The sequence below is a fragment of the Anopheles arabiensis genome, chromosome 3 (assembly GCF_016920715.1).
Source record: "Anopheles arabiensis isolate DONGOLA chromosome 3, AaraD3, whole genome shotgun sequence".
NCBI classification, from domain to species: Eukaryota; Metazoa; Arthropoda; class Insecta; order Diptera; family Culicidae; genus Anopheles; species Anopheles arabiensis.
The window spans coordinates 18,793,999-18,856,405 of record NC_053518.1 but is presented as its reverse complement, the minus strand read 5'-3'; the positions used below and the strand labels follow the sequence as shown (position 1 = coordinate 18,856,405).

At 45.5% G+C, this 62,407-nt stretch overlaps 1 protein-coding gene across 5 annotated transcripts; it reads right to left on the bottom strand.

The window, feature by feature from the left end:
• Nucleotides 1-3,234: 3,234 nt before the first annotated feature.
• LOC120901536 (rho GTPase-activating protein conundrum) lies at nt 3,235-60,789 on the bottom strand. Of its 5 annotated transcripts, XM_040309559.1 has the most exons (12): nt 58,628-58,881; nt 40,632-40,671; nt 24,808-25,055; nt 23,718-24,287; nt 9,981-10,048; nt 7,637-8,084; nt 7,476-7,563; nt 6,823-7,411; nt 6,564-6,741; nt 6,313-6,496; nt 4,966-5,125; nt 3,235-4,890 (listed from the first exon to the last, which is right to left on the bottom strand). In XM_040309559.1, the coding sequence occupies exons 4-12, from the start codon at nt 23,902-23,904 to the stop codon at nt 4,765-4,767; spliced, it is 2,028 nt and encodes a 675-aa protein (XP_040165493.1). In that variant the 5' UTR covers nt 23,905-24,287; nt 24,808-25,055; nt 40,632-40,671; nt 58,628-58,881; the 3' UTR covers nt 3,235-4,764. The 5 variants fall into 5 exon arrangements, with proteins under 5 accessions (XP_040165493.1, XP_040165492.1, XP_040165494.1 ...); XM_040309558.1 differs by lacking the exons at nt 24,808-25,055; nt 40,632-40,671; nt 58,628-58,881 and adding an exon at nt 60,577-60,789; XM_040309560.1 differs by lacking the exons at nt 24,808-25,055; nt 40,632-40,671; nt 58,628-58,881 and adding an exon at nt 60,637-60,789.
• Nucleotides 60,790-62,407: the final 1,618 nt, after the last annotated feature.

Genomic DNA, 62,407 nt, shown 5'->3' with positions numbered 1-62,407 from the left:
GACCTTTGATAAGAGAGAGCGGAAGAAATAATAACAGCAAGAGCCGGTGCGGATTTGCTCGAGTGCATGGGAATATTCCTCGCACAAGAAACACGCCACCGTGGCGATGGGACAGGTATTTATAAAAAGATACGGGAGAGAACAAGGTTATATTTCGCTGCACTCGAGAGGGCCAGTCTCATTTTTTGGCACGACGCTAATTTGTGTCCGATGTTTCGTTTTCGATTTCAACCCTTCTTCAGTACACCAACACTTTGATTTTAGGTTTTTTTTTTTTTAGTTTAGTGTATTAATCGATGGACTATGAAGCCCTCTCGAGTCAAAATTTGTTTACAATACACATTCGATAACGAACAGAAAATTTATATATTGTTGTTGTTGAACGCATTCCGAACACTTAAAAGCGAAGTCAGTTCCGTTATCGTCATTCCAGGCTCGTAAATATCGTCAGCTGAATTTAAAAGACGGCACATACAAAGAAGGGGGTTGCGAGAGCCAAATGTTGTTCGGGTTTCAGCGACTGCCAGGATTGGCCTAAAATTTACGTGAGACGCTTCAACTCAAATGCTTCTGTTTGTTTGCTGCCGGCAATTTAGCAATAAGCGAATAGGACAATTGCTTACATTTCAAATAGACTTTCGCTGCAATCTTTCCACATGCAAGAAAAACCACGCTTGTCGGAGATGTTGGTTATGAGGAAAGTCTTACCGCAGTATCGTAGACTGTGTCAAGCGAGTGTGGCTCTATTAGCGTCATGCGTGGATGATGACACAATTCTGTATGCTGCACAATGAAAAAAACAAAAAATAAAAACTAGGCAAAATGCACATAAGCTTCATTGAACACAGGACTGGATTGAACACAGAATCGCACCACAATCGTACGATGTTACTTTGTATCGTCACACCACGCCACCCAGAGTCACCGCACCACCACTTCATGTGCTAGCGCGATGATGCTGCCAAAGTTCTATTCCCTCCAAATGGAATGCACTTCTTTTCCGTTTTCCGTTTTGTTTGTTTTGCTCTTCTGCTAGCGTTTCAACGCCAGTGTCGACGGTTTGGAGCGCGGGCGGTCCGGTGCTGGCACATCGTACGATTGCTATATTTGATCGAAATGCGCGCGTTTGTGCGCTATTTCCTACGAACAAACACGCAAATATTTTTATAACAATTTCATATCTAAAACTTGGCCGTTTTATCCTTAAATATAAACGAAATCATATGAGTTCGTAATATAATTGTCTCTTTCTCTTTCATAAACGTTCATTAAGAAGTTATGTGCATCAAGTCTAAGAAGTTATTTTCCTTTTTTCCTTTAAAGTTGGTCATTTGACATGTTCATCGACCATTCTTGACTTGCTTTGCGTTTTTCTTTGCACCCCTTTCCACTATTTTATTTTTGAGCACTTTTAGGAGCTTTTAAGTGTGCAACAATTGGGTTTATGAATAGGTTAAAAAATCTGTATTTTTTACATTAATCGTAATTGGTCTGCAGATAACAAAATACAAATACTTTTTAAAAAATAATAATGATGTTTACTAGGCACGGTTAACATGCATATTGTGATTTTATCTATCTCAAACATATGAAATACGTTGTATGTTCATTATGAAATGGACCTGTTACTTCACTGTTAAGTGTACCACAATTGGCAAATTACCCTTATTGTTTAAAAAAAAACAATAAAAAAGGATGTTTGATATACATAATCATTTTTTTTAATGAGTAAAAGTAATGTGAGTGTTGAAGAACATCGAACATCATAAAACAAGAAAATACAAGCAATAGTTGCATTTGTGAGAAACATATCCTTTTCGCAACGCTTGTGCAAGATCAGAATTTTTTTAGAAAACTTACAAACCAAAGGTAAACCCCAGTACTCTGATGCTACGGTATATTATAAATATTAAGAAAAATATTTGCTCGACTGTCGCCAATTGTGCAACCTTTGCCGGACCAGTTTCCCATATTTCCTCGATATGATACAGTGGGTGCCAAAACTTATTGCAACTCAAAAAAAAATTACACCCCCGCCTGTTTACCACGTTTAATCCTCTCACGCTGCTACGTTTGAGAACCATTCCATTATTTTTGCGTGTGTGTGTTTTGTTTTGTGCTTTCTTTTTATCATATCCGCTTCAGAATCGTTTTCAGATTCACAGTTTCAAAAACGCATCAACAATGCCGTTTCCATCCGCTGCCAAACAGTGTCGTTTCAATTAAAGATAATTATATTTTTGCCTGCTACTAGTACATATAATTTAATTTCTATTTCTGCATCTTTCTTAATTTCCATTTCGTTCTGTGCTTAGGACCTGGAGGGATAACATGAAATGCCGGGATTGAGCTTTGTCGCAAGTGCACTGAATGTTGTGGTGAAATACCATATGGGACGATTTAAATTGGTGTCATACGGGGTTGTGACTGGAAAACGTGCTAATAACAGACCTACTAAACTAAACCAACACACCATGACTGAGGACATATCTTTGGTCCCTAAATTAAAAATGAAGATGAATTAAGTTTTGGTGGGGTTTTTACAATGTGGAATAATTATTTTTTTAACAAGATAAAAAAAAAATACTAAATTTATTTTTTCCGCTAGAGTAAAATTCAGTCAAACAACAATCGAGCAATTTTAGCCAGACTTTATTCGAAATTCTTCCTCGAGTTAACAAGTACATTGTTTGCGTATAGTAAAACCAATGCTGTAACGCGTATGCCATGCATAACATTGATAGATTTTCGCGCCAAATTTTCAAATCCCGCTCGAAAGCTTTGCCAAGAAGCTTTCATAGCTCCCATGAGCTTTTAGAGCTTTTAAGCGTTTCAAGTGGCATGTAAGCTCTGCGTGAAGCGTTTTCTATGCAGAAGAAATATTTTATTTGGAAATAGTAATCAACTCCAATTTTTGTTTCTTTATTTGGATTTTACCTATATTATGTCATATATTAAAATTCTTTTAAATATGAAGAGCAACTCAATAACTATGCCAAGATAAGTATCACGATTTAAGAATAAAAAGCTACTAAGTGTGAATATAATAGGATTTCGGTTTTTGTGCATTCAAAATATTGATAATCGTTAACAAATATTCGTTGTATAACAATTATACTTATCATTATTTTTCATACTTCAATCATTATTAAAAATTAAAAAGCTTCGTGAAATACAATAGAATCGTGCTAAATCAATCTAAAATGCTTCCGAATGTGAAATGAAAAACGCAAATTTAATGAAATTTATACATTTTTTATTAGAGACAATATTATTTTCATCACACTCACACACCATTTACGTATCAATCCTATACACACACATACACACGCGCAAACGCAACTCTTTTACACACAATTTAATTTTCGAAGTAATGTTTTCCATCGTCTGTTACACATTTATAGCACTATGGGCCTTAACTATAATAAACCACCTGCTCTGTTCAATCCTCACTAACACACCTATGCTATGCATTCCTACTGCACCAAAAGCATCCCCCCATGCGAAGGTATAATAAATATTGCCGTTGACTAAATCTGCGCACTACAACACTGTCCTAAACTGTGCGAAGCGTAGCGATCGTTTGGAAGAGATGGTGAGGCCACTTTTCCACCTCGTTTCTCATCAACTTACAGCAAGCGTGCGGATCATATTCTATGCGGATTGATGATCCACTGTGCTATGGATACGGGCTATGTATGTGATCGTACGATCTATGTTATGTCCGTTGTGTTTTATTTCTAAATCATATTGCTCTCAGCTGGAACCTGTTAAGGCTAATGGAGTGAACGGTCGTCAGTCTAAATTTAACCTGCCCCTTTCCGCACGCGGCCACTGGAACCGATTGAAACGAACAGTCGAGTGACATTTACGACGTTACCCGTCAGACGAAGATCTTCTCAATCACCTTCACCATGTGTTTTGAAGGAGCAAACTCGAATCGTTTCCAAAATTAGAGCACCATGAAATAGAGCTAAAAAAAACGATCCAAACATTTTTCCCACTTGTATTAGGGAAAACGTTGAGACACTCCACCCTCCGTAGTTAATGAATCATAATACGAACGCTCGCTTTCGCTGGTGTTTTCAAGGTGCCTATTTTTATCTTTCCGGCCCCTATGGAGCGCACGCTGGGAAGTAGAAAAGCTTTAAATGCGCTGACCTTAAACACGGTTTAAAATACTCACGCAAAAATACTATCGCAAACCTATGTACAAACGCTATCGTAGATGTATATATGTATGACCAGCCTGAAGAATGCAGGAAAATAAACTAGCACAACAAACAAAACTCAATACACACAACGGTAAGCAAGCGACGAACGTGCCAAGCATTCCTTAATTAATCTTTTTCCGGCTGCCGCAGTTGATCATTGTGCAAACGGATCACCCTGCAAAGCACCGGACCTAACTGACCTGTAATATACCAAGCACCCTCAGTCGTAGAAATCTCTCCCGCGTGCGTCCCAGCTGCTGTTCCTAATCGCCTAATGAGGTAATGCGGGGGGTATTGGAGCGAGCACTAAGGGACACACGACCGCGGGGAGAGAACATAATACCGGTCGGGTTTGTTGCTAAATATCTTTCTTAACTAACTAACTCTTAACAAGTACGCGTGTCTGTATATATATTAAGTATGCATGTAAGTGGTTTAGCATTCGCTTTCTTGGGTTTGACGACAACGATGTAAAGCTTGATGGTTGGTAAAGCATCCCGCAGGTTCAGCACCGTCCGCTGTCCCGTTCGGGGGCCGGCTCCGCACACGATCAGATCACTAACCGGTGGATGTGGTTGGTGTCGAACACAAAGTCACCGCCGCTGTTCGCACTTCGGTTGATTGCGATGATGCTTCCGCTTCCGTTTTTGGCTTTGCGCGTTAGCTGACGCTTTGGCTGCGGGTGGGGGAAGAAATGGAATGGAGAATGTTGAGTAAAGATGCTTTAAATTGCACTGTGCGGTTCGCTTACCTGTCCATTTTTGTTGATCATCTTGCCCTGCTCGATCAGGCGCTGCGGCACCAACCACAAGCTGTCGGACATGGTGATCAGCACGTTCGTCAGGTGGCAGCACTGGGCGGCCATGCGTACCTGCGCACCGATATCGTTCTTATCCGGTGGATGTACGAATCTGTAAGCGTGAGTTACAATTTATTGGATTAATGTCAATTGCTCGGCCACGTTGGAAGGAGGGAGGAAGGAGATTATGATATAAAAAAGGAGCAAAGGCGGGATCGGAAGACGTGATGGGATATGTTGAAATCGAACAGATCTGAGGCACTGTTAAAAGACGAAAGTTCTCTAAAAAATGGGAGAGCAAAACGTGTACGGCATATAGGTATGTGGAGATGAAAACGATAATGTAAGGTTCGACAAGGAGAAGGGAAGGAGCATCGATGCCAGCCACAAAAGAAGCCTGAGCTACCGAGAGGCGGTGTTCCAGCTTAGCTAGGCTTAATAGAGCGCTTCTTTCGTCATACTAAGGACATACAAGTCTTGTAAATCGTTTATGGATCCTCTCAATCCTTTGGATCAGGGGTCTCCAAACTACGGCCCGCGGGCCGCATGCGGCCCTCAAGAGCTTATAATGCGGCCCACGATGATAAATATTACGTTATTATGATTTTTTCAAATGAAAATGTATTTTTTATTTTTCTTAGACAAAAATCAAGCTTTAGTAACACGAAACTGTACAAGTATCGTTAGTATTTTGTTATAAAAACGAGATTTAAACGTTCACTCATCAGTTAAAGGTAGCGTCAAATGGCCCTCAACATAGTTAGTTTTGAAGCAATGTGGCCCGCAAGCTGAAAAGTTTGGAGGCCCCTGCTTTGGATCACAGATACTTGGACAGGAGACCAGATGATACAGACATATTTCAAAACTTAACAGACTCAGTAACAATAAAGAGACTTAAGGCAGCAAGGAAATAAAACGAAATGAAATGATGACATAGTCGGTATACTCTATATAAATGAGAGACTCGAGTCAAATAAGACGCCAAGATCCTTAGATACACACGGGGAATACGGACATAGAGATTGTATACGTGAGAGATACAAGAATGATAAAATAGAACATTTTTCAGGACACATGACTAAGCCGTTAGAAGCTCACCATGTAGAGAATTTACAGAACCAGGATTAAAGGACAAGACAATCAGCTATAGATAATACAGGACCTTTAACATTGACTTAACGAAACTTTAACGTGATCCGCGTATACTAGGATGCCGTTTACAGGAAGGATAGCAGTCATTGAGAATTTGGTTTTGTTTTGCAAGATCTTCTCAATGATCAGCTCAAATGCTGCGCTTACCTCGGTGGAAAGAACGAAGGCGCAATGATGGTGGCCACGTTCTGTTGCGTCATCTTGTTGAGGTCCTGCAGCTCGACCACCCGCCGGAAGAAGCTGAGCAGCTCGCGCAGTGTGTTGCGGTTTTCGTGCGGCAGCAGCTGACAGAGGACCGCCAGCGCCTTGTACTGATCATGCGGAGGTAGAACTGAAGAACAGGATGAAACGTTTTAGTACAAAGTGGTTCTCACAAAACAAGATTCGTTAGATCTTACCGTTCGTTTGATAGAAAAGATGCACCAGATCGTTGGCGAGCAGTGGCTGGGGAAGCTCCCGTAGCCAGCGCTTCAGCAGCGCACTGAGATCGTGCACTCCCGCCTTCTTGATCAGTGGATCAATCTTTTCCGGCTTGCAGTAAAAGTTGTGCTCGATCTCGTTGTACAGGGCTTCGGTCTGGAGATGATAAAAAAACCGAAAAGAAGGAATTATTAACAAATTCCTTGGAAGTCACGCCATGGGCAGGTCGTCACTTACCTTCTGCTTGTGGCCAGGTACCCGCAAAATGCCTTCCTCCCGGGCACCGCGCACCGCCAGCTCGGCCAGTATGGTCTGCAGCACGAGCGGCACGAGCGTCGTATCCTCGCCCGTCACCTGCTGGTCCCGGCGCACCAGCGCATTGAGCGACACGCCGAACACGTTGCCTTCCTCCTTGCGCTTTCGCTTGAACGGTTTCCGCTTGTCGAGCGTGACGTGGTTTTTGTCGAACAGTGAGGCCAGCTCGAGCCAGAGCAGCGGCTGCAGCCGCTTCTGCTCGCCCTCCGATATCTGGTCGATGTCGAGGCAGGGTTCGCGGGCCGCCTCCGGCCGCTGCTCCCACTGGTCCGCGGCCGACGGGGACGTCTGCTTGATCATGCTCTCGAAGCTGACCGGTTCGTACGACGAACGAAGCGGCGAGTTCTCGACCGAGCTGCAGAGCAGACTGTTGCGCGGCGGCGAGCTGGGCGGGCTCTGCTCCGATGATGAGTTGCCGGAGTCGTCGTTGTCCCGCCGGACCGCCACGGCCGACCCGTTGTACAGGTTCGTGTGGCTGCGCGTGCCCGAAATGTGCTGACCGGCGTGGGGCCTGGAAGGAAAGGAAGGGTGTGTTTTAGAGTTGTGCACTTTGAGTCACTCGTTCGCTGTCTTACCCGATCGTACAGGATGGATCCGAGCCGGACCGAATCCTCGGTATGTGAATCGTTCCCAGTCTTTGGAAGTTGAGCAGCTCGATGCCTTCTGCAATTGTAAGAAAGAGAAAAACGAATGATTAGAAGAGAATTTCTATCAAACTAACTAATTTGTATCGTACCGTTGTGTATGGGGATGTCGCACCGGATGTGTGATCCCCGGAACAGCTCTGCCGAACCGCGCAACGGGGCGCTCGGTGTGCGCCGCAGGTGTTGCTTGCCACGGATCGGTGTCGGACGCACCACACCATTCCCATCGAACACGGACACGAAGCTCGGTATGTGTGGATGGTGGTGGTGGTGCCCGTTGCCCGGCGGCGTGTTCCACGCATCGTCACCCGGCAGCGAGTCCAGCGAGTCCGGTGTGGCACTGCGCGACCGCGTACCGGTGCTGGAAGAATCTTGATCCCGAAATACGTCCCGTATGTCCGGCTTCTTCGTCGATCGGTTGCGCGTGCGGCCGCGTACCGTGCGGTTGAGCGCCTTCACGCGCTGCTTGACCGCTTCCGCGTGCATACTCGAGAGACCAGAGATGACCGGAGCTAGTTCTGTCGCTGACAGCTCGCGACCCTGTGGTGGAGGAGGGAAGAAAAAGGGTAAAAGCGATTAGAGAAATGGCAAAGGAGGCTGTTGTTGTGAATAAGATCAATTGAATGCAATTAAGAAATTGATGTAAATGAAGAATTCCCTACAAACTAACGCAAACTTCAAGAACAGGACATTGCGGGGTTTCCATGGTTTAGAGGTTGTTTCCAAAAGTTTTTTGGGTAGTTTCCATTTTTTCGATCGTTTCGACGATTCCGACTCCTCCTTTGGAGAGTTCATCCTTTGAAAAAAATCATTAGACGAATTCAACAAATTACGCGAAACAACCAAAACAAATATGCAAAACACTGTATTGAATAGACATATTGAAAGGGTGTTTATTAGCTTAAAGTATTGTTTTTTTACAAATATAACATTGAGCGTAAGTAAAAAGATACAGTACCCTTTACAGATATTGCTCGCTGTTTGAGTTGCTGCTTAAGTCATTGAAGAAATGATAACTAATGATAAGTTTAAATGCAATAAGTCAAGCCAATAAAAATAAAGCGTAGAATATCTTCGAGTGGTTTAATCGAGGATCTAGTGAGCAATCTGTAGCCAGAAAGGTACAGACATGAAAGAGATAAAAAATAATCTTAAGATTTTTTTGATACCTTCCATCCTACTGAAATTATTGTAAATGTTTTAAGATGGAAAAATAATTATTTAGATACTAAAATCTAATTAAATAACGTTCTATTGACCAGGATAAGGCTTATCTGGTTGTTATTATTCAAAACAACTACCGTCCCAACAAAGTGATCATGAGACAATTGTAGTCTTTCATAGAATACTTAAGCGAGTTTTAACAGATGCAGTCTTCAGCACGTTGCATCAGGTATCTTTCATTGCATTTTCGATGTTTTTCTTCAATTCTATATCTACATACAAATATCCTTTCAAAGTTATTTCTTCTATCAATACTTATTTAAGTAGTACTAGTACTTATTAATATAGTAGTACTTAGTACTTATTTAATATATTTTTGACATTAGATATCCTCCATTTTGTTGTGGTTCACATTAGACACTTCTTTAAGAATTCATCCTGGAAAAAAACATCAAAGTTTTATTCTTCTCTTTCAGGGGTTTTCTTCAACTCTATTATCATACATGAATTTAATTATGCCTACAAGATACGCCAACACGGTCAATGCTGTCAGTTTAAAATCAGTTGTTGACGCTTGTCTGTCCAAAACTGAGGTCTGTTTACACATCTCAAAATCACCCCAGAACAAACGTCACAGGAACGACATCTTCTATACGTCATAGCCGCTTGCTTGTCCCACTTGAGTCCCAAAGCAGGAACACCAAAATAGTCTTTTATCCAATTCCCAAGAATCAATCTTCCGAACCGGGACGCGAGTGTGCGCATTTCAATATCGTAATCAATCAAACTCAATCTTCTGTCCGCAGACTGCCGCCGACGCGGGAAAAGATTGCATTTCGGAAGCGCTTCATCCTGGCATCCCGCTCCCGCGTTGGAACAAACGCCAAAACACGCTAGTAATTAAATGTTACGGATCAATCTGCGAAAAGAACGGGCCCCTCTGTCCCGGGCCGATTGATCCGGCGTTGATTGATATCGTACTGACGAGAGGATTTTGGAGATGGAAGAGTATGCAGCGGAACTCGCAATTGCTTCCCACGAGAACGTTGGTTTAATGAAGAGCTTTTGCTGTGGCGTTTTAAGACATTAGATCAGCAAAATTTCAGTTCAATTCCTGCCCTCGCGCACGATCGGGGCTGCGATGGCGATTAATTAATAACTATGAATAATGAAAATGAACTTTGCTACAGCTAAACCCATCAGGTAATGAACCCAAACGCCGTGTAGCTGAAACCAGTATTGAAAAAAGCCCTCTCCCCGGCCATCACTTACCTCTTCGAATGCTTTGGTTAGCTGTGGAAATCCTGCCGAATTGAGCCATTCTGCTTCCAGTTCTCCATCTGCAATGGGTACGAAAGAAAACCAAAAACAAAAATTAACTTCTTGTGCTGGTAAAACCGTTTTGCTTCCATCTTAATTACGAGCACCGTTGTCCATGCCCTTTGCTTGACCTTGCGCTTGCACCTGAAAGTCTCTTGCGCGCAGGGGCAGCCCGAGAACCTGAGGTTGGATTTTCTCACTTCCCCATGCAACGTTGGATCTTCCGCTCGGTCTTCCGCGGCTTCTGGGTGTTAATTTTCATACCTTCTTCGTACCCATCCTCCCGAGGGCGATGCAAAGAACCACTGCTCGGCGTTTGTTTTCTTTACGTCAAAGGGGGTTTTTGTTGTAGCTTTTTTGTATTAACTGAACCTTTTGCCCTCACTGTGATGCCGCTGCTGTACAAATAGTCACTCGCTCCCGTCCGTGGCAGCAATTAGCCCGTGCACTGTACGCGGAAGTCAATCATTAGTCAACCGGTGTGTCGGTATGTGCAGTAGGCCGCCACTTCTTTTGCTTTATAGAGAGCCATTTAAACACACCGCTCTTCCTGTTTACATATCGATCCACCTATGAGACCATTTATGAGGCCCGGAGGGTCACATGCAAGAACAGCAAAAAGGAAAGGCGAATGCGAAAACGTCACTCTTGTGGCGATCTGTTGCTGTTGCTTTCTGCAGTGGGCGCTATTTTCGGCGCATGAAGTCGTCTCGTCGAGGTTAAGCTCGGAATGAGCTCCATGATCGCGAATCGCCCACCGGTCACACAGGGACATGGCCTTACCAGGGTTCTAGGTTACCCGAGGGCCGACCGTTGTTTTTCCCCCCCTTTTTGTCTTGTCTCTTCTCTCCTCAACCCACACAGCTGGGCTGCGACCGCAAGGTGACCGAAGGACGAGCACATGAACACTGCACCAACGTTTGAGCGTGTGTGTTGAGCTCTGTGGTATCTCTCCCATTTGCCAACGGTTAGACACTGCCACCAGGCTGGATAAAAAAAGGGATTCACCGGGGCTGTTGTTTAATGTTATGCAAGCAAACTGTAACCGGGCAAGGTTTGTTTGCATGAGGCCGCTTGGCAAGGGGTTGGTACCAACCGAAAAGGGTTTTGTAGTGTCCACACACAGCTTAAGCTTTTTGCTAGCCCTCGTACGCTGTGCTCCCGTTTGTTTTGTGTGAGGGTTTGTTTACTTTAAGTGCTTGGATGACACTCGGCTGTCCGGCCTGTCCGATAGTCCGACGACCCAACCAAGTTAGTACGAAAAAAAAACAGGCCATAAATGACACCAGCCAGGTTATGGGCGCTTTATGCAACAACCATTTTCATTTCGCTGCCCTACTTGCTTGTTGCGGACGTTTCCCGCGCGCGTTTTGCGCGTAGAAATTTGTTCAAATATGATAAACTGCATGTCGTTACCGTAATCGGGGAGTAGGTATGTGTGTGTGTGTGCGCGTGTGATACAACTGCTTAACTTTGTTGATATGGAAAAACGTAGCCGCAGTGGCGATGTTGTGATGATTTAATAATTTCGTATTGCAACATCGCGCTGTTGTGTGGGGCGTTTAAATCTTTTGTTCAGTTCAATTCAAATCATTCAATCCAATTTCATCAGTTCAATTCGTTTGCGAGGATTAAATAGTTTAAATTTTGATACTTTATTTTGTGAATGATTATTAAGCATTTCAAAGTATTATGAAAGAAAGAGATTCAACTTGTCATAGCTATTTGAATTATTATTTAATTAGATATATATTTAAATTATCGTTTATAAAAAAGTAGTTAAATTTGAAGGTTACAATGCCGGCCATTTTTCAAATGAAAGTGACCTCTTCCCCTAGCTCATGATCAAGATCACGATCGCCAATTACGAGCCAATATGTCAAAAAACAAAAAAACCGTCCACCACCCAAACACAGAAAAAAAACAAACCAGAACACATGTTGTGCCCCCCCTTTTTGTCGAGCGAGACCTGTTCGCACCACTAACCCATAAAAGTGGCATAGGCATAGTGCGAGCATAAATTAATAATTAATTAACAAGCACTCCGGCGCAAGACGGTCTGGGCGAAACGTGAACGGGCCGTGAGCGTGTGATGCCTTTTTCCACGCTCAGTCCATCGCAAAAAAAATAGGAAAAAAATATGAGGCAAAATGCTCCCGCTCATTGAGTTTCCCTCATTGCTCCACGGTTGAGCGATGCGTTGCGAGGTGGCGACTGATTTATTGTGCTTTAAATTTGGCACAGGCTTGCGGCAGCACCCACACGATTATAATGATGATTATTTATCTTCATCTGCAATTTGCCTTGATTAGTGCGAGTGTTCCGTAGTGAGATCGTAGTGAGAGTTTGTTTTTCATCCCTTGTCTGGTTGGTGCCGCTGTTTCACATCCTCCATCTGGAAATTTTGTTTTATTTTGACTTCCATAATTTACTGCACAAGTGTCTCAATAAATGCAACGAGGTTTTGTTTCTTAACGATTTCATTTCACTTAAATTAAAATGCCCCTGACGAACACTATCTGGTTGAGTTGAAGTTTATATCGCGTCTCAAGCGATAGTGTATGCGTGTACGCGCACCATCCAGCGACATCAATCGCCTCACAAAAGCTCGCGTGTCAGACGGGCCAAACATTGGTACAAAACAGCTCCATCCGCTTTCCCGGCACGGGATGGGAAAGAGTGCCTAGTGTGACGTTCGCTTGCTGCACTGCTTCCGGCACGTTCGGTTACCGGGTAGGGCAAAAGATGCCATGGGAATCATATTGTCTCACAGAGGTTGTAATCAGTCGCGTGGGTAAGTGATTTGAATAATGTCATTAAACATAATATTTGCACGGGAAAGTATAGTGAATTTAATAAACGAAATAATTAATAGTGCAACCTATTACCTATGCAACTCTAATCAAATCCGGCTTGAGCGTTGCAAAATTGCATTCAACAGGTCGGCAGCATAGCATTCCATTATTTTCCGTTGGAACGTGGCGTTTTGGCCATTCAGCACGAAATGAAGCTAACACCCGATATCAGTACACTGCGGTTTATTTGTGTAAGAATGTAACACGATGCCATGCAGTATCTTTTGTGCGTTGCATACCTCAACGGTAACGGACACAACGATGAGCATTTTGTAAACCTTTTATCTATTTGTCTGTAAAATTGAATGCTACGATAATTTAGGAAATAATTTTAATGCACATTTAGCACATCATTTCATTGCACGATTAGAGTAATTTCTGTGAGTTATGTGTACTTTTATGATAAAAGAGCATTTCCAATTTTTCTACACATGCAGCTGTGTGTGCCCAAAATCCCTTTACCCCAAAAGTATCCTAAGCGCGTGTGCCAAAATCACAGTTCCGGAACTTGGGGGAGCCCCAAACCGAAATTGATGCCGTTTGTCGGTAGTACAACGCACTCGCATCCAAGTTACACCAATCTACGGTCCATCGAGAAAGCAATGGGGTAATGTACGATGGGCTGAAATGACTTCCGAGTGAGGTAATTTAACCGGCACAATTGAACATTACCAGAGGCCCAACTACAGGGCCACGTCGGGGTGCTTAAATTTTGCCAAACTCACCTTCCGTCTATCCCCTTTCGGAAGCCTACGCACGTGTGCTTGGGTTCGGGTTAGCTCATCGAATGCCCTAGCTCTCTCTCTCTCTCTCTCTCTCTTTCTCTCTCGCTCTGTACGCACCAAAATTGAACCATCAAACGGGAACGAGTAACTGCACTGTTCCGAAATCGAAGCTAACTTCCCGAACCTATATGGCACACACACACACACAAGCGTGCCACGCTCACACACCCTGCTCCAATGATCCGTGGCTGGCCGGACATGGAACCGGGTAAAGGTAAAACGGTACGTCAAGTGGGCCGCGTAGGGTGCCCGGGTACCACGTGATATGATTTGCATTCGTAGCGATATTCGAGGCAACGGCTTTTCGAGTACGAACCCTACATCCCCTGAGCATACAACGGAGGAGGTGCAGAAATGACTTTCCCGTACGTGGTTTCAATAACAATTGCAAAATGATCTTGATTTGTGTGAAATCGATCTCACACCCACCAAACCGAATGATTTGCGTGTTTACGGGTACGAAAAACTGCAAGTTTAAGGTGTGAGAGGTTTTTTTTAGGTGTGGGTTTATATTAATTGGATTGCTTGAGCCACAGGTTTGCTACGCACAATGTTTCAAGGTCTATGTAATTAGATGCCGAAAGGCTGTAGATGCAGAACGTAATGGACGTCATCTTAAGTGTTCTTTACTCAGTTGTTGAAGTGAGCGAACGATTTATTCCCTCACAACATTTAATATACAACACCCAAAGGGCGGTAAGTGTAAAAAAACAAATGCATGATTCAATAATATTTTTTATTTAGATTTTTTTGACTCTATGAATCCTGAATTTGTATTTTGAAAAAAAAAATTGTTCAATTATACTTAGTTAACTCGGCATTAATTATTTATTTAGCTGCTTTGATTATTGATGAAACAAGTATTTGAGCTGATTGGCAAAACAAATCAATACAATATTGTTTTAAGGATCACATAAACCTTATGCTGTGGGGTTTTTCGCAAATAGTTTAATATTTTTATGCAGCTTTTTCTCCAAATATCTAGTATTTATTCTGAACTGCTAATTTAGGGCTTTGTGCCTAAAAAGAAAAAGGAGGGTAAGACTTTTTCTTTTTCGGCACAAAGCCCTAAATTAGCAGTAACATTACTGGACTCTTCATGGGTCTATGGTCTGTAGGTGCAAGTATGTCTTTGGATAAATACAGGGCTTTTCAAGGATTATTTTAGTTTTGGAACACTTTCATAACTCTTTCTTGGGGATGTGAATTTAATGTGATCGACATTGGACTCTATAGCACCTTTTTTGGACAAATACAATAGGAGTTTCCAAAGTGTCTGTCCTACAAGAACTGCTATTTTGCTAACCACAAGGAACCATTGCAATGATATGAATTAGCAAAAGATTTTGTTTAGCTTTATATCAAAATAATTTTGGTTAATCCACACATCATTCAGTACATTTGTTAATTTGAACAAAAATGATGGATTGAAGGAATCTTCTTTAAAACACAAAGCTAACCACTACTCCACATGGCCATTTAGAGTATTCGCAGATCTGTTGAATCGTTTTGTTTTATTTATTTTTTTTTAATTTCATTCATTAATGCACGGCTTGTTTCTATACTAAATAAATATAATTTTGCAATGAGAAAAGCCATTACTGCACTCAATAATATAAACCATTCGGCTTCTGGGAGGGACGAAACGGCATAACCACAGTCACCTCGACCTTAATCGTTCGCTGGGATGCCGATGGGGGTACTGGCAAGGTCGGCATTGCCTGGCCAGGCTGCCTACCCTGGTGACATTTCGCATCCAAACGATCGCAACCAGCACACACACACACACACTTCCCTCGGCAATTCGTAATCAATTCGTAATTGTTAAGCACCGTCCCTCGCGACCCAGGCGAACGATTCATCATGGGCAGCCCGTGCGGTGCGTTCATCAGCAAGTCAACAATTAGTCGATAAAAATAAATAACTGCACAAAACAAAACTGCAGCACAAGACGCGGTGGGGACACTCTACTTCTCAATTGCTCCATTGCTGCCCAGATTGTCACTCACGTTTTCTCGCCTCCTTCTTGAGCGCGGCCCATGTGGTGCAACGACGCCGGCAGCGGCGGGCCACACCATCACAACCCGTTCACCTCGCAGCTGAGGCAGAGCGCAGCAGCACTGGTACCGTGCCACCAGTACGAGCTGCTAATGATATGGGTCACCGCGAAAGGAGCATTTCAATTGTACCAAAGGTTGAGGCAAAACTGCAGCCCGGACTCCTGTTGTTGCGCAGGACGGGGCTTCGTATGCAGGCCGTAAATCCGATAATGATGGCCAGGATTTGGCGTTTCGGGGAGGGCGCTATTTGCCGCGCAATTATCGTCGTGCTTCAGGCGCCCGCTCGACTCGGCGACAAAAATGATGACAACCACTTCATTTATGGGCTGTGCCGACAATTGTTATGTTGTCTTTTTGGACATTTTAACGACCCGAAAGTGCAATGCTGCCTTGTAGGTCAGGTCGTAGTGGATTTTTATTTCGTTGCATCTTTAAAGCACCATTTAACAGCAGGTGATGGTAGAAGGGGGGGGGGGGCAGCAATAATTGGTGTCATAAGTGTAGGTAATAATTATTTTTGTTTTTCTTCGAATGATATTTAAGCCAATGCAAGCGTTTTGATTAATTTTTTTCCTCTCCAAGTCGCGTATGTTTTTCGTCCACTGATTGCGTTTCGTAACGGCATCAAGGATTTAATTTCAAAATAATAAAAAAAAAACAATTAAACGCTATTGGAATGATGCTTGAGGCGAGCCTAAATTCCCATTGCATTTCTGCAACAATGTTAAGCTATGGGAATGCAAAACAATTCCAACGCCTGCGCTGCCGCACACTTCTCGCCATTACCAATTTCCGATAATGACCGCTGCACCGTGGTTGACTCATTAGCCGGATCGAGTGGTGCTCCGGCTCTGGCAAAAGATTGGCATATTTATGCTTCGGCACGTACCAGGCCCCTCCGTCCGCGGTTGTGCACCGTGTCCGTATCAAAGGACCACGCAAAGCCAGCCCATATGGGCGCGTACCCGTGGGCTGTAACATATGTTTGTGTACGAAAACTATAACTCATTTTCTTGGCCTCCAACGCCTTTCCGCCATGCGATACAATGTGGCGGCGGCCCATTGCACTGTGTTCGTCAGAATCGAACCTCGGGGACGGAGATGCAAACGGTCAGTGTGTGACAGCGCCGTCACTGTTCCACTTTCGGGTGCGCATGCGCATGTGCATTATGCATTGTGAAACTCTGCCTCTGTTCGTGCGGTATGCGATCGGTGCAGAGAACATAAAATCCCAACGCTAAACATACCCCGTAGTGGTAGAGAAATGCTACACGGGGTAGAACACTGGCGTGTGTGGAAAGTGTTGCGCGAGGTGCGTACTGCGTGCCACTTTTGATGCATTCCAACTGAACCCCAATCGAGGATCGGGTTGCCGGTGCAATTTAAAAGGCACTGTGCGGCAAAATTGCGCATAAAGACTCATGCTTCCCCGTCTGGGAGTCGACATCGTGGAAGCAAAACGATGCTTTATTCGAGTACATTAAGCAACAGAAAACAAAACACGCCCTGTTTTCTCGCCCGTGCGTCTTCATCGCAGCACAAAAGGGACGGCTTTCTTTCAGAGAGAGAGAGAGGGAGACGCCTTTGCAAAGATAGACTAATGGGTGCACTAATGGGACGCGTGTGGTGATGGGTGCATTTTGCAAGAATAGCCTCCAGGACAGGGAGAAAAGCGGCCTTTTCTTTTGCAATCAATTGCTGTCCCGACACAAAAAAGGGGAAGTCCGGTGGTATGTGGTATGATAAGTGAGTTCTTTAATGAAGCCATTTTGTTGCTGAAGGAATTTTATCTCTTCTAAACGAAAAGAGTTATAGGCAGCCCGACGGGTAAAGAACAAAGCAGAGCCCGCCTTGCGAAGCGACGGAAGAAAGTGAAGCAATTTTGCCGATGCTATTTGAATACAATTGAAACATATACATTTTTACTGCTACAATGCAACATGCTCGCACAACATTCCATTAGCACTACGCTCCCTCTGCTCACTCGACGAACTGGCAGTGCAAGAACACACAATCTAAGCATCTAAGATTAATGTTTGTAAACCGGGCCCAGTGCCCAAAACCCCGTGACGGTTGAGATTACGCACGTAGCCCGTCTAGCCTGGCCGTTTGTGCGCGCGTCCCTTGGCCTTACGTGAAGTGTACACGGGCCCGACCGTACACGGTTATGAAACATGGTCACGTTCCGAATGGTCAGTTCGTCGTCTGCCGCCCTGCAGGGTGACGCCGCACGCCGCATAAGAATTAGAATTTATTTCTGTTAGCGAAATGACCGCACAGTGGAACAAACAGAGAGACAGAGAGAGAGGGAGGTCAAGCACCCGCACCGAACCGGGCATGACATTTGCCGAAACGTTGCTTTCAACACACACACACCCAACCGATTGTTGGAAGGAGACTTTTCAGCACCAAGTCGGTAACGGTTGATTTGAAAATATCATCACCCCGACGATCACATTTTTAACGAACTATGATTTTTGATTGGACAGTTGCGTTGCCTTTCCCAAAACCAGGGCACCGTGGGGGGAAGTTCGTCGCCTGTGTGTTCATTCCAGAGCGGTGAGTGATTATTATTATTCGCAAGCCCACCAGCCAGCCTGAAATCCTTACGCAATGTGCAATAATTCACGAACTTGTGCGAGCGCAATAACATCCGACCCGTGCTTGCGTTCCTTCCCTTCTACCTTTTCACTACAAAAAAAAGAAAGAAAAACAGTTTTCGCAGCAAAAGAATGCCCCCCCCTACAAAGGGCACTCCTACCGATGGGTCGACGCGCCATCATCATCTTTGCGCGCGTGTCAATCAGTGCGCGCGAATCAAAAGAAATACCTTTAATGCATCGCACAAGATCGCAGATCTGTGGCCTCTTTTCTTCTTCTTTTACTTAGGTGCAAATTGCTGGAGGGTCAGATCTACCCGCCCGCGTCGCTCCCGACCTATCCCACCGCTTAGATAACCTCCGTTCTGGAGGTGTGTACGCTGCTGGAGTGTCCATCCAAGTGCGCGCACACAAATCGGCTGCCCCGCTGGGAATGTCGATTCGATTCGCAAGAAGAAGACCGTTGCGGCAACTGTTGCGCAACAATTAATAAGCACCGAAGGCACCACGGGCGATTCGTGAAGAGTGCTCAGAGTAGAGCAAAAAGACGAAAGACTCAAAGTGACGAACCCGGCGCATCGGCGATAAAAACAATGCCCAAAAAAAAACAATTGGTGCTACTATTGATCGTACGATCCCGCATGAGGCACTAGTCCTCCGGTTTGCGAATCTCACATACGTCACCGTCCACTGCGTCGACTGATGCACGATGCACAACAACGGGGTTTTTAATGCACATACATGTGTACTTGCGTTTAATTAACGGCTCGTTTGAGCAGCAGACGGCCGGCTTGTTACTTCTGCTCGGAGTTTCCTCCCTCCGATTGCGCCACGACAGAACAATCGATCGGCTATTGTTGGCTGGGCACTCGTCCGTTTCGGCAGGAATCGATGCGGTAATCGTGAGCTGCAGCGCACTCTCCGATGCAGAACGGATGATGCTTTTCCGCTCGAGACGTGCTCGATGACGCGAACAGTTAGCGCGGTCTGACCTCTTCAAACGAGTTGCCCTCCTCCCGGGGTGGGTCATATGAAAAAAGGGAACGCAACATAAAGTGTGTGTGTGTGTGTGTTTGTAAATGAATATTCTTTAGGGTCAAATTAGCGAACGATTAGCAACAGCAGTTTGTACCGTGTTCCTTTACATGGAAACAACGAGCGAACTCCGGACACGTTCGTTCAGCAAGTTGTGCGATAATTTAGTGTTCCGTAGCGGAGGACGAAGACATCCACCCTCCGTCTTGTTTGCCATCGCGTTCAAGATGGAGTCATTTTAGGCGCGCGAAGAAGGGAATGAGGAAATTGAGTTTGTTTATTCTGCTTCACTGCCGTCTGATTGCATACATTGCGCTTGTACAGATTGTTTGCGCAACTGGCTGTCCAGCGGAAACTTCAGCATATCTTTTGCAACAAGTAAAAGGTGTGGCCCGCGCGTAAGGGTTTCTCTGTATGATTATTCCCACTTTGTTCCCACTTCGTGTCCCTTTCTCTCTCGCCCGTTTTCTCGCGCGGGATGGATGATTCCCTCGGGTCGTAAGATTCGAGAAGATTTGTGGTTTTGTTTCTCTTTCTTGCTTACTTACTTCCCTCTTATCCGAGCGGAATCGATGTATCTCGTAGACTCGATGTCTGTGATAGCCTGGTAAACAGTCGATCGAGAGAAAAAAACGGAGAAATATGAACAAAAAAACAAAACGCCACCCGTGTCTCGATCAACGCGTCGATTGCGTCAGTGAGCTTCCATCCTATCCAAGAGTGGTCGCGCGCAGAGGGTCTTTCATATTTGAACGGTTGCGCCCGTTGCATCGATCGTGAAGAAGATCGTGGTCACACACGGTCGATCGACAACGCGGAGGACACGGGCGACACATATTTGCCCGCTTGCCACCAATTGACCGGCTCGGCGCGGCTCTACGCTCGATGATGTAACGGATGCATTAAAATTTTAACCTCAAAAGCCTTCAAAACGAGCCGATCATCCTGCCGATCGGCGACCGCACGGATCAGCGTGCAGTGCGGTAGGTTAGCAGGTTATTTAGCCCAAAGCGCGACCCAGCCGGGCCATCATCGGATGCAGTGGAATGCCGTGCATGTGTGTTGCCGCCGGTGGCGCGATGGCCTCGTTTAATCATCGACCCATCGAATCGCGTTCGAGTGGCTCGTTTATCCCTTTCAGCGCTGTGTGAAGAGGCGCTGTGCCGCTGTTGGGACGGTGCTGAAGATGATCCACCGGTGTTGTCGTGGCCGTTTGGTCGCATCTTAATAAATCGCACGGTTTAGCCAGGCGAGTGGGCTGGTGCGAAATGCCGCACGAGGGCTTCTGCTGCTGCTGCTGATGCTGGTGCCTTGGGGCTATAAATTGATCGCACGGATTTAAGTCAATTTGTGCGCGCTGTTGTTGGGAAGGTGATTGGGCCCCTTCTTAGCCTTGAAGGCGTCGAGTGTGGCTGAACTTTCGAGCGTGGCTTTCTTTTTTCTCGCTGTTCTTGTGAAATTCGATTCGGGCCGCAATCGGGGATTAAGAAATGCTTAGATTGATGGCCGAGCGAGTTAGAGTGCATAATTAACCGGACGTATAAATGTTTGATTGGCCAATGGCTTAAAACTCGCTGCTTCAGGAGTACAGATGTTATTCAACTTGTTTTTATCTGTCTTTGCGGGGCTTATTATCAGCATTAATATAGCTCAAAATTCTTCAAATGAAATCAAATCAGCTCACAAAGGCGTACCATAATTTTTCATCAATTTCCCTCATTAATATCATAATTTCCAATCACAACATATGACTGCCAATCGAGCAACTCTCCCGTGTCTAACGACATCACATAATTGCATATATGTTTCATCACATGCCACGACACTCCACTTTCTACGGTTTGTTTGCCCCCATCGTACGATTGTTCGGGAGTTCCTTACCCTCGCCGGTCATGCATCCAAAACCACACGGCCACACTAATTGTCGCCATGGCGCGTATCGATTTCAACAGCGATCATTAGCCAAATGAATTGGCGGTAGGAAAATTGTAGGGCTTGTGCACGGCGCAACGACGCCTAATGACAATTCCCTACCGGCTCGGGGCAGCTACCGACAACAGCAACCACCCACTATCGTACCGAGCTCGAAGTAAATAGTTGAAATTAAGCTTAATGGAGGACCTTCCAGTACGCTTCACTGACTGTCACAGTACACTACCATTGAACGGAGCACAAATAGCGAATATCCCCTTTACTTTTGCTATTTGTTTAATTTCTACCAAAAAATACCCGCTATCGGTGCATGATTGGTTAGCTTTAAGTTGAGAGAGAGCTAGCAAGAGACCAATAATTGGTGCATATTTTCTTCAAATAATTCATTTCCGGAATTGCATCTTTCCCGTGCGCCCGACGGTACGCATACATTCACCAGAACCGATTATCGTTTGACTCGCAGGCAGATATCGACGCGATCAGCGTAAGTGGAGTGCTTTTCTTCCGCGCAACCGCAATTGAACTGCGTGCACTCGAAAAATACACCATCGGCGACGGAAAACCAGTAGGGCTGCGAGCGGTAAAACAGACAAACCACAGGGCAATGTACACTATCACCATCATCGACGGATACGCGGCACGTGGTAAACCCCGGCTGCACTCGCTTGTTGGTGCCACCGGGGGTTATGATGACGATGATGATGATGATGACGGCACAGTAAGCGGGAAAACAGTGCAACCTCGGGTGGAAAGCCGGAGCATTTTTCTAACGACGCTGCAGTTTGTGTTTCATTTGCAGCAGCAGCAGCCTGCTCCGTTATGCTGCCACATTGCACGTGGTCGCGTGATTTGCGAATGCAATGCGAGCTGTCTGTATCACCACAGTGCAGTTGCAGTGAAGGGGTCTGTTGCTTCTTTTTTGAGTGATTTTTTTTCACCTTATCTAGCAAAAAACCAAAAATGAAAAAGAAGGCCCACGTTTTAGAACGATCGCTTTCGGGCGTTTATTGTCGTTTACCGCTCCGGGGCTTACGCGATTCCCGTTACTGAAGGGGGGAGAGAGAGACAGGGAGAACTATTTTCACTAACGGTGCATCACCCGATTGTGAAAGCACTGCTTGCAGCCTATTAAGCATATTAATTGGAAGCCGTAGGTTGGTTTTGCTGCATGTGCAGTTCCCGCTTGAAGTTTGCATGGCTGCAGATTCAAAACACAATTGCTTTGTTTTGCGAAATAATATCACTCGCAAATAAAGGTTTATGAAATGACTCACGAAAAATTGCTGCGGGTTGGTTAGAAAAGAAGAATAAAGCGTAAACAGAGGGAGAAGAGTGTGCATTTCTTAGCCAATTAAGCAGTATACTATATGACGCACAATGTGAGTGAGGCTTCACAATAAAACGCACCGTCTTTGCGATGGATGAAACGATTGTATGACCGTCGATTTGTTTTGATACATAAAAATGAAAACTTCAGAAGTTAAATCCACTTCAAAGGCAGTCACGTTTTTAAGCACGCTCTATTTAACGCTAAAGTAGCTGCTGAAGTGTCCATGTGTCCTTTTAGAAGTACCCAATTTAATAAACGTGGACAACCAACAACAATCTTAAGAACAACGCAAATAATACTAATTAAAATCGATATAGCATCTTGTGATCGTTTACGTCGGTTGCTTTCCGAGTAAAGTATCTTATCGCTCCTTTACTTTAATCATTTCCAATTTCTCCTATCATTGCCTTAACGCATGATCGCATTTTTCGTGACCTTAGCTAGGTCGTTTAATTTAAAACCGCTGCGCCAATTGTATTCATCCAAATAAACGAGCTCGACACGCTTGATTGGCATTTGGTTCGCTGGCGTTATTGGTTATCTATATAGCAAATAAAAGTTTGTTTACACCCCCTCAACCTCCCCGATGTTTCCACCACGGAGGGCTCAATCGATGAAACGGAAAGACAACAATGCACAGTTGTCGCGTGGAACAACTTGTTGACAACCGAGATCGCACAAAAAGATGTCAATCAAAACACGCATCGGCAGTTGTACCATTCAACAGCATGCGAACGGCGTATGAAGATAAAGGTTATCAAAATACAGTGAAAAAATGACGCGATTTCATTATCGCACCAGATGTGTTCGGCTTTTGTGGGAAGCTTAAGTATGCGCCCAGCACTGTAGCCTTGATTTGTGTGTGTGTTTAAATTAAACAAAATGCAATTACAATCGTATCACGTGGTGTAAGTGAGTTGCATTTACGATAACCGCTGCTTGCTTACATGTATTTGCAATGAAAACGAACCAATCTTGAGCGATTGAAATCGATAAAAAGAGTGTAAACATTTGCTTCTGCTACCATTACAACGCAAGGTCACGGAAGGAAAACAACGCCTTTTCTGTTGCTGTAGATTGCAATCCACTTACCGGCATAATGGGCGATGGGTTCGGTCGGTGCCTGCAGCTTGTACTCGGACAGATACTCGTCCAGATCGTCCACCTCCTGGGGCACCACGCCACGGTGATGGCTGCCGGCCGGTGGCGACGGGGGAGCCGACGAAGGCTGCTGTCCCTGGTGACCGGCGCCGCCGCCGGTTCCGATGCGCGATAGCATTATCAGCGGGTTCGTTTCGTTTCACTTGACCCCTCTTCCCACTCTTCACTCGCTGTCACTCCTTTCCTCACTACCCTTTATCACTCGCACTCACTCACGATACACACAATTCAGTGATGTGCACTTCACGGTGTTAAACTGAAACATACACTTCCCTTCATTGGCCACTGTGATCAGCTGCAAAGATTTGCAAGGATGGGTTCGGGCCCGCTACACCATCCGGGTGCCGGTTGAGGGACGGCCACTCAACTGCACTTTACTGCACGCTGCAGGTGAAACAGATCACAGCACCACATCGACCTTTCGGGGCGCGATATCGACACTTCCTGATTCGGTTGATTGATTACTTTTACTGTTGCTGTTGCTGTGGGGTATTTGTTTTACTATAAAGAAACCGAGAAACACAAACGCTATTAAAAGAAACAATTAACACTTCACGCTGGAAATGGTGGAGGTGGTAAACATGGGAAAATTACTAGCAAAAGAATCGATGTTTTGCAAAACCGAACACCACGGGAGGAAAGCTACAAAAAAGGCAACAACCCCCCAACTGTCCTTATGTCTTGTTGGCCTTTTTTTCCTCTCTTCTCTATCTTCATAAGACATTTCGTAACAAATCTTGACGAATGGACACATGTATCAACAGTCGCACATTAATATCTCTCACTCGGCACGCTTGTGGCTGTGTTTGATTTGTTTACATCTGCCTCTGTTTTCCCTCCTGTTTCTTGCTCTCATACACTCTTTTTCACTATTAATTTTCACTTCGCTTCCTGTTCCGGCATCGGGCCACTCTCGGTGTGTGTGTGTTAGAAACGAAACAGAGGAAAAAAATACAAGAGGGAAATGATCCATCTCCGACAGAGGTGGAAAATCATTTGCTACTGGTGCGGCGGCTCTCACGGGCGGGTTTCGAGTCATTCGGTGGGACGGTGCCGGTGCTCTGTGCGCTCACGATGGTGGTGATTTGTCGGAAATGGTTATATCGCAGCTAATTGCCCCAGGGCCCCCCGCTATCGGCCAACAACAGGCCGCGCTTTGGGACCACCGGTGACCATGTGAAGTGCCTTCGGGCTGATGATTATGGCACCGCGAGTATCGGTAGACAGCGTGGTGGTGAGGGAACGAGACGGTGGTTCGTTTGGAGCAAGCTGCAAATGAGAAAGAGAACACAATTTTGTGATTAATTAAAAGCTTTTTCATCGGAGAGTAATAAAAATTATGTAAAGTCATTATTAACATACATTATTGTTAGAAAGAATGTTAATGCATTAAGCATATTTAATTCCTAATTACCTCAAAATTGAATTTTAGTGCTCTAATTTCGATTGATAAGAATAGATGTTCGGTAAGACATTTCTAAATATTTTTTTTATCAAATATACTCTCTTTTCATTCAATGAAAGAGGTTAATATGCTCTTCCAAAGATAACGATCAACAAGACAAAGGCATTAACGCTAGCCGAACGGGATGCTTTCCACCGAAAAAACGAATCGTCCCTCTATCGTATGATTTACGCTCGTTTGCTGGGAGCAAAACTCAAGAGACTCGCCCAATGTTAGTTCCACGAAACTAAGAAATAATCCCATCATCAATCATTCCGCACACGTTGACGATTAACGTTTTGCTAGAGAAAAGCACTGTTGTTCTAGAGGGCATCGGGGGTTAGCAAAGATGCCGGCGGTCTTACCCAGCAAAGCCTAGATTCCTAGATCTACTTTCCAGGAACGGACTTCCACCCGCGGCGGCTGCGCTCGGAACAAATGATAATTATCCCGACAGACGGGAAGCCCTCCCCCCCTCGCGAAAGGATCCGTTCGTGACTGTGTGATTAGACGAGAAGCGGAACAACACAATCACTCACTCGTGGCCGCGCTGCCCTTGGATCTTCTTCCACGGCAAGTGCGCGCCCGAAAGAGGAAGAAAATAGTTCAAAAAATTAACCGTCATTCCCGTTTTTGGGACTGGGTGTGGCTGTGGATACACATTTCGTGGGTGATCCATTGGAGAAGGGAAGCCACAGAAAACGACCAACCGACCGCTCCCATCGCATTCAAACCGCGAGCCGTTCGTTTGCAATTATATAATTTACTCGTAAAGCTGCGCGCTCGCGCCCGCGATCGGTGGCCGTCCGGACAGTGAGATGATGCTTGCGTCATGTGGTGTTGTTGATTTGCCTAATTTCATGACGAATTTTCTCAAATGGGGGTGAAAGGTGCCCGAACGAAAAGGGTGATGGACAACAGGGACAACTGTTGCTGATCAGTTACCAATTGCAGAGGCCAAAGGCGTGCGAGCTTCAAAGAGACTTCATGACTGGAGAGTTTGTGCGGTTTAATGGAACAACGACTCACCAGGTACGCGGTTCGACTCCTTCCATGGCAATCCCACCACGCTCGGCCCACCTACCATCAGCGGTGTCTGCTTCTCGGACTTGAACCACTCTGCTCTCGACGTAAAAACGCCCAATGCCTTTTCATATTTCGGCTCCTTAACGGAGAGATCGATTCCCCGGCATTACTAGCCAGCATCAATTTGTTCGCTCCCTGTCGGATTCTTAGATCCAACTTCCATCTCCGTGTACCGCGTACCCGCAACAACCATAGCCAGGGACACCCTATTATACGTATGTCCCTCGAGTTCAATGAAGTGTTAGATTTGTTCGATTTTAGTATGTCTACTTCCACGTTCAAGGAGAAATTGCGTCTACGTCACATGTAATGTTTGCTTATAACTAGATGTTTATTTATATGCTCCTTAATTTAATTATAAGGTTGCCGATTAGACACGATGGTCCGTCGGTTTATATATGAAATAAATAAAATAAATAAATAAATAAACATGACTTTGGGAAATGTCAGTCACTATTAAACAGAGAGTGACACCCTGCGTTTGTTCCATTTTATTTATTATCTTTATTTATTATTATCGAATTGAATCAGTCTCATTTGCTTAATCGATTACGGTTTGCGTTTATACACTCCAGCGGGCGCGGGTTTTGAAGCGCAAACGATCGCAACGTGCGCCATCATCCGTAACAATAAAAAACGCTGCTCTGCGATACGCAAACAAATCGTTAGGGCGAACTCGCGGACGACCTGTCAGCAGGATAAATATCCCTAAAGGGGAACTCCCTTCGTTTCCTTCGCTTCACAAACACACACACGCACGCTTGACTCAATGTCAGTGATTCAGCGGAAAAGTGCGCAATTTCCTGCGGAACACCCTCGACGTCGCGGCAAAGTTCTTCCCCAAACTCGTTCTCGTCGGCCCGCTCGTAAATCAAAGCCTAACACCGTAGCACTCGAGCAAGAAAGTGGAATAACAAAGCGAAACGCTGCACCGACAGCACCATTGCCTCAGCCAAAAAGCCGTGCCAGAAATTACGCCGCCATTGCGGCAACCACCAAGCGCACAGGCGTATTGAGGTTGAGGTTCTTGCTTGCTCTTGACAAGTGTTTCCATCCACTTGATTGGCAAATGGTCAGTTTGCCCAAAAACATTTGTCCCCCGGGGTGGCGCGAGTAGGAAACGCGAAACTTGGGCTTGGTGGTTTTGCGTGAAAATTTCAATTAAACGCCCTCGAATGTCGTGCAAGGGTGGATGGTGGTACACCTTTGGGCAGAATTCGAACGCACAGCGATCTTGAGCGGTCAACGGTGAAGGTTACGGGCAACAATGGCAGTGTGCGGTTCATGCGGCTCAATTGAGACCCTTTCCAGGGCTCAGAAACGCGCGGTGAAGCGCTTGCAATGCCGCCCACTGGCACTTTACGCTGTGCGCGATCACTCGATCACTGTCCCGCGCGATCGAACGCGATTGATTGCCGTGCAATCCGTATCCGCCTTTGACGCGTCTCCGTCACAATTACCAGGCACAATTATTGTGCCCCGTTCTTGCGCTTTATCGAATGTCGATTGTGGCCCAAAGATCTTTGGAGTAGGATGCATGCAACGTGCAGGTGTGGAAGGAAAGAAGCCGTCGTTCCCAATTGACGACAATCCAGGAAGATTGTGCTGGACACTGTCTCGGATTAAAAACATCGTCAACAACGGTGGTTGAGTTCTTGAACGTTCGGAATCCATTTGCCACCTCTTAAAGGTCTGCAAGTTGCACGATCATGCCTTTTGATTGAATGACAGGTGATGGTGGGTAATAGCCAAAGAGAAATCATACGCTATAACAAAATACAGCAAACCGCTTCGAATCATTACACACAGATTGTATTGGATCTGAAGCTGAGATGTTGTTATGTCCGATGGTCACTTTGTGCCTTTTGCCATGCGAGCAAATCGATCAGATAATGAACCAATAATGTAACGGATACTGCTACCTCATGATGGCAAGCAACAGCGAAATGATGCCATTTGTTGTAACAATGTCCTTGTTAATCGAACCTTATTGTGTATAGAATACAGTTTACACAGTACAGAAGTTATTGGAAAGCATTTAAACAGTAAATTTACTGCCATTCAATACCCAAACCGTATTCTAGCGGCTTCCAAGTACAGCCACACACACTCACACACAGGGTTCATTAAAAAGGCAACAGCTATCATTTGTCGAAGAAATTGCGAAACCGAAACCACTTCAGTAGCTAAGCGTTACGGTGGTGAAATGCCACCGTACAGGACACACGGTAGGAAATCCATTTCATTAGCCAGATGGGTAGTGCGCAACAACATCACCTTACAGTCGCATGCCGTCCGATGGTCGGAACGGGCATGCACACCGGGTCGGAAAGATAGCTGCCACGGTACATGTGCGCCTCTCCCGCCCATTGGTACATGTATCTATTAAACTATTATTACATTCACTCCCGCTAGCGGCGACCGCTTATGACAACGCTCAACGTATCAAAACCGACCGCATCGTGCGCTTGGGTAAACCGAAACCACACAGAACCACACAAAACTGACACAAACCCGGTCCGCAGGAACTTTGAGCCACCCGAGGAACACGGATCGAATTATGCAGCTGAGGGGAAAACGGTCTTGGCAGCGTACGGTCAGGTACAGTGTGTGGTCAGGCGAAGGTGATAGTTTGCAGACCTGCTCGGGCTCGCTTTAAATGACCAGTGCAAGACGCCCCCTCGGACGTTAATAGAGTCCGATTCCGGTTTGAGTTGTTGAAGGCGGCTTGTGTGCTGCAGTGTTTGACATCTCCCCCGAATACACCGCACACCGGAAATTATGGCCACGCGTTTTTAGAAGCCAACATATTCCCGCATTTTGCTTCCAAAACCACTCTGAAGTCTCCCAGGCTTCACTAGGGGCAACCAACAAGTCGTTAACCCGGAGGGCTACTGTTGGGTGACTTCTCTCTATCCACCACTAGATTTATTGTTATATTCTACCGCATGAAAAGGTTTGAAGCAACTGTGTGCTGGCAGTGAAAGTGATTGCGACAAGTTTCTCCCCCAATGGTGTGAGGGTGTGAGCAAGACCAGACCACACAGCCGAACAGGAAGCACTATTGAACACCAAGCCATGGTTTACACACAGGATTACAGGTTTGCGGCAGCACAACAACGCATCAAAACACTCGTTCGCCAACCAGATACGGGTGGCGCATCTTCGCATTGTAGAAAGCAAAAGTGAACCCACGAGTTGACCTCTGGACACGGCTCCTTCGCCGCATGCCCGGTTAATGCGCAGTATCTGCTGACGGAAAGACCAGATGGTGAGGACGCTTTCCAGGCGCGCACAGGTCTGCGCACGGTGCGCCATTAATTTCTCTTAGATTCCGGCCCGCGGCCCGAGGGAACCAACGCCAACCCAGGCTCTGCGCTGTCGAGATCGGTGATTAAATTCTCGTTTTGGATCGAACAGGTTGACCTCCAGGACAAGGCGCAGTCGCGGTGTGCTCGGTCGCAGGAAAGGGAAAGATATCGGCAGCGACGGCATGATCGGTGGAAGGAAAGAGACACCGTCTTGGTATGGGCGACCTCGCGAGCCTACGCCTAAAGATGGCTTATACAAACCGCTCCAAGACTTCCAAGTGATATCTCCTCGATGACGGTGAATACTTCATTATTGAACCGTCTCCCCCCTCACAGCTTGGACCACCACCCTCTACAACCTGGCATGCGAACAGGTTTCTCACTCTTTGGGGCGGGTTCGACTTCTCTGCTGAAGTCACGAACAGACAGTGTGCCGGGTGGAGTAGTAGCAGGCAGCACTTTGCAAAACTGGAGAGCAACTACTCTCTGGCGCTCACAATCATACACACACACACACACATACGCTTCAAGACCTTGCCAACGCGCCCGGCAAAGAAGTGTGGTAACAATTTTGAATTACAACCTCGGCATGCCCGAGGGCAAGTTCGTTTGGAATAGGCTGATACGTCCAATTTCTCGAGGACGCTGCGCCCCAAGCGTGGTCTGGATGATGAGCGGCAGCAGCAGCGGGAGGTCAGGAATTCCAACGCAGCAAAGGGTCGTGGCCGTTGTTCCGTTGCCGATTTTGTCGCTTGCTTCATTTCAGTGCAGAGGTGGGGAGGGGCGCATGATTTCGCGTGAGAAAGAAAGTGAAACTCCTCCCTTCTTCCCTGACGTCAGCGAAGATGTGTGCCATGTGTCCTCCGCCCCGAAGGGTGTAACGCAACTTTCGCTGGAATGTTGGTTCGGTGCGCTTATCGGGCAGCTTGTTAAAGGTGCTCACTGCGTACCGAAGCCGTCGTAGCAAATCATCTTCAAATATGTCCAGGTCAGAATTCTCGATATCAGATCTGTCTCTCAATTCTCGCGACAAAACTCTTCCTTCTATCGCAAAAAAGGGGAAATAAGACAAAATTAAAACCAAAATAATAACCATAATCCCAATAAAATAAGATATATGTTGTTGCTGGTGCCGTAATCGAACATCGTTTGGTGGGGACAAAACAACTACTATCAACAAGCCACCGAGAAATGTGGTCCACCAGCAGCACGACCAGGTTCGGAAACTAGATTTTATTCAAATCACAACCACCCTTGGTTAAGATATTCACAAGTTATGAATATTCAGCGATCGCCCGATCTTGAGGCCTGAATATTCTACAAAACGATCTCTTGGAACTCCACCGAGTCTCGATCGCCAAATCGAAGTTTCTGTGACTTTGATTCAGAGTCACGGCGACACAGGTTCGTAGGCAGCTAAAATGCGCTACAGAACATCCCAAAAATAAAGAAAAAGAAACGACACAATCAATCGCCCCGTGCTACCAAATAGACAGGTTTGAAGGGTTTGACATTGGTGATAGAAGATTAACAGTTAGAGTAAATTAAGACCTAATTTTGTGCCACTTTAATTCCGAGAAGTGAGAAGCCTTTTTGGACAAAAGAACGCGGCCCGTTCGGTTTTGTTTTGGGAAGCGGTGGGAAGCGCGAACGTGAGTGTTTTAGATATAGTAACGGATCCATGGGATCGAAGAAAACGGTTTCCGTTTTTTACGATCGCTTGGGTGTCGACGGTGCAGCTTTTTTAGTGGCTTTTAATAAGAAGACTTTAATGATCAAGAACACTCAGTTCCAGTTGTAGCGGTAATTGGAAAACAATGTCCCGTGTTGAGGATCCCCTGTGCCGTCGATCGGAACACCATTAATCTTAATTTGGGTCAGTAGAATTCGTGAAGGTTGTAGCTTGAAATGGTTGCATTCTAAATGCTCTCAAACATACCAGTCATACAAGACATACATTGGTTTGAGACACACACTAAGACATCGATGTTAGTGGCGCATGTGTATTATTTCCTTATCTTAAGAGCATCTTTCATTAGGCTCTCAGTTTCTACAGCAAAACACCTACATAAAAGCGCAAACACAAAGTGAAGATGTTCACACAAGATTCCACTAAACTAATGGCATATTCCATTTATAGAAGACTTCAAACGCTGGAATGATGCAATGACTCTATCTCCAACGATCGTTATCCACCATTATTGGTCAGATTCTCGTAGCGGAGAGCCGAGAATGGCTTGATGGTTGATGCAAGTAGCTTTAATCTCCAGAAATAGATATGTTAATGCATTGACTCGTTCATTTCTGGTAAAGCCAGTTCGGACGCGGAGGCGTTAAAACGTGCCCACATCACATCAAATGTAGTTGATATAATAAAATAACAAAACGTCACTAATCCTTGTACCACACAAATAATGACGCGATAAAAAACCATTAAGACATTTTAAGATTGCTTCGAATCTTTACGGCCGGAAATGACAAATATCCGACATAAGGTTGTTGTTCATTACACTGCAGGCTCCAACAATCACAGGCGTTTTAGATTTCGCTGTGCACGAGCTGGAAATAATTTCCAGCTCATAAATTTCCTATTCTGCGGAAGTCTTGCAAGGTCGACACGCGATAAGAGGCGGTGTAAAGCGTTCGAAAAAAAAGAACCTATAATCATCCTAACTCAGCCTCATAAAATGATCTATTTCATAGCACACATACTCGTATGATGCGGTTCGCAGCACACATTGAACTACACTGTGTGTCCTTGGAATTACAAAATCCTCCAATGGCTGTGATTTTTAGGAACAACAACATAAAGTGGAGTTTCTAGAAAACGCTTCTTCATTTCCGTCCCTTTTTGAATGTTTTAGCCGACAACAAGTTGCATACATTTATTCCACATGCTTTGAGCATGCGACAGCTCATGCCTTAAACATGACCTAAACTACAGGTTTTAAAGTTATCCAACTGAAACCGAGTGGCATATTGTGCTGGAAGCTTTTCTTATTTGCGTTCTCCTCAACTTATCACACACAGTGTTCCTTGATTCCGCTCAGTGTCGTCTTAATTATGCCCACATCGCCACAAACCGCACCAGAAGTACCTGTAATCGGTCGTAGGAATTTTCCTACCACCTTCCCCCAACCACACATTCTACGCGTTAGAAACCCATTAATACCAAAGCGGTATCTTGTCACCTTAAATTGGCATCATTAACGCGCACCACTGCGGCGGCTGTCCACAGGGTTTGCTTCCACTTTGTCCCTTGGCAAAATCTAGAACCTTTAGCCACGGAACGTCGTCCTTCCAGCAGCACCAATGACGTGAGGTGAGCATTAAAGTTACCCCCATTTTTTGTGTCGCGTGTTTTGCATCGGTGGTTGAAAGTCCTCACCACATCAAACGAAACCGAGCGAACGGTTTGCACTCTCAATTGCTTGACAAACAGTGGTTAGCCGGGGTTTTTTTTTCTCCCCGCTATCGTAAATGCCACACATCGCTTCCGATTAGGATTATAAACGGTGTAATAAAAAAACACACAACTGTCCCCACCATGTGAGGTGTGTGAGTGGCCAGGATGGAGGGTCGCTGGAGAACAAAAATGGCGTACGCGTAATTACGCGGCAGAATCGGCTCCCCGCGTGGATGGCATTGGCCATTCCATTTGCGTATCGCGTACCTGCCACGATGCCGAAGGGAACAGAACACACACACACACTGCCGGTGGACTTGTTCGGTTAGAATCGTCGCATTCACAAGTGCCTTCTCAAGTACTCCAGGGGTTTAGGGGGGTCTCAAGCTGTCCCGCGGCCACCGGTTGCCGTGAGGTGCGAATGGTTTAAGAGGCAACCGGTGTTTATCTAGAGGGCCACGTGAGCGAATCGAGCCTCGTTTGCCGGTGGAATGATACGGTAAAAGCATTGGTCGTATGTACCCTATAATTGTGAGCGATTCTGTGAAGGCGTTCAAGGTATTTTGGGAATCCATCTTTTTTTACAGGATTCAATTACAGTGCGAAGATTACATCTCGAGTATGGGCTCTAGAAAATCACAAGAATGTCTAAAAGAGTTCTTTGTAGTGTCTGTTACGTCGCAATGTCTTCTAGTTGTAATTGTCTTCAGGGCAGAAGCCGACATTACCTTCTTTGAGCTATTGCGTAAAACGAATTGATGAATAATGATTACAGAAACACAATGAAACACACTGAAACATTGACTACTACTCCAAGCAAAACGCCAAACGATCGTTGGAGTTGTTTTCCGTTACGCCTTTTTTTATTATTAAAGTTGTGTTCAGGTTTAACAACGCTCCAAAGCGTCCTAAAGGTGGAACGAGTTTCTTGTATTAGCAACAACAACACCAACAACCACAACAAATAAACAAAAACCCACGAGCTGTTACATGGAGGTGATTCAGTAACGAACAAGCGAACCGAAGTGTGTGTATACCCACTGTTAAACCATGCATTTGCATTCATTTATTTATTTTTTGCACTAGCGAGCTTAATTTAACAACCGACTAGGCGGTGACGGCCGCCCTGGTGCGTTACGGTCGTGAAATCGCCATACACGTCGTGCAAGCCAACGCGCGCAAAAAAAAAAAACAACACGCTAACCGAAGTAATTCGATCGACCACGTTTTCGCTATTTTTGGACAGCTAACCTTGACTCCGGCGGTAGAAGTCTCTACACCTTCCCGCGGAGGTGGTTGCACTCTTACCCATCCGTCCCCGCCGTTACAGTGTGACCTTCGGAAATAGCTAAAGATGACCAGCTAGTAAGTCCTCTTCTACATGGGCCGATGCCATACGCATACGAAACAATGTTGCCGGCTATGAAAATCGATCCCAGTGAAAACCAATAATCAACGAAGCGCTTAAAGACGGACGCTTACGATCTGACGGCGGATCGGATCCATCCGATGTAGGTTCCTCAAGGTCAGTCGGTTCGTGCGATCCGAAAACCAACAATCAACCGCAAAACCTCCCCTCGAAACCCAAGGCAGCGATGGCAACTATCCTCCAGGAATTACATTCTGATCATCTCTCAGGCCGCTCGTGATGATGCGTGAAGAAGCTGCAACAGAAGACGCCCGCAGACGACTGCTGCCGCTGACGGGCTTGAAGGACGATCTTGTTCGGCGTGAAACCTATTCACCCCTGTCGATAGGCACAGATCACATTCTAAGGAGAGACTGTAATTTCGGTAGTAATGTTTAATGAAACGCATCACCCGTCAATCGGCTTTTTTGACGCCTCAAGGCGATCGATCGTTGCAAGCACCGCATTGCTGGACGAAAACAAGGCAACCTTGTGAGCTAGAAAGAAATCGTATAATTTATCCATCACATAGCAAATGAGACGACCCAACAGGTACATTATTAGGTTTTTTTGTTGGTGTAAAGGTGATGTTTTGATGCAAATCATAACTCAACCCACTCTCACTTTCTTGACCGCGGCAAGACTCACTTTTTAATCAAAGATCAGCACTGCTGACGCTGCAGTCAACTTCTTAAAGTGAGCCGACAAAGATATATCTTGAAAATTGAAACCTTGGACCATTTAAGACCTATTTTACCTTCGAAGCATGACATTAAATTATTAAATAAAATTGTGGATTTTAATTTAATATTTAATATCTGTTTGATGTTTATTATAAGAAAATCACCTCTTAACGCACCTGCTTGTCCCTATCACCGTCAATGTTCATCCACTTATGGTGCTCTCCTGTCAGTTCGTATTTCTCGGTGCATTTTAATTGGGTGTAATTTCGTTCAAGCCTCCTTACTAGGTCGCTCCATGATTGGTCACTACGGTCAAACATCCTGGCGCCTAACGAAAACTTTCCACATGATGCCTCTCTCGTGCGATTCGCGTGCCGGCAGGGAAGATTATTAAAGGAAAAACACCCATTTCCCTCAACCTGACTGTGCCAAAGACCTGACGAGCTCTTGTTCATTTGCCTCCGAGCGGCGGTCGCGTTTTGAGCGACATAATGATTAGCCATGATTGGAGGCAAATCGATGTCGAGTTTGTAAACGAGCAAACGACGAGCAAGTGTAGTCGTTTACTGTACCATGGCAGATCTCCGGCAGTAGTCCCCCGTGCAACGGAAATCATAAATCCATCCACGCGAAGGTGACGGAAAGAAACTGAAACTCCCTTTCCTTACACGGTGTAACGGATCGATTAGATTGCGTTTCCGGACGGCGGGGGACCTTTTTATGTCACTGTTGTAAAGGGTAACAATAACCGAACCATGTAAGTGCATCAGAAACCTTTGGCCGTGAACAATGCAAAGGGCGCACGGTGGTGGGATGGGAACGTAAAGCGTAACGCGATCGATTCACCTCACCTGTGTCTGTTTGTACTTGATCACTTCCGAAAGCGTTTGTTGTGTTTGAGTGCGCCGCGTGCCCGCGAACACCCAAAACTGTCCATTTGGTGGTCTGACCTTCTCTCAGGTGTGTCCGGTGGAGCGTTAAAGTACCGTAGGGTCGACTTTCGGAATCGCCAATTCAGTGTGTGTGTGTGTGTGTGTGTGTCAGTTAAAATACAACTGTCGCCTATTTATGCTTGCACCATTCGAAATCACGCGCCACCACGAAGGACACTGGGTGGTTTTTGGGCCTGCTCCGGATGGTTTGGTTTCATTAGATTGAGGGCTGTTTTTGTGGCTGTTGTATCGATTGAGGGTTTTTTACTGCTAATTTTGCAACATTTAGATGAAGTTGTAGATATTCGCAGAGCGTAACATTAAATGTCGCAAGGTGGTAAAGAAGGAAAACACACACAATCAACCCTAACTAACGCCGCAGATCGAGCGGACAACCAGAACGATCAACTTTTGGACAAACGTGAACCTGTAACAACGGCGCTGCTGCCAAAACTCGTTCCACACGGAAGGGAAGGGAAGCAATTAATTACCGAAAAAAAAGCAAGAAAAAACCTTTGCCACTTTACCTAATGTTGGACGAAAAATCTGACGCTACCAGAGCCCGTTAGAGCATGAAATATAGTCGACATTACATTGGTTTCCGTCGCTAGCGGAGTCCCGGGCGCCCACCTGCAGTCCGGAACATGTGCGCGTGCGTGTATGTGCGTCTTGTTCGGCACATGTCTCTTAGACTGTCTTAGTGTCGGAGCTAGCTGATCAATGACTGTGGGTATTTGAACAAACAAGCAAAAAAAAGCAACACCATGACGGGAACGAATTTATCGCCCGATAGATCGCGGCTTCGAACAAGTAATCATACAACCATTTGTAAATCGGGTCCTCCTCTTCTCGAGCGGCCCACAATCCGTCTCCGAACATCAAGCGTCAAGCTGAATGACTGATGGTCTCTCGGCAGGTTTGGTTACGTCCCGTTCCCTTGCCACAGGGTTGCGAAAATGACGCGGGCTACAGCACTTTCAATCCTGCGAGGACTGCGAAGGTCGGCCAGCCGACAACTGCTGACCGCGCGACCGCTACAGCAGTTTGATAATTTCGCGCCAGCTTACCGTAAACGAGCGTAACCGATTCGGGTTCGGAACTATTGGTTTGCATGGTTGCGCGAACGGGGCTTCGGCAGTTTTGGATATTTTTTTAGACGGAGGATTTATTCTCTGCACAGCTGACACTGAATAACGGAATATGTATAGCGTTTGCAATGTTTCAATAACTGAGCTCTAGATATAATGATAAATGTCTCGTTTAGAGCTAATGAAGCTATAGCCAACAATATAACATTTTCAAGAATCATGATGAAACTTCTTAAAAACATGACCCAAAAAAGAGTCGTTCTTTGAAATGAATCTGTCGGAGTTGAATGCTGAATTCATCCAACCAACATGCTGACTCTAGGTCAAGCAGAACTAACATTACTTAAGCTATGTTTCTATTTAATTCTAAATTAAAACATATGAGAGAACTGAATAAAGAAGAATCATTGAAATTCTCTAAGCGAAGCTCTTCGTAATGTTGTGTTAATAATTTGCAAAATGTTTTACTCTTCTTGTTTTTACCCACAATAATAACCAATGACGCCTTTTTGAAAGACGATATTTGTTCTTCTGGACGAGAATCTAACCATGTCTTTTGTTATAGAAGCCTAGCGTTCATAACATTAGACTATAGCACCGCTACCATCTACTGGCGTTGGGTTTCAATATGAAAAGATCTACATCGCTTCTTTTAACCACTCGAATATAGTAGCTTGAGTTAGCATTTCGAAACGAAAGTTTCATAATTTCTAAGAAGAATGCTCTCATTCCAAGTGTGATTACCCCACTTCGAGCACATCTCATGAATCTTGAGCTGAGATAAAATCTTAACCAGACGCAATAAAAAGTAAACGATCTACAACCGAAACAAAGCTCCCCCGTCCCCTTCAAAAGACACGAGCATTGATCGTATATGAGTATGAGATCAATTGCTTCGATTTGTTTCGAAAAAAAAAACTGGCTTCTCCGTGAGCTCCACTTAAAGCGATCGATTTGTCTTTCTTTCGTTGCGTTCGTTTTTTTTCCTCTCTTTTTTGCTTATTTCGAAACATCTGTGCACAGTTTCTCTTCCTACTCCGGTGCCGGTTTCGGTTTGGATATGTTTACCTATGCTTTGCTTATGCTCACTTTTTCTCCTTCTTGGGAGGCATTTCGTTTCCTCGCTTCCATTCGCATCGCAGTGGGCGCAATCGATGCACATTGCCCCCGTGGATGGTGTTCGTGTACCAGAGAATGCACCAGTGTGTGCGTAGTGCTTGGTGTATGCGGTTTTGATTGCAGCTCCGGAATCGATGTTTATTTACGGATCGCTTTACCACTTAGCCCCCTCACACATACGCACGTACACACGAGCACCACATGGCGGCACGTTTTCTCGCACCATTGCACACACACGATCAGTTTTCCCGCCACACCGGTACCCGATCGGATCGGTTTTGAGACACGCTTTTCCGCCCAGTGCCTTTCCTGTTCGCTTCCGATTTAGCGCGCATGCTTAGTGTCGGTCCCGCAAACGGTGCGCGGCTGTTCACCTTTTATTTGATTTATGAATTAAACGAAGAAAGTGCCGACATTATACCGAGCGACGATCAGACCGCCCAGGCGGAGATGAGATCGAAAGTGAAGCACGCCACCGCTGACGATCCGGTGCCGGATCGGAAGACCGTTTTAGGCCGATCGACACATCCATCAATGGTTGAAGAGAAAATTGGCTGTTGCAAAATCAACACGGGGCGCGTTGATGACGATTGAACTTTGCACTAAAAAGGCGGGATGATGGGAAGGTTGGAGCTGTGGGAGGTTGAATAAAATTATGATCAAATGTCGATACCGAAGATGATTTCTCCGCTTCACAGACGAAGGTTAAGCCAAATGCCAACAATGTCCGGTGAGGTCAACGGACCGCTGAGCGGCAGTCCAAGAAAGAGCCAAAGTTTGAACTATGTATTTGTCTTTGGCACTCATTAAATAATGTTTATTATCATTTCTTTAAGGAGGAAAGTGATTATTGCAGTGTCCAAGCGGTCACACCAAAGCGTCTTCCTGTCTTGTTCATCAACACGGAAAACAAAAGCAAAAGCCATCGTCATCGTCGTTAAATTCTCATCAATCGTAGGAAAATGCTACGGTTATATCACACAAACTGAAACCACTCTCCAACTCCAATTTAAACCACTCTATCCCACGCTTTGCAACTAAATCTGCAAACATCCAATTACCAGGGCCGGGCGCTCAATCGTTTAATCGATTAGAAATCTGCGCCTTTAAACGAAGCACCACAACAAAGCAGCTCAACCAACCCACGAGATGCATTTCTGCTACACCATTGCTACATTAAATACTTTCTTCCCATGACAACAATTTGCACAGGAGGGAGAGAAAAAAAAAAACCGGGTAAAACCGTCACGAAAATAAATTGACAGAAATTCGCAATTCAATTCGTTGCACCTCCCCACAACTCTCATCGTAAATCGAGTAATTGTTGTCAGTAACTTTCCAACTTATCATTGAATTAAATGCCCCGAAACAATGTGCTACACAAAACGTACACAAGAGGAAGAAAAACGCTGAGTTTAGCGTGTTAGGAACCGATCAGCGTAGGAATGATAAGATGCCACTTCCGTTGGGAAGCTTGAGAGCGATAGACGCGAGACACGATCACATACTTCAAATTTGTAAGTATGACAACCCTCTGGAATTTTTGCCGCATACTTGAGAAAGAGCGTAAAGCTCCCAGTTTCCGCCTCGAACAAAAAATGACACGATCGATCGAGTGGTCTCAGGCACGTTTTTTTGCCCTCCCAACAATAGATACTGTCCAACGAAAGTCCAACTGAAGCATAAATAAAAAAACACCATAAGAGAAGACTAAAAAAGTGACAATCACTTATCTTCCCAAGCGATCAGGGTTGATTGGGATCCTGTGTTTTTTGTTTCAAGCGTAAAAAATGGACACATTGCGTACGCGGCTCATGTGGAAGTGGAGGGCAAAAATGTTCCGAAAATTCCATACCTGCCTCCCCCCACCGTGAAGTGTAACGAAAAATGGTCGTTTGCAATTTTTTCATTTCTGTGTCAATGGGTTACGTGCCGGTGGAGTGACATTGTGGCCATCGCCTCTTCACTGCCTGTCGCTGTGCTTCTGCATGCCGGCACACGGGTACTCCCTTTATGACACTTACGCGTTGTGAGCGTACTGTGAACGAGGGAAGCAGGGTAACAAAAAATGCCGATCCGAAGAGAAATGAAGCTTGACACAAGTTGTTAAAATTTCAAATCGATGACAAGGTCTTGAATTTGCAACGAAGTTGGGGACAAGCAAAACGTCCTTCAAAAGGCAAGGTGATAAATTATGCGCAATTCCAAAGTTGCTGTCGTGGATTTGACGAATTCCTCGTTGTGAGATGGTCTTCTGTAGAATTCCTCAATGTTTATAATCATATCCAAATCTACGCTTCTCTTAAATCGTCTCCTCCTAACGCACATCCAAGCCATAAACCTATCAACAAAAGCGACATTAACTTACCTTTTCATCGTCTCGATCTAGGACACAGCACGCCCATCATCTGCAAAAAAAAACAACACAAAAACAAAGGAAATTAATCCAAACGGTTTAGATTTCGCTTTCTCGCGCACCGGACGATGGCGTTCCAGAACGCACCAACAACCTACAGCCAACTACAACTCCTACACGTACACAATCCCACCTCATCTGCTCTACCTTCCTTTCCCCAAGGTCCAAAATTCGCTTAGAGCTTTAGATTTACCCTTCCCTTCCCGCACCGCGCGGGTCTGCACGCGACCAGCCGGGACAACAAAAACACAACGCTAATTGACGTAGAAAGTTTTGTGGTCTACGAATTTGGTGATGGTGCACACACAGGGGTAAACGAAAGTGTACCACTCACCCGGTGACACTAATTTGCGAGCGCGCACGGGCGTGTGTAGTGTGTTGAACCGTTTGAGCGATCTCGGAGAGTGATTTATGTGATGAATATCATCACGGCGAAATGATGCTCAGGCACACTGTGCCGAGGGGCGGGTGTATTATTTGCGTGGCGTGGGATGTACCACCGTTGGCAGATACATTGACTTACCCTTCATTAGGGTAATTTAGTTGTTTCCTCTGCTGACTTTTAATTTCAGTTATTAATTACTTTTGCATACTTTTGAAGCAAATATTTATTTCTTATTTAATATTTATCTATTTTTTTATTGATTTATTGTTTTATTTTTTATTGTTAGTTTAAGTTTATTTAATTTCTTATCTTAAACTCAATAGTGTAATGTAATGCAATGTATCTTCTGTTTTATATTTTACTGTTTTATGTTTAAGCTATTTAGTCCATTTATTTTGAGTTTTTATTTAATATTTCCTACATTTCCATTTTTCTGTAATATTTTTACAGCCTTACTACACAAAAGCAAATGTAGCAAAAACTCAACGACCTCTTACGCATTAACTACATCAACCAAAACGGTGCCACACACACACACACACCGGGTACGCGTGCATCCCCTTTTTTCTCATCTCGCTCTACGAGTTACTACGATTCGTCGTACACACATTAGAGCAATGTGGAATCAATTAACGTTACTCTCGTGCAGCCCTATCCATCCGGGGAGGGTGCCTGCAACCATTTGATGAATGAAAGTAGTGTCCGTACCACCCATACGACTCCCCACCAGCACCACATGTTGTTGGTAGTGTTTTTTTTTCTGAGTCTCACGCGATCTGAAGTGCATCAAATCACATCAGGTGCAACCCCACCCTCCTCTTCCACATGTGGCTCGCTGAAGCCCTCGTGCCTTATTGAGCTACAAATCTCATTCTCTTCGCCCCGTCGCCATTACCCCTCCCCATCGCTGCCCCGTCGCCACATTGCATGATCGATCGATCGATTTCTAACGCGCCAAGGAAAACGAAATGGAAACGCCTTGTACGGAACAAAATGGAGTGCACGGGCGGGCGCTGGCGTGTGCGCGCGCGAGATGCTGTGTCATTATCGATTTTCCGACTTCGATTTCACCCAGTTCGGGGTGTCGCTCTCCTTCTCTCGGCTTCTTAGCGATCCGGTTCCGATTCCGGATCGAATTCCGGCCAGATAGGGGAGGGGTGGTGTGCGGGGTTTGAGGGTTGCCAATGGACCTGGCCTGGCCCCGATCAGTCACCTCCAAATTGATCGCCGCAATATACGGCATGGCCAGCGAAAGTGTGATGGGAACGATCGATTGTGTTGTCGCTGCTTGACGTACGCAAGGGTTTACGCATTTGGTTGCTGTTGTACGCGTTAGAGGTGAGGTGGTTCAGTAGTTATGGTGTCATGGGGCCGATGGCCCATTCATGGCTTCGAGACAGGTGAATTTATTGTGACAGCGTGGAAGAATTCGATTCATCAATCGGTCCTCGATTCACGCAGGAATAGATGCCAGGCAGCACGAAAATGCAATAGGTTAGGGTGGCATACGGGCAGCATAGCAAGAGTTATGAGCAAATTTGTTGCAACATTTCTTGAATATTGTATTTGGTCATCTACAATAGTGCAATAAAGTCCATAGTACACTATCAACAACTACTACAGCGTTCATTTATGTATTCCACTCACAACAACCCAATACACTTCTGCCAACTTTCCTTCCTTCCAAACTGGAAATCTTTTTTTTCCAAGCAGCACTTTGTTTCCCATCTTATCGTCACGAACCACTGCATCAACCGCAGCACCTTAAATGGCCACCTCTGCCATGAACCAGCGCCGCGCAAACGGTACACTGCGTAGCACCATTGGCCGATTGATTCACGCCACCAGCCCGGGTGAGCAACACGCAATTTCCGAGAAATTTGTCTCCCCGTCGCCCCATTGACAGTGGCGACTCGTACGCGTCGAGATGGGTTGCGTTCGTTCACTTTTCATTCATAAAACCCGCGGCCCCATGGCCAGCGCCTCGGAAGGGCCAGCTCTCGGGGAGAAACTGCGTGCGCCCATGTGCCGGCTGGGTCATCTTCCCCACTGGTACCGGTTTTGCGCACAGAAGGAGAGCATTGCACAGAGCAGAGCACTCAGACACGCACACACAGCGTAAGTTGCCCTTTCCCGGACCCGGACAAATGAGGAATCGGGCACCTAGCGGATCTTGGGCACGGATCTTAGGAGCTTTCTTACGCGTCACGGGTTGCACATGAATGGCAACGCATTGACTCATCGGGTGCGCGCGCGAGACACGACAGACACGTTTTAATGGCGTCTTGTGGAGGTTGGAGGTAAGATGGATGTAGAAAAAATACACCCTGGAATGAAACAAATAGCCGCAGGGGTTGCACACCGTCGGGCCAGAGCTATGTGTCAGCGTCGTGGCCTCTGGAAACTCCTACATGGCACTACCGGTGCCGATGACACTTGTACCGCGTCGTGGCTGTACGGAAATGAGCCAAATGAACGCCCACTGTTTGCCAGCTTGAGGGTGCTTTATACGAAATGGTTTGGGGACGTGTGTTTGTTGAGTGCCCTCGGAAGGTAAAGACGAGACGAAAATTAGAACATGTCAAACAATAAGCAAGCAAACTGGAGAGCTCTGTTGGAATATGATCGTGTTTAAATGGGGTTCTTTGATGATCACTTCAAGATGTTAAGCTTTTGGTGCTGGTTTCAGACCGAATGGTTGATACTGAAAAGCCTACTCTGCGTAGGTTTGTACATTGGATGAAGGTTGTCTTTTCACCTCTTTTGTCTCTTTTAAGGCCGTTTCCTTGAAGTATGATCAGTTCTACAACATGTGGAATTTCGAACTCATCAACTTGTAGCTATTATTTTTCAAAAATCTCTAATTTTAATCAGCATGAGGAGCGGAACATCTTTGACAAACAACCCTAAGGTCTACCTCATTCGCATAGGTCACCAACCTATTCGATATTGAACTTGCAAATGAGCCCCAAACCACCAAGACCAATAAAATCAACAAAACATCTCAGAACCGCCGAACGTTTGCCAAACATTTCGTTTCCACTTTCTTTCAATCGGGAGCATCCGGGGCCGATGCCACCCGATGGGATGAGCGTTGCGCGGTTCCAAAAATAAGCTCATTTACCATTCATTCCCCCAAAACCGATTCCACAAAGGAAACGGCGGTTACGTCGTTCGTAGTCAAGGCTGCGTAGTCAAGCCAAGTTCCGCACCGCAGCACGAGCGAAAGTTAAGTCAACTTCCGTCCCGTGCATTGCTTGCCCCCTGTTTCTTTGCCGGGCGAGATTTATGGAATCGCTTAGCCGTTTAACGATGATTACACATTTTCGCAATTTAGATGAAGTCCGAACACGCACACACGAAACTGCGGACCGCGGTGGGAAATCGAGCTGGACGCATGCAAATATGCGCATGTGATCATCATTCACGTGTCCGCTTCCTGGTTCAAATAGTTAACAGCTACGACCACACACACACACACACACAGACGCGCGCGAGGCACGCACGCCAGCCGTACCTTCCCTTTGGTATTGTTTTTCGATCAAATCCAGGCCATCCAGGTGCTGCTGTGCTACAGTTTTACTGTATATCATGAACAGGCATCATGGCGCTTGCCAATTGCTGAAATAGGTTGGAAAATCTCGATACCCAAACGCTGATTGACGACCCCGATATGCGCGGGTCCAACGCCGGCGCGCGGGCGCTAAAAGCCTGAGCATTGAGAGTTGCAAATCACCCGCCAGGTATTTCGCTCCCTCTCCACGAAGCTACGACCACAAGTGTTCCACGGACCGGCGCTGCTGATGCGATTGTTGCCCCAGCACCCGATAAGCGGCATACAAAAACCGGTCCCAGAATCTGGAAGCGGAAGTGCGATGCGGTCACTACACGTCAAACCAGCAGTCAGACGTAACGGTGCCCACACGGTGTTGTGTTGCACTGCATACTTCATCCCCTAGTCGTCGTCGTGGTTGTTGGGTGTCAGAATCAGAAGCGTCAGAGCAGAGCACATTTCCTGCAGCTAGGCGAGCAGTACCGACTACACATCGGACGTCGGAACCTACATTGCCGCTGCTGTAACTTCTACCCCAGCCCGACTCTACTACGAGTTCGCCCACCATCTGTCCATTCTTCGTAACGCCATCGAAACTGGATTGGCTAACCGCGTGCCGTTGTCGACGTCTCGGCAGCTCAAAATATTCAGATGAATACAGGCGAAATGAAATGCCTACTACTTCAGACCAGACTCACAGAGGACGGTCATAAAATAGGCTTTTTTATAGCAACTTTTATCATCCTGCGGCAAAGACAAACAGATCGAACTTGTGAAACAGATTAATGGCTGCAGCACGTTTGTGGGATGGACAGACATCAGTGGTGGGTAAGTGGATGCGAGCGAGTTGTACTGGCTCCCCGGACGGCTTGGCAGTATCAGGTGACCATGACATACGAACTACTTACATACGGGCAGGTTGGTGACGTAAGCAGCTCTAGCAGCAGTATCTTGTGGATTGGGGTTTGGCAAGAACACCTCCAGGCTGCAAGTGAATTAAAATATCTCCCCACATCCCTGAGCAGTCACCACTATCTGGTGTTCCAGTTCTTTCCCACTAACCTTTTCCAGAATTATTCAAAATTGAACTCGGCACTGGTAGATTCTTGGAGTTAGAGCGTGCTCTGCCAGTTCTATTACCATTGGTGAGTCTAAGACAAGCGTTTGAAAGAACTCGCACACAGACGCAAACGAGTTTGACCAGTTGATCGAGAGCTCTAGCTCGAGAGATCGAGTTGTTTGTTCGACAGTTTGTGTCCGTGGGGGTTGGGGATTAGGCCCGCAGCATGAGAGGCAGCAGCAATGTGGGAAGTTGATTAAAATACGCTCGTGTGCACTTGTGTGCACCGCCGTTCATGGTTTGTGGTGTGCCTACTGCACACTCCACAGCGCGCCTGTCCAACAACCACCTGCACACGTGCCAGTTCTGTGTCACATTATCCACCAAACAAAAGTGCCCGCGCTCGCGAGCGCGCACACTAGTCTGTGTTATAATGTCTGTATTCTCTCGGTACACCTCGGACTCCTCGGGCACCACACAACACACCTGCACCGACACACACCGAACAACAAGGTCCTCTATTTGATCGAGCGTGCCCCCGCGGGCATTAAGCGTTAAACTAAGCGGATGGTAATTATCTCTCTTGCTGGTTCCGCCGTTTCGCTCAAGCGCGGCATCTACACGGCAGAGCGCGGACACGATACGGGCAATCTTCTGGATGCTCCAAGAGAGGATTATAGCATGGTGACTTTGTTGAAACCATCGCTACAAGATGCCGTTTGCCACCACAAACAGCAGTAGCAGTGCGATGGCCGATGCAGCAAACAGAACACCGGCAACAGCACCGTAGATCCGCAGTGGCATCTGTTGTGTTGTCGCTGTACACTGTGTGGCGGTAATAGCCGACAATCCCTATGACAATCCAGATGCCACTGCAGAGTTCGTGACCATTTGACCTGCCGAGCAATTACGGCGAAGGAAAACAGGCGGCGTTCGGTGCATGGAAGCAGCAGAGTCTATAATTTTCTTGAAAGTAAAGAGCTCTCCCGACCGCCTGGCTCTTTAGCAAGAACGTTTCCTGTACCACGTTCTGCATCGGCTTCATCGCTCATTATCTAGAGTTCTTTTTTGGGCCTGCAAACAACAGGATCTTCTGGTTCGTTTACAATCCGTTTGCTGTCGGTAGCGATAAGTAGTGAGGCAGCATACACGGAAGCTTCTTATTAAAATCAAACAACCAATAAGAGTTTGCGCTGAGCTGGGTTTTTGAACTCCAAAGCTTCAGAGAACCCACAACCGCAGTTGGGGTCAATAAAAGAGTGATTCATAAATACTTCCGCCATACGAAGCTGACGGGGTTTTCCTGCTGCAAACATCAGGTCAAACATCTTTAGATCTTTGATTGCTGATTCAGACCCCGCCGAGCTATCGCATGGTATCAGAACCCCATAAAGAACCAATCGATGACTAATGAAACTTCGCACAACGGTGGCTTATCAGTTGTTTCACCGAAGGCACTCGCTTTCAACAGCTAGAAGCCGATTAGCAGTAGCTTCGTAATGAAAAATATATTTTAACATCAATCTTCCACATCGGAAGCATACAAATAGCTAGGAGGCATATGTTTTATCAACAGCCTAGCCATAAAATGTATCTTGTATGCCAAACTTCGTCTCGTAAATTCTACCATTTCATTGACAGATACGTCAGCGGGGCCTGGCTGTCGTCACAGGACAAACAGCACACAGCGTTTTGGATTTCTCATCGTGTGGCGTCTTCAGTCTTTGGCGTAGCCCTCCGCTTTGCCTCCCCTGGTTTGGTGCGAAATGTGTATTTGTATTTACCTTAATATTTCTCCCCCCTCCATCGCCTTCAGAGCCTCTCACCCTGCAAGGTGACAGAATAGCGCGAATGTAAATGAGTAGCGCACCCCCCTCCGAAACTCTGTCGAGTGCAAAGTGGGTGAAACGCAAGGCACCGGGGGAGATTGGAGACGTGACAAACAAACAGGCAATGTCGCCGAAGTCGTCGTGGTTGTCGTCTTCTGATTGGAATGTGTCACATTTGCATACCGGTTTTCTGCTGTATCGATCGTCAGCTCGAAATGAAACGAACAAAAAAGACAACACACAGACACACCGATCGTACACCGCCAACAGAACCCACCTTCGAAGCGGATCGAAGACGGTCACTCGAAACGGATCACGATCGGTCCATCGTCCAGAGTCGCAGCGTGAGGTGAATCTCATTAATTTCTTCCACCACCCGCCGTCGTCTCAACTGGCTCATCACCACTCCACGCGACTAGGCCGGCAGGAAGGTCAGCCAGTTCGTAAAACAAAACCCCAAAAAATCGTTACTCTGACGATCGTCATCACGCGAGATTGGAAATTGAAACCTGCCGCCTGGACCCGGCTGCGGGACCTGCTGCTGATTTGCCACGAACGCACGGCATGGAAATCGATCGAGTTAGCTACTACCGGTCTGGAATGGTTCCAAAAATAACTTCTCTTGCTCTATCCCAACGTCGTCCAAAACGCATGTCGCGCGATGTGCCCTTGGTAGGAGGGACTTTTGAAATCCAGAAATTCCAACCGCCACTCCAGACCAGACCAGGTTTGCAGGATATTAACACCGTGCAAACAGCTGCGCAAACCGAGCATCATCTTTGGAGGCCGGATCTTGAAGACAACGCTTGGACATACACGCTCCTTTTCAAACTCACGACCCGGGCGGGCCTGCCCGGTGCGATTTGCGTTATGAATATTCATCTCACTAAAAAGGTACATACAGGCCAGGTGATTTTGTCATGTACCATTCTCATCAGCACCAGCGCGGTGTGCGTCCTAGGCAAGATCCCTATATCGACGGTACAGCGCAACGCACGAATTGGCTAAACGAAACACGTACGCAAGCTGCACAAAGTAGCGTCTGCCGTCATTTTATTGTAACTATTCTGAACAAAGTCGCGCATACGGCATGTTCGTCTCTAGATAGAAGAAGTCCATATCGTAGCCGTTGTAGAGAAGAGCAGACAAGAGTAGAATTCAAAACACGCCAGAGCCTGCGGCAATCAATCTTATCTTTGCGCTTCACTTTATGAAGTGTACATTAGGAATATTAATATTAATGCCGTACAAAATATGCAAACGTGCGTCACATTGTTTTTGCTGCAAGATTCTTTCCACTCGCATCGGTAAGCTTAGAATGTTTAGCATTATTAGAATGTATGCATTATTGAAAGCATCTTCAATAATTCAACAAGCATTTTTGCATATTTTGCATACGAAAGAATAATGCTACACCTGTTTGCGGTACCTTTTGCCCGAAAAAAAAACAAATCTGAACTATGACTGAAGAGACTTTACTGCGCACATTAGACAGCGCAGATTCCCCATCCACTGCGCTGCGCAATTCTGAATGATAAATCGTTTCACATTAGAAACCAATAAGGCCCATTTAGGCGGAAGATGAAATGGTGATTTTCCTTCCCTCATGCTGTTGATCAACACGAGACCTTGAGCAATAAGACGACAGCAGAAACAGGTGCCTCGCGCATCAACCGTAAGACACGCGGGAAACGTTTGTGGTGTCAGCAGCGGTAGGAAGACAGCAAAATCGATTGATCGATCATTTATCGATTGAACAAGGGACCGAGAACGTCACGGACCGTCAAAGGCAAATAAATCTTCCGCATGATCCGATGCCGACGATTTGCGGGCCCTCTGCAACTTCCTGATTACACGAGCCTCTCACCCTTAGGTAAACACTTCGCTCCGTTTTAGCGAGCAGGAATTCGGTCGGTTGTTTATTCTAGCGTGCGCAGGAATTCGATACGGAAACACGTTCATCCGACCTTCGGAATTATGATGGTGATGATGATGATGGGAAGCACCAATCAAAATATTTACGGCCGCAACCAGTTCAACTGAAGCCGATGATTATCACTTCAGCAGTTATCGGCTTTTCTTGAAGGTTACTACCTCGTTTGAGCGACGGGGCGAAAAAAGGGGGCGATAAATCAACTGTTGAGTGTATTTTTAGTGAATGATCTTTATATCTCTTTTTTGTAAGATTGTTACATTGAACCTGGGGAGGGAAAAATAGTACACAGCATATCTTAAACGTAAACATAGCTAAGATAAGACGTGTTGCTCGACCTTGCGCTCGCAGATCCCCCCACAGCAGGCGATAAACGATAACCTACTTTTCATCGGTACAGCACAATCTCATCTCGGGTGTTGAATGTGTGGAATGTTTCGTTCACTGTTTCTAGATTTGTTGACAAAACAACTAGTGATGTCATCGGTGACTGAAGCTACTTCAAGTAAAGAGCTACTGGCCTGGAGCTAATAGTTGCTCTCTTGACAAGATGAATGATTTGTATTTAGCAGTGAAATCTAAATAAAAAGCGAAATTCAAACAATTTTCTGAAGAATGCTTTTAATTTAATAGCCAAAATTTTAAACACCTACCAAATATTCGAAAGGCGTCGCAATAAAAACCGCAAACCAACGACAAGCAGCAAACCTTTCCCCGTTCCTCCCCCTCAGAAGAAGCAATTCGGCCATAAAAACGATCGCATAATTGCCCGAATTTTAGCACCGACCACCGAAACAAATCTCAGATCAACCTGTTTGATTTCACTTTCACCCCACAACTTTCCTCGCAGCTAATCAGCCCGATGATGATCAGGATGAGCTACGCAGTCAAACAAAAACAACAAAACCAACCGGCCCAGTTACACCCACACTGATGAGCAACGGAGATGAAAACTCCAAAAAAGCGATGAAAATTAATGAAAATCAAGGCCATAGAGAGTCACCGTAGTCAAATGATGAGGAAGGAAAAACTCCATGCCACTCCATTATCACCTCGCGGATGAACTTTGCGATGGTCGGATATGCGCTTTTGGTTGAAATTTTCTCCTAACCAGCGACCAGACCTCCCCACCAGGCGATACAGATCGCACGATCTTTTCTGGAAATCATTTAAAGCTGAAAGAAAAATTCATTGCTCACGCCCGGAACAAATTCAGCACTACCCGCCAACACCAATATCCGGACGATTTTTGGAGCGTGAAAGAAAAACCACGCTTTTCCAGCACCACTGAGCACGTCGAGGAGAAATTGCCAAACATTGTTTACGGGTGGCATTTTGGTGGCGACCAGGTTAAAATGTTTGGATGGAAAGAGAAACCTTCTCCTCGTATCGGATCATCATCATCATCATCATTGCCCGTGGAAAAGGTCAACCCCCGAATTGACCACGGGCCTCGGCGATGGTTACCCACCGTGGAGAGAGAGAGAGATGTAGCGAGCACAAGATCGTCAAGATCAAGTCCGGTCGCGAAGATGCTGCCAGGCTTGGTCGAATTATCATAACATTGAATAATTCATACCGACCCGGCGATCGCGAACGGTTAAGGGCGCTTCGCGCGTTGCCCAAGTGGAAGTTACCGCACCAGGCGCCTTCGGTGAGGAGGGGTCACTTAAATTCAATTTCGCTTTTCGCTTTTGTCTAACGCAGGGCTGCCGGCACAGGGTGGAGGCGAGGGTGTTGTTTTAATCTCTCGCATGTAAGTTTATTCCGAAATTCAACACGAGCGGGCAGGTTCGGCGTTGATTTTCGTTGCGTTTGCCCGGCAACCACTTCCGGTGCCGTTAGGTTGTGAAATGAAAACATTTTCATTTTCAACGCCATGCGGCGCACATTCGTGCGAGCGCGCGCGTGCATGAAGGCGAGAAAACACCCCCTGGGAGAAGTGAACGAACGGAAAAGTGCTTTTCCCAACCGATCGGTGCATCATCGTGTCGTGTACTTTAGTTTGTTTTGCACGTTACTTTCGGGTGGAAGTCGTTTTTGCTTTAAATACTGACACTTAACTTCCAATTCACTTTCGCGTGTCTAGAAGTCTGCTGGAGCTTTCTGTGTTTGAGTGTGTTCGGCGAGCGTTCAATTAGCTTTTTGGGTGCGGGGAAAAGAAGGGAACGCAAATGAAATTGCTTGGGAAAATTTTAATGCCCAACGAAGTGGGGAGGAAGCTTTTGTGCGTGATGGCAATCTTAATTTTGGACACGCAGAACATTCATAATTAAGCTGTCCCTCTTTCGGTGCGGTGAATCAGTTCTAAGTCAGCGATTGAATGCGAGCAATCAGCGAACGCGTTAATGGATTCTTTCATGCTGGATCTACCTGAAAGAATCGCTTTTGGCTGATTTTTACACCGTTCTTAGACATGCAAACACTTTGCTATTTTCTTATTATCCAAAAAGTACCGTACTGAGACTAGAGTGGTTTTTTATGCTGAGAAAACTGAATGTGCAAATTGGAGCTACCGGTATTAAACAGTTCAACGACACAGGCGAATGAATAGACAGGGCATTAGATAATCAAATAAAATCAACAAATTATAACGGTGCGAAAATCAATTCGATGCAGATTATTCAAGGGAAATTCAAGCTCTTCAGTAATTAAAAACCTTTTTTATGTAATTATGCTGTTTGTTTTGTTGGTAGTAAACATGAAAACTGTCATGCGGAACTAGTAAGTTTGTGTTTGTAGTTAAGAATGCACAAGCACAACAGTACACCGTTTATAAAAAATAGTAAAAAAGAGTAAAACTTAAAACAAGTTATTGGAAACGACCTGTTTCAAAGTAAACATCCGTGTTTGGTTTTCAAAATGAGTACTAAAACTCGGTCACACTGGTACTAAAACCAGAGCCACTCCATTTTCTATTGAGTACACATGCACCCGCATCGGTCGCCGATCTTAATGTTTGATGTGTGTGTTTGTGCTTTTGTTTTGCTAAACCCATAAACGATCAAACTAAATGTGCGCCATCTGCGCCAAAAGCGCACCGCGCGCTCTCTCGGGCACGCACGCACGTGACTTCGATTTTAGTTTTGCCTACCGACCACCACCGCCGAGCCAAGCTTTCGCCTAAAAAACTTTCACACATTTTGGCGCACGGTGCACGCGTACGAAAACTAAATTATAACCGCCACCGCCAACCCAGCGCTGCATCGACATATGCGCAAGCGCGTTGTACCAACAACAAAAAAAAAGCACACACAACACACACAAAAAACCGAAAAATACGCGCGAGCATCATTTATATTCAGTTACACTTTCTCCTTCCACACCCGCAGTATTGCAAACACACACACACACGACGCCCGCTAAGGAGGTTCACGGCGCTTCCGCTGTGCCAGGCGACCAGGATATGGTTGAAAGCGCGCGGCTGACCGCGTTCGAGTTTATTTTCTGCATCGGCAAATCGGGATCGTGCGTACCTCCCACAACCCGCAAAGGGTTACCCATCGAAGGGGGCTGTGGATTTACTTAGTGTGCTGGGTGACCGAAAATACGTTCGGAATACTAAGTAAACCCGAGTGTCTGCTGGTTGCTGTTTTGAGGATTGTTTTTGCAGCACCACGGTGGAAGTGGGCTTCGAAGCCATATCGGAAATCGGTCCGAACGTGTCAACTGAAACAGACCAAAAAACAGTGCTGGCCTCATTGCCAATTACAGCGCAGGTCGTTAGAGCACCGCATCAAATCCAATGAAAGATCGATCAAATGGCCACGTGAGTTGTATGGCTGATTCGTTCGCTTATTTTCTCTCTCTCGAAAAAAAACTCAGCAATATTGTTTTACGTAGAAGCAGCTTCTTCAGAGTGTTATTCAAGGCATTGCCAAGCTTATTTCCCTTGAGCCACTGAACGTAATGTGTTATATTGCAATATCAAGGAGCACTTATCAGAAGGTCCAATAGCGTTGATGTTAAGTATTCACCATCCATGCCAAATGTCGTTCATTTAAATCGTCAAAAATTGGATAAATGGACCAGCTTTGGCTAACCACATTAATTATTTCGAAGAACAGCTCAACACTTTCTGTTTATTTATTCATTTTGATCAGATAACCATAACATTGTTACAACAGTATTTGAGGAAAAATTACGAAAAATAAGGATTTTTCATTTAAAAAAATGTCATAATTTGGTATAAATAGAAAACCATAACTGCTGAATTATATTTGAATCAACAGCAAATTAATGGAAAATCATGGGTTACCAACTGCCATTTGATAACTTAAAACAATCAGCATACTCTCGAATTCTTCAAACTTGAACTCATTTTTTGAGATAGTTTTATTTAACTGATCAGATCAAAATTAAACATTCAATGATAAGTAGTCGAAGTTAAAAAAAAATCGAAGCATATGATAGAAACTAATCAGGGCTTCTTCTTCTTCTTCTTTTAGCAGAACAATCATTGTCGAAGGCCTACCTGTAATCCACTGGTGAAGTGGGCTTGGCTTTCAGTGACTTATTGTTACCCAAGCTGGATAGTCAAGTCCTACGTATGGGGGCATGGCCTATTCGGGGCTTGAACCAATGACGGGCATGTTGTTATTTCGCATAAGTTGACGACTGTACCACCAAACCGCTCCAACTAGCAAAGGCAAAAGGCTTATAATTACCAACACTCAACCTGTTACATTAAAGCCTTTGCATACAAGCGTATATTGAATCTTTCTACCGGCACCACTTTTTGGTATGGTTAATTGATATGCCCTCATGTATCAATTCACATGCTCCGGAAACAAACACAAAAAAACACACAATTGAATCGGAAAGCAACCACTCAATCGGCGGAGTGAAATTGATGCCAATGAAAAGCACAACTCACACGTGTTCGCTTTTGGGGGTGAAAAGCAACCAACCAGCTAGGCCAAAAAAAATCCAGACAATCAAACATTGTAATGCATTTATTCATTTACAAGCCGTCCCAGCGACTGTCATGTTTTCCCCCGAAAACAAGCACACATCCACCAACTTTCAACCTACTTGTGAACTTGCTAGATCGAGGCGTGAAATCTGCAAATAAATCCGACATCCCGGGCGGAACTGCCGGACCAGGCCAGATTACCCATCGTTCCGGTACTAATCGCCGCAAGGCGGTTCGGGCCGCGAAAACACCTTCGATGAGCTCTCGTTTAGTAAGTGTTTATATGGTCGTGGCAGTAAGTGCTTTCATAAATAGCATCGCCACACGCGGCCGCAGGTGAAATGTGGCAAAATTAGTTCCGCGCCGAAGAAAGCGCGGCCAAGAAATTGCGATTGCGTGTGAATGCATTACGCCGGGGGAAGGAGGGCTTGTGGAGGCACACGGGTATTGTTTTATTTGCCGCCTATCTTTATCACACCAACACACACACACACACACGCCCACACCTCATCGTAATGCACTAATTAATGTGCAGTGTGCGGCTTTGATGTCGCTGTGTGCCGGTTTGTTTTTTTCGTTATGTTTTGTGCCGGTGGTATGGCCGTTGGCTCGTGATGAATTTTGATTGGCACTGGTGCGGCGCATTGAGGGCTTTGCGAATTATTGTACCCCACGCGGGCTCGGCCGCTAATGCCTTTTTGATTATCGAATCAGAGGCTGATAAGCCTGATGTGCTGGATAATGCAAGAGTGAAAAAATATAAACAAGATAGCGTATGTTTTCACCTTATGGAAGAAATGACTGGAATTTGTGAATTGTAATATATTTATACATTCCAAATTTCGTTGCTTTATTCAATACAAGGTTGTACGAGCTGCTCATAAGTTAGGTTTACTAAAAAAATATCAAAAAGGTAGAATTGTTAAAAAACCTCAAATATCAATTGAAGTTGTCTCTTCCCACACGACGACCCTGAGCAGAAGTTTGCCAATTTGCCATGAAATACAACACATACACACACAAAAAAGCTTTCCAAGCCCTGACCACACCCAGGCGCGACATTTTTTCGTGTGTAATAAATTGCAGAAATTAGTTTCCCGCGATCGCCCGCGCAAACATTGGAGCGTCGCTGTTTGCTCTGCACACCGCAACACACAAAAACGAGCGCGAGCGCGCGACGTGCGATTTGCGGGCCAATTTCGTTCGATCGATCATACGGGCGCGGAACGGCGCGCCAAGAAAGATGATACGCGAAGCCAATTAGCATAAAGTAAGAACACACGAAAAGTCGTCACTGTGAGACGACGCTGTGAGAAAGGAAAACACTACCACGGCAAGGTTATCTCTGCCCCGCGCGCCAGGGTTGTGACCGTGGCAGTTAAGAGCTTATTGATAATCACGTCAGTAAATATGTACGAAACATTCCATTCCTGCCCATCTGTGAAGGACCAAAGTCACCATTTGTGACATTGTACCAGCGGGACACCACACCCAGAAAAAACACGCGAGTTATGCTTAATCGATCATGCCGAGTAGTGTACCGAGTGATCGCTCAATCAAACGCTGCCATTCAACTACGATAAGCGGAATCGTGGTTCTGGTGTCTTCTATCGCGGGATGACAGAGTGGATTAGCCAATGTTTGACTCGATAGTGTCTCGATACCAGCCGATAAGCTATGCTCCTACAGTGTGCCTCACATTTGGGTTGAGATTACGGAACAATAAATGAAAAAAAAAAAACGTAGCCACACATATGCTCCATTCCCTTTCCGTTGGCGACGACCTACAAACCAGCCAACGTCTCGCAAGAGACATACTGCCCTGCTGCGAGCGAGCGATCGAATGTGAGATAAAATCTTCGCGCGTTTCGAAAGAAGAGGTTTTGAAGAAAAAAATTGGTTTAAAAATTACAACCGACTCGATCAGTGACTACGAGGGTTGGACACTCTCTCGACACCCCGAAACTACCGAAGCGAAACAGGTTGTTTGACAACTAGGTGTATGTGTGGGGGGGAGAAGTGAGGGAAGGAAGGCAACATGGAACAGGTTGATCGTTGCTTTAGTTTTTTTTGTATGTCCTCCTCCCTTACTTTCAGCATTCATTTCTTCAAATTAAATAATCTGAGACACGGGTGAAGTTTTCTTCGCGCAGCATTAAAAAAAGTAAGGCTTAAAGAGCTCACATTCGCTGCATTCGCTGCGTCCCTGGGGAAGGGAAGGTTTCTTTATTACGATGCTGAAATCACTAGCGCAGGGGTAGGCGGTACGGAAAATCTACGTGAATTTCGGTGTTAAACATCACGCACCGTAAATTGCACCGACAGGATGCACCGCAAACCAGAGGGTTTACTTAAATTAATGTTGAAGGGTCTCGCGAGTGGTCAATTATTTTTAAACTTTTAAAAATAAAAATAACATCCTATCCACGTCCAATCCCGAGCGTACAAAACTGGAATAACAGCCGTCCGACAGCCCGCCATTTCATTCTTCCTTTTGGGAAGGTTTTGGACTGGGCAGGGACTTAAATGCCATTTTGGAAAATTTTAATTAAAAATAACTCTGCACTGGCTAATCCGAGTCCTCGAGAAAAAAAACTCCCGAAACATCGTATGGGTTGCAAATAATCTCATCCCGCGGGAAAGGGGTAAGTGCATATTTTGGGGTTTTTATCAACCGACTCCTACGTAAAAGGCAAGAACAAGTTTTGCGATGAAATCATTGATAAAATATTTTGGCCATATAATATGTGCGTTCCTGTCCATCTACCACCTGTGTCTGGTGGCTGGATGGTGATGCTCGAGGTTTGTTTTTCTTGTTCCTCGTCATCGTTTCTTCCAACAAAACCAGACACAGAGGGCTGACACATCCTCCACACCATCAGGTTACGCATAATTTGATCGTGCCTCTAATCCTTTCCTCCCCATTTATCATGCTTCGGTACGCAAAACAACTCACGCACCTTCGCAAAGCAAAGGCAAAGATGACCGAACATGGTTTGACAGTGTGGAGTGTTTCAAACGGATGGAAAAGAAGGCAGCAAACATGCTGCTATGTTGAGAACCTGTCACACATAAGAAAAGGCGTTACGTTTTTCGGTCGATTTTCTTTGGAAGAGGAGTTTGCGAAACAAATATTAATTTTACCTAAACCTTTATCCACTGAAATTACTCCTCTGTACTTGGCTTTATCAAAAGACGCTAGTGAATGCTTGTTTTTGCATTCCATTCTCCAAACACCCCTACGTTGAGAAGTGCCAATTATCGGGAACTCGAGAAGGCGCGAAACTTTATCACTTGGAATCTCCTTGAACGTTGGTAAAAGGTGTACGGGATTCGGTGCGGGAAACCACACTCTCTGCGCATACACACAAAAAGAAACAACTTTTACCAGCGTGCGTCCTTAAATAGGACAAAATGTGCCCCCTTGGGCAGCGAGAGAGGGAGACTGAGCGACTTTGATAGCAGGAAATTATGTCACTCGGGGAAAGGAATTAACCAATTTTGCCTGCTCAATGTCTTCAAGGGAAGTGATAATGATACAATCTTGTTTTATAGTTATCTTCAGTGCAATTTATTTATTGTTTCATTATGGCCAAACTATCGGAATCAAATATGTTTATGCATTAAATTTCCATTTTTGTTTGGTCAAATTTTGTTGGGCACATTCCCGAGATTCGATGTAAGGATGGCAATGCCATTGTAGAACTAAACATTGCCCTTGACAGCTGTACTACGGAAGCATCCAATCAGAGCGTGTTTAGAATTCCATCTCATTCATAAATCCAAATCCTTTTCCTATCAAAAACAAGCTCGTTGTATGTATTTTGGTTTTAAAGTATCGTTAGCAACAAACCCTCCTTGCCCTTGCTGTAGATCAATGATTAAACTAATCGTAAGTTAATCGCAAAGAATTACTAGCATCAAAAAACGGTCACACTTGAACGAAACGGTTTAATTTATTTGCGTCACCTGAGCGTCCCCAATTTGTCACACAGTCGGAATGTGCACAGAACCGCGTGACGACGCCACTCAGCACGAAACAAACGCAAAAAAAAAACGAAAACTCCGATAAGGATTCAATTAGCAAGAGAGTTAAGATTAGATGCCGCTGGAACATGCTGGTGAGTCTTTTGTTGAAACAATTCATTTAAGACGACGGTGGGTGGACCCTTCTCCGTCGATTCCTCGCGGTTGAGCACAATCTTAAGTTATCTGATAAGGTTGTGTACGGCAAGGGTGACATACAGCCAAGGGTGACACATTGCGTACTTACCATTTTTTGGAGTGCCTCAGCCCGTTGTCTTTGGCAAAGAAAAATACTTCGATGTTTTGTGTACTCCCGCTGAAGGACCATGCCATGGAGCGTTGTCTCGTGGAACACCGCACTTAGAACGCGATCACAATCCATTTACTTGTTTCTAGCCACTCGCTCACCAGGAAGGCAAAGACCTTCAACCTTCTCGCGCCCAAGAGCAGCAGAACCGAACAGAATGTGAACACGACTTGTGTTCATTGTTTCGAACCAGCTCTAATTTTAATTGCACTTACTGCACCATGGCTAAACACTGGACACAATCAGCACCACTACCACCATCAACAGCGGGTGCACTTTCATACAAACAGTTTCAGTAAACACTTACACATTAGAACACACAAATAAATAGCTCAAAACTAAAATTCCGTTTCACTGGAATGTCACTGCACGGTATGGCACGGAGCAATATCCGAAAAGGGCAACCGGTGAGGGTTTTTTGTCGTTTCTTTTACGGCTCAAACAACAAACAACTGTCGAAATCTCTTCTTCGTTCTCGCCGTTCGCGCGCGCATTTGCGTGTTTACCTTCCTTTTGCGCTATCAAAGCGCTATCCAGCGCGGAACCGGAAATGGCCACTTAAAACCCACTCCAACGCACTGCCGGATAGTAGCAGAAGTAGTTGTACCAAGACAAGACAGTGCTCAGACCACAAAGAACAAAGCATAGCTTTGCACAGCCCACAGCCTGCTGACGGGAGTACGGTACTTTCTGTGTGTATGTGCATACGTTGCACATAAACAAAGGGCAACCATCCCTTTCGGTGGATGCAGCCTGTGGGCCTGTGTGACGTACCTGTTGCTACTAGCACGCTACGGCACCACGCGATAAATGTCAACCAGCCAACCAGAGTCGCTAGAAGAGAGCTACTTGGATGAGCTACCCCGTTGGTTACCAACAAATCGGCACCCAAGTCGGGCGCCAAGCCGAAAGGTAAACGAATTTTGCTTAGCTCCGCCAAAGAATGCGCGCCCTTTTCCTTCGTCTAGCTAGCAAAAAAGCATTCTCCCTATCACAAAACGGCTGCTCGCAGTTGCAGCTCACTTGACGCGCTTGCTGCCTGCCGCATAAGCTCTCCCACCCCTCCGAACAACGACATTCCTGTGCGTGACGGATACTTTCACAAATGGAACCCACCCCAATATAAATATCGCTTTCGGTTTTTGTTTTGTTTTCGGTTGCTGTTGCCGTTTTTTACTATACACTCCTTCGATAACCCAACGCACTACACCACCACCAACACGAAAACCGGGATGAATTCGACAGCGCGAACAAAACGGCGTGCATGCGTATGCTACCATACGCAGCAGAGACCGTTCCTTCGAACCTGATTGTCACTGTGTCACTGCCACAGCATCCGGGACCCGGGAAAGGGTGAAATTTATGCGCTTTTCACTTTCACGTATGGCGCATGGTGTGGCGCGTGAGTGCTTTGCTTCGATTCACGCACGAACTTCCCGCCCAGCAGCACAAGATCGTTTGTAAACACTGTCTGCTCTCCACCCTCAGTAGTAGGTTTATTTCTGTTCACCTTTAGCTGCTTAGCTTAGCCACAGTTCGCCGACGTTTGACATATCGCCGTTCTCGGTGGTATTAAGTGAATGGGGATGGGGATTTGGACTTTTTTTCCTAATTCTATTTTTTCCCCTCCACTTAAGCAACCGCGCAATGACATCACGATGTGCACGGTACACACGACGGACGCAAAACACTCTCGTACGGCGCACACACGTACACTACTGCACTCTCGCTGCTACACAGAAGGGCTCGTCACATGGATAACCGCAACCTGCCCGCGAACCCCCAACGCCCAACGCGAAATCATAACAAAACTGTACAAACAACACAACAGTGCGCGCACAACACGCGCAACAAACGGCGAACCTGGCGAACAAAAACAAGCACCGTACCTCTTTCGCTGTGGTTAGATGGTGAGCGGTAGAGAATGGTAGAAAAAAAAACACACTCACAACAAACGTAAATACACTAACGTAAAACTGTGGCTTGAAGGGCCCCGCGTATGTGTGGCCCGCTGCTGAGCCACGTTCGAATCGGAGATGAGTGTTGGCGAGCGTGTGCGCTCGCGCGAAAAGCAAAAATTCGAGTCCGTCCTGGCGAACGTTTCGAACTCTTCTGAGAACCGCTGAGGCCGAGCGCGTACACTTGACGCACCGTGCGCACGAGAGGGCTGGAATTGCGTTTGCACGGTGGGTTGGACGGAATGGGCCTGATGGTCAAAATTGAAATTGGCAGAAACAGATGGGAATCATTGTACTTTCCAGCTATTGCAAAGGTTCTGCTAATGATCTCATTGTGTTATTGCTCTCCCAGACACGAATGACGACAGTACATCAGTTATTTATATAATTAGACAACAATCTGGAGGTGTTTTTTGTTGAATATTTTAAATAAAAAATAAAGTATACTAGTTCTTAGTGTGCTCTTTTATAGTTATATATTTTTGACGTAACGAGTTAGGGCTTACATCGCGCCTATATCATACACGGTTTTCCTAGTCAGTTTCCAATTTAAACGTTGTTATTCAAGATGTTAATCCACACGAATATGATATTTAATTTCCATCATAATATATTTTTTTAATTTCTTCAGCATGATTTTCCACACATCTCGAGCTAGATTGAGTTTGAGAGCTCTTCACCATTCATTTTTAACATCACTGTGTTGAAAATGATACGTAAAAACTGAAATTTCATTATGAAGCAAACACTTCTTCTTCTTTGGCACAACAACCGCTGTCGGTCAAGGCCTGCCAGTACCCACTAATGAAGTGAGCTTGGCTTTCAGTGACTTATTGTTACCAAAGCTGGATAGTCAAGTCCTACGTATGGGTACGGTGGGCACGGTCTATTCGGGGCTTGAACCAATATCGGGCATGTTGTTAATTCGTACAAGTTGACGACTATACCACCAGACCGGCAAAAGCAAATACTATATATTTTTAATAAGATCCACTACGAAAACGCAAAAAGTTATTACACCGAAAAGAGTAACAAAGATATCGAATAGTACTCCTCATTAGAAAAGTATAAAATAACAGAAGAACATAGAATTTTCTTTTGTCCAAAAAGAAAATAATTCTCTCATAGTGGTTCACTAGCTCTCTTCGCTCACGAATTCCTCACGATTACATTCACAGCGCTACCATGCTCAGCATGAAAGAGATACAGCATACGGTGGAATGCTTCTACCAAGCAGGAGAGCCAAACATAACCCGCACGGTGTGTGTGCGTATACAAGCATTGCGCTCTCGCGCTGTTGGGTCAGGCTTCTCTTCCCTTTTGTATACACCTGTGCGGCACACATGCTTTGATTATCAAACACGCGTCCGCACTCTCTTCCACTCTACTCACCCTCTTCCCTTGCTGCGTTCTTTTCCCTTCGCACTGGTGCGTTCCAGAGTTTGGTGCGTTTTGAGGTGCGTCGATGTTTTCGATTTTCTTTTCCACCGTTCCTTCTTCTTGCCAGCCGTTTCAAATCGGCCGGTTAGAGGACCCGGCCGCGGCCACCTTCGCTTCATTCATATCTATCGCTGAAAAGCGTTCTGCTTATGCTTTTAATCCCCTATGCTTCCCTGAATTCCCTGTTTCACTATCTCGGGCGGTTTTCCAGAGTCGATGGGCGAAGCAACCAAGAAGAAAGGGCAGCGAGCGGTTGGAAAAGCGATAGGGAAAGCAGTCCGAGGGAGCATCCACAGAAGGGGGAAGCGCAGAACAAAGAAGA

Coding starts and splice junctions, on each gene's coding strand:
- LOC120901536 (XM_040309558.1), bottom strand. CDS start 23,904: ATGCTATCGCGCATCGGAACCGGCGGCGGCGCCGGTCACCAGGGACAG. Junction 7,412..7,475: donor GATCCATCCTGTACGATCGG/GTAAGACAGCGA, acceptor CTTTCCTTCCAG/GCCCCACGCCGGTCAGCACA. Junction 4,891..4,965: donor TGATCAACAAAAATGGACAG/GTAAGCGAACCG, acceptor CCCCACCCGCAG/CCAAAGCGTCAGCTAACGCG.